General features: G+C 46.7%; 1 protein-coding gene across 1 annotated transcript; it reads right to left on the bottom strand.

Annotated features, from left to right (window-relative positions):
* Positions 1-46027: 46027 nt before the first annotated feature.
* Positions 46028-51726, bottom strand: SMUG1 (single-strand-selective monofunctional uracil-DNA glycosylase 1). The gene is made up of 3 exons (XM_006869935.1): positions 51683-51726; positions 47849-48150; positions 46028-46766 (listed from the first exon to the last, which is right to left on the bottom strand). Exons 2-3 carry the CDS (start codon positions 48137-48139, stop codon positions 46239-46241), a joined length of 819 nt encoding a protein of 272 aa, XP_006869997.1. The 5' UTR covers positions 48140-48150; positions 51683-51726; the 3' UTR covers positions 46028-46238.
* Between the last annotated feature and the right edge of the window lie 20363 nt (positions 51727-72089).

Raw genomic sequence — 72089 nt, 5'->3', positions numbered from 1 at the left:
TCCCTAGCCTTCCCTCCTCCCAGCGTCAGAGGAAGCTTGGATTGGGGCACCCATGCTCTGCCGACCTTGTGTTCCCAGGCTGCGGGAGGCAATGGGTCATCTGTTGGCTGTGAGCGTATTGGTATTGGGGGCAACATCTCTCTACTTCCTCCCCCATGTCCCATGTGAAGGACCCAACTGTTAGCCAACTGCAGAGTGGGTTGTCAATGCCGTACAGCAAAATTGGGAGCCAACTGTGGCTATGAAGCCAGCTGCCATGTGGATGACCTGGAGTCAGAGCACAGGGTAGTCACATATGACAATAAGTTGAAATATCACAGCCGCTTCCCCCCACCCCACCCCTTACCCCACTGGTGATCTATGGGCTGCGTGCTCTGTAAAAATTATTTATCAGTGCCTCAGAGTGTCCTGATTTAGTGCCGCTGCCTCTGGGGCTGAGGGGCCTGCCTGTCCGCCGGAGCCTAAGCGTTAAACGACGCTAAAAAGTTAAACGGCCAACGTTGGGGGCTCACTTGAGGAGGAAGCGCCATAAAGCTGTCGGAGCTGCTTAAATCAGGAGCCAGGATTCCCCGGGACATCTTCTTACCATATGCCACAAGCCAAACAGGCTCTCCTCACCCCTCTGCCGTTCACCCACATCCAGCAGTCTACACACAGCAGATGGCACATGGGCCTGTGCTAGGGATGGAGGGAAGACGAGGTCAAGGATGGCTTCCTTCCTGCAGGGCTTGCTCCCAGCATCACCAAGGACAAGGGCCAAAGGTGTGAGCGGTCATGTTGTCCGGCCCTCTATCTCTGAGCAGGGGCCTCTGCTCCCAGATCCAGTTTTTAAAGACTTCAGGGAAGGGCAATGTCGCAGCCTCTTCCAGTGTTCAGTGTGGGAAAGTTCTCTCCGGTGATTCACATCAGTCCATTTTTCTTTGGACCAAACCCACTCCTCCTTGCTCTGCCTTTCAGGGGGCAGCTGAAACTCTGTCTTCAGCTCAGGTTTGGAAAGGGTCATCTGCCTTGTGACCTCTGGGCTTCCTCCACCATCCTTTCCCCATTTAGACATGCCCTTGAGCACTGCTTTCTGAGGAACAGACCACCATCCTTTCCCCAGACACCCCTGGGTGCTGACACCACACTCATGCTTCGCTGACGATGTTTTGCTGCTGAACCCCAGTCCATGCTGCCACCACCCGGCCGCCAGCAAGAGGGAAGGTGGGTCTCCACAGGCTGTCTATCACACCTTCTTTCAGCAGCAATAAAACTTGCCTCTTAAAACCTCCGCTTGGGTCCCTAATATTTGCCTGGCCATATATCTCTGGTGATATATGGACAGAAATTGCTCGTAAACGGCTATAAAACCTCTTAGTCGAGCTGGGGAGGAGGCGCATGAGAGTGGGCACAGTCCAGACGGCAGGAGGATTGAAAGCGAAGCCACTCTACTGAGTACCCCTAATGCAATTCCAGATCTTACGATGGAGGCTGGGTGGGAGCCTTTGAAGGAAGGATGGAGGAAGGAGACCCAGAGGAAGATCTTCAAGCATCTCAGTGGTACCATGGAGCAGTCTCACCAGGCTGCTCCAGTGATTTGCTAACCCTGAGCTCCTCTGTCTCATGGTTTCCCATCACTGACATGAGGACAATGACATCTACCCAGAATTCCCACTAAGTTGTCATGAAGATCAAGTGAGGAAACGTGTATACAACTAGTCAGTGCCTTGTAAACAGAAGAGGTCCTATATATTGGGTGCTGCCCCCAGATGGGCATGCTATATTTTGAAGGCGTCTGAGTGTTCTACTTTGTCACATTCTGACAATAACCATGCCATGTATCTATTACTGTTACCATGTTACAGATGCCGAAGCTGAGGTTTAGAGGTTTGCCCAGGTAGCCAGTGACAGAAGCAGAACTCAAACCCAGGACTGATTTCAGAGCTGATGCCTTTTCCACACATCAGAACGAAATCCTGGAAACAGGAGGGATAAAGGGTAAGACATGAAGGAACTTCCAAACAAAGATTTGGACACACTGGGGTAAAGAGTTGGAGGAAACTGTGACCCTTCTCTCCCTGGCCCGTCCCATTCCCCAAAGCGCTGGGCCTGTGTTCCCTCCTGATACTTTTGTTTCAACCCTCTAGAAAGGTCCCCAGGCCCAAGAGTAAGGGGTTCCTTCAGCATATTCCCACTCACTATAATCGATTAGGACTCCTGGTGTGGCACTACAGGATAAGCACTGGACTACTAACGGCAAGGTTAGCAGTTCAAACCCACCAGTCACTCCTTGGAAGCCCTATACAGGGCTCACAATGAGTCTGAACTGATTCCATAGCACTTAACAACAACAACATAACCCATGAGGAGTCCTGGTACTGGATCAAGCGTTGGGCTGCTAACCTAAAAGGTCAGTGGTTTGAATACATGAATCATCTTGGGGAAAATTACGAGGTAATCTGCTTCTGAAAATATTTACAACTTGGAAACCCTAAAGGGCAGTTCTATCCTGTCAAGCTGGAATCACTTCAAAGGCAGTGGGTTTTAAATTTTGGATTTGGTTTTGGTTTTTATATCCCATCACCTGGAGAAGCAACTCCCAAAGTGGAACATGAAAACTCAGGACTTTGTGGGAGGTTAGAGCCCTCTGCCTTGGAGACAAAGGTTCTGGGTGGGCCAGGGGAGGAGCAAATATAGACCATAGCCAGAGTCACCATTGCAACCCCACCAAGGAACCCACACTCCTCACTGTCCCTTCTGGTTGCCCCACCACCTCTCTCCCCTTCATGTCTCCCCAGTCCTTGACCATCCCCTCAGGTTACTCCAACCTCTTTCTCTCCCCATGGCATCCCCCCAGCCTCTTCCCTATTTGGCCCCCATCTCCCCACAGTCCCTTGCTGCCAGTCCCGTCTAGTTGGCCCACACACTCTTTCTCCCACCGCACTCCCTCTCAGTCCCTGGCTGTCCCCTCTGGTAATTCCACCCTCTGTCCTCCATCGTGTCCCTCCAGTACCTCACTAGCCCTGCCCTCCACCATGACCCCTAGTTTTCTTCTTCCTACCTCCCCACGTCCCCTCAGCCCTGACTGTTCCTTATGGTTACCCATCTTTTACGTCCCCACAAATGCCCCCCAGTCCTGGATACCCATTCCTTCCATGACTCCCCAGTCCCTGCTCTCCCCCCAAGTGTCTTTCTAGCACCTTCTCGCCTACTCTCCAGGACCCTCAGCCCCAACTGTCCCCTTTCTTGTGACAAACTGAGACAAGCAGCAGGAAGACCATCCTTCTGCCCCACACCTCCCCTCCCCTGGTGGATCCCACCCCCAGCCCCACTTTAAGTTTCCAAATCAACCTTCCTCCAATAATAATGATAAAGCAGGAAGCCGGGCCGGAGGACAGTGCAGATTTTTCTTCTTGACACGGAGTTTCCGATTAAAGGCAAAGGGACATAAATCCTCTCATGTAATTGCTGAGCTCCAGCTCAGAGCCACTTGGAAGGGAGGTTCCCACCCCCTCTGCCCCTGCCACTGGGAACCCCCACTTCCATCCTGAGCTGGGGTTGGTCTCCAGAGGCTGGGGTTGGACTAGAAGGGGGATGGGAATATTTCAGGGACTGGCAGGGCTGTGGGATAAACTGGAGCAGGATTCCCTGCATTTCCTTCCCAGGGGCCTAAGTCCAGTTGGACCAATGCCCATAGTCCATCTCAAAGCCATTTTCCTGACCCCTGGCAGCACTTCAACCCCTCACCTTGAAAGTGTGCTTTGGCAAAGTGTCTTGGTTCTTTTGATTCTTGCAGGGATCTTGTAAGTTAGTTAACATATATCCAATAGGGGAGGATTCCTCTGATCTTGACTGCTCACATATCAGAAGGGACCAACAAGGTTGCAGTCTCTTAAAGCATGGGCCTAAGTAACCTCCTCCCAAGTGGTTTTCTCACCCATCCAAGAAGCATTTTATTTTAAATCACATATACTCCATTTTTTTAATCCCTTCTTTATGGATTAGAGAACGAAGACACCAGAAGTGGGCATGAATTGTCCAAGGTCAAGAGTTAAGGATACAGCCTCTTGACTCCACTTTCCTTACATCCAGAGATGCCAATCTCTTACAACCCTGCAAATTGTACTCTCCAAGAATACTTGCCTCCAGGCCAAAAGTTGCCCTTACCCATTGTGAGAGCTACACAGAACTTCCACCTAGGACCTCCTCTCTACAACTTGGCTTCTCTTTCTTTCCAAATTCTGCTGCCCACTTGCCTCCTCCATGAAGCCCTCCCTGGTTTGGAAGCTTTGGTTCCAATTCTTTTGTTTCTCCCTGCATTGAACAACCCCCTCCAGTTATTCCTAAATCACAGCCTGGCTGTGAATCTCTTCTCTCGATTAGACCAGGGAAATGGACCTTTATCTCCTGGTTCTAAATTGCCACCCTTCTGGTAGTATACAGGTTATGAGTTTGTCTGCTAACCCCAAGGTCAGCAGTTTAAAACTATGAGCCATTCCACAGGAGAAAGATGAGGCTTTCTTTCCCATAAATATTTCCAGCCTTGAACACCCTATATACAGGGTCACTATGAGTCAGAACCAACTTCACAGCACACAACCACCACCACCACCAAGCCTCCAGCTCGCTTGTCAACTTTACCACCACCTCCCACTCCTAACCCAAAACAGGTCTGCAGTGTGTGTGTGTGTGTGTGTGTGTGTGTGTGTGTGTGTGTAAAACCATGTAGCCATTCTTCTTCATCAGGGAAACTTTTCACAGAAGTCCCAGGGTCCCCACATCAGGTATTAACTTCTGGGTTTCCCTGGCCCGCTGGAGGCTTGTTTTCCTCCCAGATGTCTTCCCTCCAACTTCTCAGGTGTGTGGGAGGGGAATGTGTGGTGAGGGGCAGGGGGGAACCTCAGCTAAAGTCGAACAAATAAGAAGTCCCATATCCTCTTTCTGTTTACTCATCTCTGAGTAAAACTTAATCCAACAATTCTGACCGGGCCTCCCAAAGTCTAGCCTGTAGGTCTCCTACTTGAGCTCCCTGGACATTCTGATGAAGTAGCAAGCAGCTGGTCCCCTCTACCTGACCCTGCTGGAAGTCCACATGCTCCTCCCAACTCACACCCTGTGCACCACATCAAAGTGTACTGGAAGGGCCAGTAAGGTCAGGAGTCCTCAAGACAGATGTTTTGTGTGGATCCGAAAAGCAAGCACACCCTGGGGGAGCTAGAAGATCTGCCTGGAAGACGGAGGTGCCCCTGCACCACATTCTGCCTACTACCTGAGCCTGGTAGTTCTGGGTGTTACCATCGGGGTTGGGGGCATTATTGTAGCTTCTGTTTGCTGTTGTAGACTTTCAGGCATTACTATGGAGTTGCTCTGGAGATTATTATGTCGTTTTCTGGGTCTTATAGTAGGGTTACTCTAGAAGAACACGAACATGTGCTACTGCCTGGTCCCATAACAGGAGAAAGAGATAGGGTTGCAAAAGAAATTAGAGCATTTGGAAGGCGAAGGGAAAGACAAAGGTGGTCCAGGTTCCCAGAGGAGAAAGGTAATCTGAGGTTGCAGGAAAAGTGAGGCCCTGATTCACCCCATCTTGGTATTCAGGCCCCAAAATCCTGTCAACAATCTTATTTGTTGGAATTGAAGGGCAGGAAATAAAAACGGTACTTGCTCCCTTACAAGTGATTGCAGGCTAGATATTGTGCATGTTCCCAGCTTCCTAAAGGGAGGAAGGACTTGGCACAGAGGCCTAAGCTATAGGATGGTCTTCCCAGGGATCCCTGAAGGTCTTCCTGGTGTGTGTCTCCAGCAACAACCAAGCTCCGGGTTCCCACTTCTTTCATAGAGCCCTGCCCTGGGTGGTGTTGAGGCAGGGAAGACTCCAGAGGAAAAAGATATAGACTATTCTTCCCGGAGACCCCAATCTTATAGGGATGACAGACCTTCATCTTGGACCCAAGCAAATAAATGGAGAATTGTTCTTGCAGCTGAATTATGAAAGACTTCTGAGAGGGGGAGTATGGAGCAAGAATGGAGGAAAGGACCCGAGTCCCAAGCAGAAGCCAGACTGAGGTAGGTGACCCAGGATGAGAGACCTGGGATAGGAGCAGAAGAGTCCTTCACTCTTATATCCATTTTTTACTCCACTAACACTTGCTAGAGTACTATGTGTAAACCTGATATAGGGAATGCAGTGGGATCCAGAGAGGAATTAGAGAGGCAGGGACAGCAACTAGAAAGGTTTGCCCCAAACACCAGCATCTGCTTACAGGGCTCTCTGGGTTCATGCTTCTGTCTTCATGCTTGTCCATGCCAAACGAAATCCATTCTCCAAAATTCTAGTTTCCTCTTTCCCAGGATCTCATTTCCTGTCCCAGCCCTTGCCCCAGTCCCTGTCACTCAAATAAGCCATCTTCCTTCCTTCTGGGCAGACTTGGGAGCATCTTCTTCATCACAGCTACAGCAGGAAGGATGGGAGCTACACAGTCTGAGCACCTTCTCAGTGATAGACAGGGAATCACCCGAGAGGCCCAGGAAAAAAAGTGTGAGCTTTTGAGTTTAAGCCATCTTTGTATCTTGCTAGAAGAGACATCATTCATCTGCCCAGAGGTGGAGATGGGGCAGGGGGAGGGGAATGAAAAACACCCACAGCCCATTAACCTACTTTTGCAACTTCATTAAAATGGAGTCTCCGACATGTCACCATAAATTGTGTTCTGAGGAAGAAGTCAGAGCCCACATGGAGTTCTAGAAGCAAAGCTTTGATGAAGAGGCTGGAAGGACCAAGGTGGAAGGGACACTGTGTGGGGTGTTGGGAAGAAGGGTGTCACTGGGAGGCTGTGTAGGCTGGACAAGTCCAGTTGTCGGCTGCAGGCTCTCTTGGGTGGGCAGGCCACTGGGTCAGGGCCAGGGAGGAGATTTTATGTAATATTGCACCGTCTCTGCCCTGATAAAAATGTCTCATAGTTTCCAGGAGTCCTTCATAATAAACCTAATCACTTTTACTACCCTTTGTTGATGTTGGTTAATGTCATCGAGTTGGTTCTGACTTATAGCAACCCTGTCTAGAGTTTCCAAGGAGGTGCTGGTGGTTTTGAACCATTGACCTTGTGGTTAACAGTCCAGGGCTTATCCTATAATGCTACATCAGGACTCCAGAGGTCCCTATTCTTTCCTAGAGCTCCTTTCTCCAAGTGTGTTACACTAAGCATTACCCTTAGAGCCCCAGTGCAGCAGCCTTAGGGAGCTAGAGGTCAGCATTGCCTTGACTGGGGAAATGCAAGAATACGGGCCTAGGGGTCGGCAGGGTTGGGCTCCCTCTACCCAGCAAGGTGACTTTATTCTAGGCCTCACAGGAATAGTGATTGATTGAGTGCACATGTCCTGGGGAGGGACTGCCAGGGTTCAAGTTCTGCCTTCACCACTTATGGAACTCCACTGAGTTATTTAAGGTGGTGCAGTGGATTAAGCATTGGGCTGCTAAACAAGAGTCTGGCAGTTCAAATCTGCCAGCTGCTCTGTGGGAGAAAGATGAGGCAGTCTGCTTCTGTAAAGATTTAGAGTCTCAGGAACCCTAGGGAGCAGTTCTACACTGTCCTGTAAGGATTGCTACGAGTCGGAGTTGATGGCAATAGGTTTGGGGGTTTGGGTTGCCTTAGTTCCCTCATGGGAATAATATAATACCTTATAAGGTTGCTGAGTCTTAAATGGAATGATCCAAAGCAAGTGAATAAACCTAAGGGCCAGCACATCCTAGGAGGTCCGTAGACAATTAACTATTGTTGCCATTCTTATGGACTTTTATCTAGGGTTTCCAATTCTGAAAACGACCTGGAAGTTCCTAGACTCTGACCTTGTGGTTTTACAGATAAGGAAACTAAGGCCTAGAAAGAGAAATTGACTTAGGTCAGAATCTGAGTCCAGATTTTCTTCTACAGAATCCAAGGATTTTCCCCTCTAGGACTCAGTTTCTTCATTTGTGCAATGAAGAAATTAGAGTAAACCAATTTCTTCTTTCTTCTTTCTTCTACTTCTTTCTCTCCCCTTCCTCCTTCTTTTGCCTTATAACTTCTTTTTAAACAAACTTCACTCAGAACCCTAATATAAAGGTGGAGCTATTTTAAAGAAAATCACAGGTGAGATGCCTGGGCAGTGGCACTTCCTTTGTCATAGCAGAAGCCCAGCGTCCTGTTGGTGAAGCTCTGGGATTTTGCAAATTCCAAGTCGAGACCAGGCCCAGATGATCTTGTAGGCCTCCATACCTCTAGGAGGCTGTTCCCCAGAAGGAGCAAGAATCTCTGAAGTGGTATTAGGAGGGGAGGAGAGACCTTAAGAAAGATCTCCTGTGGTTACGGATTGTTTCAACACCCTCTGTACACAGAAAAGGAGTCTAGGAGGGAAGGATGCAGGAAAATGGGCCAGAGGGTGTCCGTGTACAGTCGGTCCTTCTGCCTGACATGCGTCCACCCTCTCCCCACTTCCCAGCTCTGAGCTGCCTGCCTACTCCCCTGCCATAGCTGCAACCCAAGAAAACATGGCCATAAAACAGACATTTGCTTTAATTTTCACTGGAAGGGACAATTTAGCACAGGCCATTTGCAAGCTGTTGGAGTTCTTTACCCAGTCTCTGTCATGTTTTCCCAAAATATTCCCCCTAAGCAGATTCCTGGGGTCAAAGTTCATAGATAACTACTTAGGGAGAAGAAGGATTGGAGGAAGCATGGGAGATTGTGGAGAATGGAGAATGTGTGTGCGTGTGTTTATATCTGAAATCAGGTCAAGGGTGACTGAGAAACTAAGAGCAACAGAAAGCCAGGCCTGGACGGCTGCTGGTCATGTTAGTGCTGCTACTTTACTCAAACTCCTTCCCTCTCTGGGCCTCCTGCAAGCAGAGGGCAGACCCAGTCATAAAAATAAAACACTGTGACTAGGACCCAGCCTCTAGGGTCCTCATGTGTTTATTCACAATGAACTGAGTAAGCGTATGTACAACCAAACCAATTTCAATGAATTCTGACTTTGGCATTTTCTGCTCTGGGATCTCTGTAACTCTAGCTTCCAGCAACTTCAGCCCCCAACAAACTGCTAGCCCTTCTCTGCCCTCAGTTTCCTCCTCTTGGGTCTCCCCTTGCTTTCTAGGGTCTTTCTTTTCTAGGAGAATGTGCTAGATTTTAGCTGATCTGTGGAATGGGAATGCCACCAATCTCACCTCCTTGTAAAGCTGGGCTTGGTTTCCACTAACTCCATTTGCCCACAGTTATCACCTCTTCTCTCCAGAGCCATGGACTGAAAGACATCTGTGGGAATAAGCCTTCCACACTGTAAACAGAGCAGCTAGCTGCTCTCGAGTCTGCATTCACTGAGGTCCTTGAGATCACAGAGTGGGTAGAGACTGGGAAACTGGGATTCTGTGGTCCAGGAACATTCTCCAATTCCCTTCCAACACGCTGCAAAGAAAGTGTCCTGTGACACTTTCTTGTGAAGGTTGCAGCACAGAGGTGTCCAGTATACTCTGGAGTCTTCATCCAGCCCTCTCCCAGGGGTGATGTGGGAATAGTGAGTGAGCCAGAGGGCAGAATGTAAGACAGGGGTCTCTCCTCATTGAAACCCCTCCTTCCTCATATTTCTGAGGAATTTTCCTGGTCTTTCTGAATAGTTCCAACCTCACTGTTCTCAAGAAAAGGTGATGAGACAAGGGGAACATTTCTCAAGCTGTAAGAAACCTCAGAGTTCAGGGTCAGATGTGGGGCAGGATATCCTGGAGGCAGAGAGATTGGAAATGTGGGAACTTGAGGTGGTGGGAAATCCTGTGATTCCCACAGAAATGCCACTTGCAAAAGAGACTCCACAAAAGGGGTTGACTCTTGGAGGTTCCTAGAGCCGTTCTGCAGTCTAGAACCTCCAAGCAAGCTGGGGATCAGAGACCCCATTTAGACCTGATGTCAAGTCACTGGAGAGGATCTGAGAGGAGAGGCGCATCTGCCCTGCATCGGACCCTGAACTCTGAGGTCTCTTCCAGCTTGAGAAATGTTCCCCTTGTCTCATCGCCTTTGGGTTGGTATGGGTTCTTCAAGGTGATAATCAAGGACAATAAAAACAGAGCAGAGCCCACAAGAGAAGAGAGGCGAGGAGAAGGGACATACAGCTCTCCAAATAACTGAGTCCCTATTGTGTGTTGTAAGCTGTGAGTTAAGCTTCAATATACTTAACTTCTCTAACACACAAAATAACCCTGTAACATTGTCCCCATTTTTCATACAAATAAACTGAGGGTCAAAGAGGCAAAGGAGCTAGTCTCAGATCATACAGATCTGACCAATCTACTTTCTCCCTGGGTCAGGAGTTCTTAGGACTCTTGAATGTAATTGTCATTGATCTAGTTGTCACCACCAGTGTCCTTATTTTCTGTTTTGGAAGGAGTTGCTTGTTTATCTATCTGTATTTGAGTGTCTGTCTTCATATTCACCGTCATAGAAACACAGACTTCTAGAGCAGCAGGTTCACCTTCTTCATGGTGCCATTGGGAAGCTGATGACCAGAGAGGGAGAACTGTTACCTGGATCACACAACCAGGAAGAGCCAGAGCAAGGACTCAATCCAATTAAGATGGGTGTTCTTCCTAGAACCAGGTTCTTGGCTATTTACACATACTGATGCTAGGCACCATATTGGTGGTGGTGGTGGTTGTGTGCCGTGGAGTTGGTTCTAACTCATAGCGATTCTGTATAGGGTTTCCGAGGAGCAGCTGGTGGGTTTGAACTGCAGACCTTGCAATTTGCAGTTCAGTGCTGATCCTACAGCAGCACTCCAGGAGTCCCCCGGGCTCCTTAGGCACCAAAAAAATAATGATGAATAAATACTAGCCCTGTCTTGAAAGGCGCAAAAGTGTGGAACCTGTAGAAAGACTTATCCTTTATAAGTCAAACACTACATGCTAAGGAAAAAGTTGCTGTAAGCTGGAGTAATCAAGAAAGGCTTCCTGGAGAAAGTGGGTCTGAACCAGTAGAGATGTGAGTAGGAACAGGGCATTTCTCCATGGTGATCCATGCAGGAGTACCAAAAAACAAACAAACAACAAAAAAAAAACCCCACTTCCATCAAGTCAATTCCAACTCCTAGTGACCTACAGGACAAAGTAGAACTGCCCCCTAGGGTTTCCAAGGCTATAAATCCTTATGGAAGCAGATTGCCTTTCAGTTCACAGCTACATGTTTTTAATCACTGTCCCACAAAGAGCAGGGAATGTAAATGCATATGACTCCACCGTCTTTAGGAAGCTTATAGGAAATGAGGCTGAGAAAGCAGATTAGAGCCAATTCAGAGACCTTGGACGCTAGGGTAGGGAGTCTGTGCTTCACCACACAGGCACTGGGAAGTTATGGAAGGAGAGTTTTTGTCTGGTGTAGGATGGGACCCATGTAAATAAAGGGGTTTATTAGGAGATTTACCCAGGAATCCTGGTGGGGCACTATAGGATAAAGCACTGTTGGTTGAACCACAAGGTTGGTAATTCAAATTCACCAGTCGCTCCTTGGGAACCTTATACAGGGCCACTATGAGTCAGAACCAACTAGATGGCACTTAACAACAACAGCCACCCAGGAAACAGCTCACAGAACATATTTCCTGGGAGAAAACTCAAGGCACCAAGCAAGCTGGTATGAGTATTTGTGTATTATCTCTGGGAGAAGTAGGGGGTAGTTGTATGTGGGGAGGTGTGCGTGCATGTTCATGTGCTTGAGCATATGGATCGTGCCAAAACCAGGAAAATCTGGTTTCACAAAATCTCCCTGATCTGCTTTGGGGGGCAGGGAAATGATGGATTACCATTGCCCCGCCCCACTCTTTTCTCCCTCCAGTAGCCACCCTGAATGGGCAAAAGAGTTGCCACCTCCTCCAGGCATTCTGCATATCCCACACCTTCAAAATACTCTCCTAGGAACACACACACATCTGGGAACAGAGTGAGTACCTTGCCACCACCTGACACCTCCCCAAATTTCATGTAATAGCAAGGGACAACCAGGGTGTTATAAAAGGACAAGGGCTAGGGGTCAGGTGCTGGGAGGTGGAGTCACTGCTATGGAAGACAGTCCAACCAATCTGGACCCATGTAAATTCAGCAGGGAAGGGACTACTGGGAGAAATGCTCTGAGACAGAGGTAGAGATTAGGAGGGGGAACCATTCAGAAAAGAGAACTCTGAGAGCATTAGGAACTCACTTGCCCCTTGGCTGCCTGCTCACTACCCTCCTCACCACAGGGAGAGCCACTTTACCTGAGGAGCTCTTTTCTTTTCTCTTCCTTTGGGATCTGGAGTATACAGAGGCTCAGGATACCCTCCCCTCTCCCCTCTCAGCTCAGAGACCTCAAGAGATGGGGGGCTGTGACTAATGAGTCCTGGTGGGGCTGTCGGTACTGTGACCTGCAGTATCAATTAATAGTGATTAGCAATTATGATAGTCACATCATCACAACCACTGTTGCCCAGGGAAAAGGAACTGGCAGCTAGAATGCCTAGTGCTACTCACATGGCTTCCCTTCTGGAAACCCATGGAGAATCCTAAAGTTACAGAGCCATAAGATTTCAGAGTCAGAATCAATCTTGAAGAGGTCCCAGTGCCTCCATAAGCATTTGTTTGCCCACTTCTAGCCTGGGGAGCTTATACCCCACCAGCAACTGCACGCCACTCTTGTTTACTTATTGAATACATGCCTTTAGCCCCTAAGACCTTGGTGCCCCTGTCAGGAAGTCTAGGGGAATTTCTACCATCTTTACAATCCTGAAATCTCCCCTATCCCTCCTCCAGCCAGCCCAGACATAAAGCCTGCCAACCTGAAATGTGACAGCCTACTCGAATGTCCAGTGCTGGGCAACCCAACTCCACCCTCCAAGAATTCAGTCTAAGTTCTAACCTCAAACCCCCTCACTCAAATTCCAACCTTCTTCTCAGCTGTTTGCCACAAGCCACTCACTCACTGGACAGGAAAAGGATTGCCTTCTAAGGAGCCTTCCAAATCTCTGTCCCCACATTTCTGTCTTGCTCAAGTATATCTCATCCCCAACTCCTAGGAAGCTCTGGATATTTAATCTGAATCTTGCCTTCAGTAGGAAAGACATGAAAAGGTCATTTATTCAAAATCCTAACTCAGTTTCCCAGGTCACTGATATTATGGCGGTGATGTGCTTTTGTTCCCTCTGTCAACCTTCCAGAATTGCTCCCACAACTCTACACTCCAGGCCAGTGTCCCCACTTTCTTTCACCACCCCAGAGCAGCCAGGCCTGTCTGTAGCTCAGGATGTCAGCCTCAGCCCCAGTGGATTGAGGGGAGATCCAGCATGCAGCCCAGCCCCCAGCTCTCTCTAGAAAAGTAGGTAATTAGGAACTGTGCCGTCCCTGTCCCCCAACAGGTACAGCTGAGCAGCTGCATCCATCATCGGGGCAGCTGCCAGCGATGGGGCGGGTCATGTGACTCTGCCGGACCAACAGGAGGGCAGAGGGAGGCCGAGGGGCACAGGATTGGCTGGTCTGCGGCTAGAGAGTCAGAGCTGCAGGGGATAACCTGAGAATGACCTTGTGGGGACTTTAGCCCCCCTGGCTCTACTCCTCCCTAGACAACCCCACCTGTCCCCACTTCTTTACCTCCAGCTATATAATTCACTCTAGTCGTGATATTTTCTCTTCCCCTTCAATGGCACCTGTCTAGGGTATAAAAGTTCCTCTTATTTTTCTAAGGAAAACTGTCTCTTATGTGTTCCTAATAGATCTGAGTAAGTGTGTATGGAGGTGGGAGGGGGCTAGTTTTCTGGCCTAATAGAGGCTGGTGACTTCATGAGAAACACACTGGTTCAAAGGAATGAAGGAAGAAAAAGAGGGAGGGAGGGGGCCTGTTTGGATGGAGGAAGTGTTGGTGCAGGTGCATTCTTCTCTAATTGCCTGCCTGGCTGCCAGGCTGTGAGTGTGAGGAAGCGGGAGCTGGCAGCCTGTGCACAGTGCAGCGCGACTGCGTGGGTGCAGCGGGAACGTGTCTTGCATACTTGTGCTGACCTAGGTGCGTGACCAAGGTGCTGTAGTGCCCTTGGGGCAGAAATGGGCATGCCGCACTTGTGCCTACCTTTCTGTATGTGTGCAGGCTCTTGTTCATGCAGGCACACATGTTGCTGGGCCTGCCACAGTATACCCACACCATAGGCTTTCACCTTGACTGTTTCCCACCCAGAAAGAAAAGGGTCACCTCCCTCCCAATTCACCTGTACCTCAGTCACTCTCTCAGCTGAGTGGGCAGGGACCAACACCTCCTCAGCCACAGGTCAGGGTGGCAGCTGGCAGTAGAGAATGAAGGGAAAAGAGGAGGGGTAGCTTCACCAACACCTGTGAAGGTTCTTCCTTATATATGCAAATGTCCTCATTAGAGATGCAGAACGCTTCCTGAGCTAATCACTGCTACAGTTTCTGTGTGGATGTGTGAGCAGAAGGAAGCTGTAGACTGGGACAGCAGGAGGAGGCAGGCCCCCACATCCTCTGGCTAGACAGTACCCAGTCAGTCCTGGGGCAGGGAGTGAGAAGCCTGTACCAGGGGCAAAGGCCTGTTGTGGACAGGCATGGTGGAGTTAACAGGCCACAGTGCTGGGTACTTGACTTTGCTGGGCAGATAGGCCTGAGCCGCCCTCCACCCCAACCCCAGTCAGGACTTGACAACAGAGTCCAATGGGAAGTACTGTAAGCCTGGTACACACAGCATAGAGACAGGATGAACAACCCACCACCACCTTTCCATCCACCGAGCTCAAAAACAAGGGTCCCTCTGGATCCTAGAGCAGATAGGCTGGACCCTACCCCATGGAATGCCAGGAATCTCCACACTCCCAATGGTCTAGCCAGACAACATATGCGAGAGAGAAGTACATGTAGCTTCCTCAGGTCTCATCTCTTCCTCTTGTCACCTTTTTTGTCAAACACTCAGAAAAACAATCTCATTGTAGTCTTCTTCATTCTGTCACCTCAATCAGAGCAAAAGAAACCTGACCAAGGACAGCCATTTCAAGACCAGCCATTTCCTGGGACTGTCTTGTGCTTTTCCAGTCTCACTGCCCCCCAAATGGCACCAGAGACAAACACATACAGTAACACATAGTCAGTTCAGACACATGGTCAGAAACATGCAAAAAATAACTTCCCTCAGCACTGGGCATGCACTGTCCCATTTATAATAACTTGCACCTAGACGTGCACCCACACTTAAACAGTCCCACCAGCCTCCGCTGTCCTTTTGCACACATGCCACCCCATTTTGGGGACATAGTCCACAGAGGCCTCCCCTGCCCTACCCCCCATCTCTCCTTTCTTCACATCTTCCTCCCCTCCCGCCCTCTTCCCTGGGCACCCGTTTGCCAGGGTTATTTATAGAAGCAAGCGATAAATTCAGTGTGTTTCTCGGCGCGCAAAGCTATAAATAATGGCACAGATCATTAAACCCCGAGAGCAGGCCCAGCCGCCCCACAAACAAGATGAAGTACAAACCAGCACGTGAGAGGGAGAGAGGGAGGTGCAAGGCAGAGTCCCAGACCAGGACCAGGAGGCCTCAGCTTATACCCCTTGTCCCAGTCCCAGTGAACTTGGGTCTCAAAGGGCCCTGTTGGGCACCAGGGCATGGAAGAGGGTAGATTTGAGGCCTGGGCTTTCAGACTGGTATATCTGGTACATGGAGCTCAGCCACACTCCACATTTTCACCCTTGTTCCAGCTCTGGTGCCCCACCTAATTTCCACACCCTCCTTCCCTCCCTCTTTCATTATTCTTCATCTCCCCATCCTCTGTGTCTCTCTACATCCCTCCCTGTTCTATCTGTTCTTATCTTTCCTTCTCCCAATTCTCTTTCTACCTCCTCTTTATCTCTCCATCCTCCCTCCTCTCTCCTTTACCTTCTGCCTTTCATTTTTCCCTCTCAGTGTTCATGTTCTCCCCAACCCTTCCTTCCTCCCACCCCGAATCCTCAGGCTCCTGGAGGGGCCCTGATGCCACTGTGGAGCCCTGGGAGGCAGAAAGTCCCCTGTCAGCAGAATGCTGGAGCTGGCTGCTGATTCAGTGTCTGTAATCTCCCAGGCGGAGGCGGCTGTGGCAGGGGGGCAGGGAGGGGGACAGGGAAGATGGATGAGGAGTATGGGAACTAAATGGCATGGACACCAGGGATAGTATGAGCACCCCAGTATGAGCACGGTTTAGGGGAACAGAACCAGAGCCCCAAGCTTCAGTCCAATCCACCACTGCGGACTAGTTAGTTAAGTGTGAGAAGTGTTTTTTGGGTATGCAGAGAAAGCACCATGGGGTAAAAACAGCAAGGCAAACAGAGAGGAGCAGAAGGGGACAGGCAGGGGCAGCAGGGAAAAGATATTGGAAATATCCAAGAAAGAGGAGCTGGTGGAAGCAGAAAAGCAAGGGGCATTGATAGACATGCCCACCCAATCCCACCTCATTTCCCAGTTCCCTGAGCAGTTTTCTGGACCATAGTATGGGAGATTTGGGGGTCCCAACCACGGCTAGCACAACCCTACCTCTCAATCCCATTTAGAAGTAGCTCTACCTTTTGGGAATCCTGGTGTGGCACTGTAGGTTAGCAGTGTGCTGCTAACCACAAGGTTGGCGATTCAAACCCACCAACCACACCTTGGAAACCCTATGCAGAATCGCTATGAGTCAGAACCAACTCAATGGCACTTCACAACAACTACCTCTTGGAATTCATCCACTTTGACTGCCCTATTTTCTGAAGATATCCCTCAGTCCCCACTCTGGGTCATCTGCATTCTAGGATCTTTCTTGATGAAAAGTTCTTACTACCTCTTGTTTCAGCTTGAGTTTCCCTCAGGAAACCAGAACCTAGGTCCAACAGGAGCCCCAGAAAACCAAGGAATTATTCAATTCTTTTGAGGCATAATCAAACCCAAGGAAGATGATCAGTTGTCTCCTTCTCCAGGGACATCAGGCAAATAGTCTTCAAATAGGGCCACAGGGATAAGACTTGACAACCCAAATCTGCTAGCGCTGAGTGTTTGGAGATGCTGGATGAGGTAGTTAAATACTCTGAAAGTTGCAGGAGAACTCATGGGTCTGAATAACATACAGCCTGGCCCTGTGGCCAAGGGTAAACAAGAGCACCTTGGGACCTCCCTACCTGCCCCTACCCTCCTCACCACATGGCCAAAGTTGCCATCTGTTCCTGCTCACTCCTCTGTTGATCGCTTTGATACAGAGCTCAGTTATTTGCCAAGGGATTTATAGTAGAAGCCAGGACGGCAGCTAAATCTTCAAGCCACAGAGGTAAATCAGCTGCCGCGATGGGCCGGAACGAGGGAGCTGTCGGGCTGGGAGGCTGCACAGCAGGGCTGGAGAGGAAAACACTTGTCCCTGCTCCCCGGGGGCAGCCACCAATAAATCCCTTCAGACACCGATTAGGGCTGGTGGTCTGGCCAGAGCTTGAGGGCTGTCTGTGCTGATAGAAGAGATTACACCACAGTATGCAGTGCCCACAGAAATGGGCTACCGCCCTGGGCTTGAGGATGGTCAACAAGAACTGATCAAAGCAACGGAGCTAGTAATGGGTGAGAGACCAAAACTTGTTTTCTTTGGTACTGGATGAGGCAGTGTTATGATTAGAGCAGGATGTCTAGAGCCAAGACACCTAAGTTCTCAAGTTCTGGTTCTGCCACTTACTAACTGTGTGACCATGAGCAAATTACTTAACTTGCCTATACCTCAGTTTCACCATCTGTAAAATGGGAATGAGAACAGTGGCTACCTCACAAACTTATTATAATGATATCACATGCATAAAGTGTTTATAAATCAGTACCTGGTACATAGAAAGTGTTCCATATATTGTTTGTAGTACAGTCACATAAGGAGCCATGATGATACTGTGGGTTAGACTTTGGGCTGCTAACAGAAAGGTTGTTAGTTCAAACCCACCATCTGTTCCATGGAAGAAAGATGAGGCTGTCTGTTCCTGTAAAGGTTCACAAATCTCTGAAGCCTTATACAAGGTTACTATGAGTCACATCGACTCAATGGCTGTGGGTTTGACTGTCACATAGAATATATTGTTGTGGTTAATTTTGATCTGGTCTTATGCATAGAAAAGAGAAGGAACTAAATAATCTTTGGAGGAACTTAGGGGTTCCCTAACTTCACTGGTAGAGAAAATGAGAACAGCTTCTCCCAAAGCCAGCATAGATTTTTGTGATGAAGAGCAGAGGCTCCTGAGACAGAACTGCATTTGTGTTCCAACATTTTATTAACTATGAGCCCTTCAGCAACTTGTTTAACTTCTCTAAGCCTTACCCTCCTGTATGAAAAATGGGGATAAATTTTACCTCACAGAGCTATTGAGAGTACATGCGCTAATACAATGCTTCATGGAAACTTGTCCATATTAAGTGCTTATTAAATTTTAGTCTTATTTTGACTATTATTTCCTCAAGGGAACCAAGGTTAATCAGTGAGCTCTGAATCTAGGCACTGAACCCTCTGAATGCACACAGCGCAGAGACAAAGGCGAGAGAAGAGAGGAGGGCAGGGTGTGGAGACTGGGGGTGCAAAGGCTGAGGGGATAATAAGGAGAAAGAGAGCCAGAAAACGTAAGGGGAGACTAGCAGCAGGCAGGTAGGTAAAAGATGGGGACACTTGGCATCAGAAAGGGAGAAAAGGGAAAGTGGTAAGGAAGAGAAATGGAGACAGAAAGGAATCCTTCCAGGAGAGGAATGGATGGCAGAGAAGGGGAAAACAATATGACAAAAAAAAATATTTTTTTTCCGTATTGTCAGAACAGCAGTCATGGGGATAGAAAGGAGAAAAGGGAGCTGCAGAGAGAATTGAGGGGCAAAGGAAATATGGGGAAGTGGCTTGGAGGGAAGAAAGGAGAAAAGAGACTGGTAGACAGCCGGCTGAGAGACAAAGGAAGAAGAGTCCTATCTGGGAAAACTGCAAGCCAGAGAGGAGTGGCTCGTTATGCAAACATGATTCCAGGCGCTGTTCCACTGCCCCCTCCCCAGCTTTCATTTTCAGCTTGGTTTCCCCAGCCTCCCTCCTGTGCCCTTCCTGGCAGCCTCTACCTTCTCCCGCCATGCCCCAGGGCATTTGTGGCAGCAGGAAGGGTGAGGGGCTTGGACTCAGCTCACCAAGGGGTGAGGTGAGAAAAAATGAAACAGTTTTTAAAGCAGAAGAGAGCCCAGGGGTCTAGAAGGCAGTTCCCCCTTCATCTACATAAAGATGGACAATGGCTGAGAAAACTACAAGAATGGAAGAAGAATAGCTAAAACATTAGCATTTTGCAGTTTACAAAGTGTTTTACAAGCCCCTTACAACCCTTTTGAAATCAGCAATATTATCCAAAATTTTTATCATCTTCATCAGTTATACAATGCTATCTGCTAAACACTTTGCGTCTATAATTCTCTTACTCTTGACAACAACCCTAAGAGCCATAATTATACCCATTTTACAGACAAGGCAAAAGTGAAAACATTAGGTGCTAAGGCCCCTCCTTCTTGCCTCTTCTCTGATCTCTCCTGTCTTGACCCTCATGGTGCAATGAATTACTTAATATGGTTCTTCTAGTCATAATTTTGTAACTTTCACCAAACCACTGGACGAGACCATGCAGATTGGGTGTATTTCCTCTTTTCCTGAAGGGTCTGGATAAGAGAAGGTGGGGGAAGATGCTGATAGGATTATATGATTCCATTGTGAGTGATTGTCAACATTAGAATTAATTGTGATGCAAAAACAAACGTGGTACTCTAACATAAAGATTGGTAAGTTTTGTTGTCCTATTAAGTATAAAACCAGCTATCTCAGAAGCAGGAGCAGTGTATCTCACTACCATCAAGAAAGAAGCGTCAGGAGTGGAGTGTGTCTATATTATCTAGTCAGGCTGCTAACATCAAGGTCAGCAGTTCGAAACTACCAGCTATTCCATGGAAGAAAGAGGCTTTCTGCTCCACTAAAGACTTACAGCCTCAGAAACCCTATACAAGGTCACTATGTGTTGGAACCGACTCCATGGCACACAACCACTATAACAGAATCACCACAAGTGCCTATCTTTACCAAACAAAAATAGATTTTGTCACAGTTTGGGAGGCTAGAAGCCCAAATTCAGAGTGTCAGCTCTAGTGGGAGGCTTTCTCAGGAAAGGTTCTTGTCGCCTTTCAGCATCTGTGGGCCCAGTATTCCTTGGAAATCTCCATGCATCTTGACATCAATCTTCTCCTGGATCTAGGAGCGTCACAGTAAAGGGACCCCAGGTCCAAAGAACATACTTCACTCCCACCTCTTCTTTTTTGATGGCAATAGGTCCCTCTCTCTCTGCCATACTCCTGGGGAAACTTCCTTTGTTTGACTGCTCATAGAAGATCTCATCATGGATGTGATTACATTATATTAGACCTTAGGGGGATTTGTTGTTGTTGTTGTGTGCCATGGAGTCGGTTCCGACTCATAGTGACCCTGTACCAGGTTTCCAAGGCTGTAAATCTTTACGGGAGCAGAAAGCCTCATCTTTCTCCCGTGGGACAGCTGGTAGTTTCAAACCACTGACCTTGTGGCCCGCAGCCCGATTCGTAACCACTACGCTGCCAGAGCTTAACTGCTAAACCATTGAGAATATTGGCCCAGTCAAGTTGAACATAAAACCTTAATTATCACAGTGTTCTTTACACAATGAGACCTCTGCACATAGAATTTCCTCAATCCAAGGACAGAAAGCTGACACCAGAAAAGAAGCAAAGGAATGGCAGCAACAGAACCAAGAACCAGAGAATGAGATAGTACTCACAAGGAAAGAGTTAAGTTATGTACCTTCAGGTAAGACACTTACTTATGGAGTGGATGCCTCCAGACAATTAAGGGAGCTAACCTTGCTGACCCATGGAGCTAGAGGTGAAAGTCTTCAGACTGAAGCTTATGGTGAATGGAGTGCCTTTTGGGCATTTATCAGCAGCCTTAAAAGAGTTTTGAAACATTGTGTGAGCAAGGCAAAGGCCAAGCCAAGGGGCCAAGGGCCAGAGAGAGGCCTGGCTGTGGCATAGCTGTGAGAAACATTGTCAATACCAACAAACACTCAAGAAATTCAATCTGTACTCATTTTAGCAAGAGTGAGGTTTTCTTTATTCAATTTTGCAAAATCGGGTGCCCAACCCAGTAGACACAAGCAGACAGGCTGCATGGCTGGCTTGCCAAGAGTTTTATTCCCCTGTCTTGAAAAATGCCCTCCTCCAATTCCCCTTTTACTAGGTACTATGGAGTTTTAGAATCTATCCTGAATGTCCCATTTTTCCCTGCCTCCAGAGTTCCACAATCTAGCCAGAATGGTGCCCATGGTCTTAATTATTCTTAAAGTTCCTAGTCCTAGAACAGATTTCTTTCCCCCTTCCTCCAATTCATCCTGCTTACATATCCCTGGGTGTGAATCAACAACCTATGTCTGGTCTAGCAATATCATGTGCCCTTTATTCCTGAAGATGGACCATCTTGAGAATTTCTCACATAGTGCAAAAGAGGCTGCCCTGATGGCAAAAAAAATGTGCCCTGAGCATTTCTGACCTTGAATTGTAACCTTTTAACTTTCCTAGTAAACCCCATGATTGTGACTATTGTCTGTGAGTTCTGTGTGGCCAAGGCAATGAATTTTCAAACCCAGCAGAGATGATTGGTGTCAGAATTGGTAAGGCCGATTGGAGGGTGGCGGCTGTCTGGCCTCAGCCTCACAGCAATCAGTCTTGGGTTGATGCTGATGTTGATTCTCTTTCTTCCTTAGAAACTCGAGAGGAACTCGAATACAATCGCTACGTTCTTTTTGCAACCCTCTTTCTATTCTCCCATCTTCTCTTGTCCTTTCTTCATTCCCCTTTTCTAATCATGCTGCATCACCAAACTTCATATTAGCTTTGGGCACTTCCCCTGGTGTTGTTGGATGAGATTGGCAGACCCTTCATTTGGGGGCCAGCTGGCTGGTAGCACCCAAAAATGAATCATACAGTAGCTGAAATGAAATATGGCCATGTTTTCAGAGCTGTTATTTCTTCCCTAAAAGATCTGAGATGACCCACAATATATAAATAAATATATATACAGAACCATTAAAACACCTAGAAAGAAAAAGAACATGTAAAGAAAAGGGGGTGAGAAAGCTGTTCCCAGAAAGAAAATCTATGAATGGATAGTTACTTTAGGTGAACCTAACATGTAATCCTCAGCTTTCTAACATTGAAAGTAGACAAAACCAGGTAGTAGCTAAAAAATCCCTTCCTCACCTATACCAGAAATGCACTCACTTGTTCATGGATGTGTACTGGGTATCTGTCTTGCATTAAAGAGATCAACACCAAGGATACAGATTTCTTTTCATTCTATATGTTTGAGGAAAATTTATCTGAGATGACCTGGACACATTTGCTACAGAAGAATTTTTGGAAGTCCTCTGGGCTGAAAGAGCCGTGAGGAACATAAAAGTCAGAGGCCAGGGGACCCAGGGAGGAGAAGGATCCCCACCAAGGTATCCCAGTGCCAGGCCTTCCCAGATCTGGGGAACTGAGGGTGAGGTGTGTCTGTAAGAGCCCTCAGACCCCGCTCTATGCTGCCAAGCCCTCTCAGCAATCCCTCCCACTTACAAATGTCCTAACTGGGACTAAGTCCTGACTCTAGTGAGTCTATCCACCTTCCATGTGGTACTGGGGAAGTCTGCTCCTGGCTTCTTCTGTTCATTAGCACATCAGCATGGGGATTATCAGGGAATAAAATTAATCAGATGAAAATAATATCCCACTCTCTCCCACCCACAGAAACAAAATCTGCCCTCACTGTTGGGACAACTTCAGGCTGCTGAAGGAATGAACATAGTAAAAGAAAGCCCTTGGGTACAGGACTGAGGACAGGGACTTACAGGGAGGAAAGAGATGAATCCCTCTCAAGGAAAACCTCAGAATTACAAGCTCCCTTCCACAAGCAGTCACAGCAAAAAAATGAGTTCACACCCATATATGCCTATGTATGAAATATATTCGTATTAAATTTTAAAAACTTAGTTCTTAAGAAGGCTGACAACTGGCCAGAAGACATTTAATCTGGAAGAGCCTTCAGGCATATGATATACCCAGGGGCACCCCTTCCCAAGTCTGACATTGGCCTTGAGGGAGGTTGGATGGTTGGGGAGGACTGTGGCCTAAAGCAAGTCCGTTTTCACCAGCATGTATCAGTTATGCTGTTTGCCTGATCATCCACCATGAAAAACTGACCTCCTAATTTTTCTCTCCTTTTCTCTTGCCTAGGAGGACTGGTGACACCTGGTTAAAGCTCTCAGCTGTTGATTGAAAACTCAGTGGTTTGAACTCATCGGCCCCTCTGAAAAAGATGTGGCAGTCTGCTCCATAAAGATCGCAGCACTAGAAACTCCATGGGGCAGTTCTACTGTTTCCTATAGGGTTGCCTTGATGACAATGGGTTGTGTTTAGTTTTCTCTGAAGCCTAGCTTGTTCTTAACAGGGGTTCGTGAGCAAAAGCCCATATAACTTCCTACAAAACAAAATTATTGTAGCTCTGCCACACAGAGGGACTCCTGGTGGCACCACAAGGTCAGCTGGGCACATCCACCAGCTGCTCCTTGGAAACCTTATATAGGGTTGCTATGAGTTGGGTACCGACTCCATAGCTCTTAACAACAACAACAAGCCACACAGAGAGAAAAAAACTAAAACAAAAAAAACCACCCTCAGTTCCTCCCCAAATTAGAGGCCACTCTCTTAATTCTAAAGCCTGACCAAGAAGTTTCACTGAGTGCAGACAGACTGACATGATGACCAAGAGAGATGGATAGCTCCCAAGTAGACCAGGTAACCAATAAATAGATGGCAATGCCTTCCCTAAGGTGCCTGGCTCCAGAATCCATTCTGCACAGTGAAATTCCAACCCTCTTCCAAAAGCACACATTTCCTCATGGAACAACCTTCCTGGTACCCTAATGCATGCAGAACAAACCAGAATTCACACTAACATATTGATCACTCAAATTGGCATTTTAAATGGACAGAGGTGATAGCTGTACAACATGAGAAGCAAAATCAATGTTATTGAACGGTATGCATATATACATACTTACCACAATGCACCAGACTGCAAAGTCAGTTTGAACTGCAAGGTTGGCAGTTCAAACTCACCAGCCACTCTTTGGAAGTCCTATACAGGGTTGCTATTGGTCAGAACTGACTCGACGGCACTTAACAAAAACAACACAATTTTAAAGTATTGCTTTAAATGTGATATCTAGTTTATTCTCAATATATCTGAATAAAATTATTTTAATGGTTAAAACAAAAACTGGCATTTTACAGGCTTCCTCAATGCAGACATATACTAACTTTATACAACCTTTCTTCTTCCATCACTCCTAAATACTGGTCCCCTTAGAACACAAGGAACATGTCCTCAACCATCCTGCCTCCAGTCCATCTTGCCTGGAATGACCTCAGTTACCAGAGCTTCTGTTTGCCCAGCAAATCTTGCACAATCCTCCTCCAAGACCAAGTTCAATCTCAACTTCTTTCACCCATGCAAATTGTCTCTCGGTCCACTATTTGGATCTCCTGGATCTTGTTCAGCTTTGTGCCTGTGCTGAGAGATAGCCTGCATATATTTGCAGAAATGAAGTAAGAACTCCAAATCTGTTCTCTGCCAAGCTCTCTTTTCTGTGATTCACAGGGTTCCCAGAAATAAGGAGTCCAAGCAGGGACAGGAAGGTGGCAAACATCTCCAAAACCCCACTTCCTCAAGGTAGGGATGGGGGGAGGCCTCTGGGGAAGAAGGCTGCTGTTGGAGATGCTGAAGTTGCTTCCAGACTTCCTGAGACCACTGTTATGTACTTGTGAGGGGTTATGAGAGCCTTCAAACAGCTGGCCTTAGGACCCCTTTCTTCTTTTGGATCTTCTCTCTAGCACTGTCTGTCACTCTCTTTCACTGTTTGTCACTCTCTTTTTCAATTTTGGGCTAGGGTTGCCTTCTGCCTGAGAGATGCCATCTCTTAGAGCTTTGTTACTCAAAACATGATCTCAGAACCAGCAGCAGTAGCATCTCTGCTAGAAATGTGTTAGAGATGCAAACTCTCGGGCCCCATGCCAGACATTCAATCCAATTCTCCAGTTAAAGAAAGCCAGATAGTTTGTATATATTGAAGTCTGAGAAGCACCAGTTTAAAGAATGAGAAAGGCCAAGCCAGGAGCCCAACAGGGAAGCTGAATGCCTAAGACATTCATTCATTTATTCACTCAATAAGCACCTACTTCTGTTGGATGTGGAGTCTGTTCTGACTCATAGCAACCCTATATAGGATTTCTGACGAGAAGTTAGTGGGTTTGAACCACTGACTTTGTGGTTAGCAGTCCAGTGTTTATCCTACAGCACCACACCAGGACTCCACAATACACACCTAATAAATGGTGTGGCACTGTAGGATAAGCACCGGACTGACTGCTAATTCTGTCAGCAGTTCAAACCCACCAGCTGGAAATCTATATAGGGCTGCTGTGTTGGAATGGACTTGATGGCATTTAACAATAACAGATTCAAAGCAAGGGGTCCTGGTGATGCAGTGGGTTAAGTGCTGTGCTGTTAACTGCAAGATCAGTGGTTCAAACCCACAAGTTGCTCTATGGAAGAAAGATGAGGCTGTCTACTCCCATAAAGATTTACAATCTCAGAAACCCTAGGGAGCAGTTCTACTCTGTCCTATTGGGTCACGATGTCAGAAATGATTTGATGGCAGTGGTGTGGGTGCAAAGCACTATGCTGGGTTTTGGGGACATAGTGATGAGTGATAACCAGATAGCCAGCAGAGAGAGGATGAGATCAATGTTCCCCAATGGGTTGTCTCAGTCCAGCTCCCCAGAGTGGCAGGGACACTTAGGTCAGGAATAAGGGTACATTTGAGTGTGGAATCTCAGTAACCTAAGGCTAGTGAGTGACCACACCCCCAAATCAAAAGACAGAGAATCAGTCATGAGGCAGAAGAAAAGGACCAATGAGAATGAGAGAGAATGCCAAACAGAAAGAAACAAAGACAGAAACGAGGAAAAGTGAGTCTAAAACTCCCAGAAATCTCCTTCAGCACTTCAGAGACATCCACTTTTAACTTCCTTATTGAATTCTCCCTCTAGAATATAGTACAGTGTCCCCCATCCCAATCCCTGTCTCCAATAGCAGGGGTCTTAAGTCCACCCTGTCTGAAAGTCCAGCCCCCTTCAGTGCCCACAACCAGGATCGGGAGGAAAGAAGATGGGCCACACCTGGGGAAAGGTGACTGGTAGTGTTGAGCAGGGGGGGGGGGGGGGGTTGGCAGGAAGATATGATGCATGCTAAGCATATAGTTTCTGCAGCTAGATCACCTGGATCCATTTAACTGCAAAAAAAATGCAAAGATGATCACTAGTTACTCACAAAGTCATCATCACCAGCCTTGCTCCAACTCATCTTCTGAGGAGAGTTGGGGGACACAGAAAAGTGGTCTAAACACTACCATATATGTGTACAAAATGTCATGGGAGGGTAGCAAACATCAATATGAACCTAACCTGGCCTGGCCTACAAGCCAAGAACCTCAAACACTAGACTTAAAGAATACTTAGGAGGCCATCACATGGATAAGACATTCCTACTAGAGATGGGGAGTCCTGGTGTTGCGCTGTGGGTTAATGTGCTGGACTGCAAAGTCGCTTGAACTGCAATGTCAGTGGTTTAAGCTCACCAGCTGCTCCTCAGAAACCCAATTCGGGGTCGATATGGGTCAGAACCAACTCAAAGGCACTTAACAACAACAACTAGAGATGGGGAGTCCTGGTGTTGCGCTGTGGGTTAATGTGCTGGACTGCAAAGTCGCTTGAACTGCAATGTCAGTGGTTTAAGCTCACCAGCTGCTCCTCAGAAACCCAATTCGGGGTCGATATGGGTCAGAACCAACTCAAAGGCACTTAACAACAACAACTAGAGATGGGGATAATAGTCAGCTAGAGGTGGAAGGTAGGGGGAATGGTTAGAAGTATACAGACTCAGGAAAGGGTGTTGGGGGATTCAGGTGAAAGTAAAAAAGAAAGAAAACAAGGAAGGAAAAAATAAGGCACAATGCTACCACCCCTCTAAGGAGCTAACCACTGCATCAAAAAATGGGATACAGACCCAAAACAGAATAAGGGTAGGTATAATTCAAACAAACAAGTTCAGAACCAAGAATACCAGGCTAGAGATGCAGTAGCTAAACAGTCAAATATAAAAAAATATCCAAAAAAGAGTTCCTCCTTGTTATGCATTATCCTAGGATGCTGTAATGAACAGGACAAAGTTCTTACCCTACTGGAGAGAGACAAATCATAACCAAGTAAACAAGTAAATTGTTAGCGTTATTTCTGTGGTTTTCTTTAGCTTATGAAGAAAATAAAGCATGGTAATGGGGTAGAAAAGGAATGGAGTGAAAGATTATTTAGAGAAGTTAACCTTTTAAGAGTAAGAGAAATTGGAGCTGAGCTGTGAATGATGAGAAAGAGCTGGTTATGTGCCCAAACAGAAAACCACAGCACAAAGGCTGCATTTCCTGAACACAGAAAAAACAATCCATCTGGAGCCTGGTGAGTGAGAAGATAAAAGGTTGGACCTCAGGTAGGACAGGTGAGCCTGAATCAAATCACCTGAGGCTTTGTGGGTCGTGGTGGGGTCTGGAGTTCCTTTAACTGTAATGAGAAACCATGCTGCCTGGGTCCGAATTCTGATTTACATACATGCTGGATGTGTACACTTTGACAAGTTATTTAATTGCCCTGTGCCTTAGTTTGCTCATTTTAAAAATAAAGCTAATGATGATACATATTCTCATAGAGTTCTTGATAGGAACGTTCCTAAAGTACTTAGGATAATGCCTAGTACATAATAAAAGCAACATAAATGGTTGCTATACCTGGTAGCGTAGTGGTTACGAGTCGGGCTGCCAACCTCAAGGTCAGCAGTTCGAAACTGCCATTGGTTCTGCGGGAGAAAAATGAGGCGTGCTGCTCCCATAAAGATTTATAGCCTCGGAAACCCTGTGCAGGGTCACTATGAATCAGAACTAACTCCATGGTACTTAACAACAACATAACTATTTAAAGCATTTTAAATTGAGGAATGGAGTCTTGGTGTGGTGCTGTGGATTAATTGGCTGGACTGCAAGGTGCACTTGAACCACAAAGTTGGCAGTTCAAGCTCACCAGCTGCTCTTCGGAAATCCTGTTTACAGGTTGCTCTGAGTCAGAGCCGACTTGATGGCATTTAACAACTACAACAACAAACTGGGAAGTACTCTATATGATTATTTAAAGATCACTTTAATTGCTGTGTGAAAAATGGCCTATAGGATCAAGCAGGATACCAGTTAAGGGATTGTTGTGGTCAGCAGCACCAGTGAGAGAAGACAATGACTTGACTAAGATCCCACAAGAGGATATTTTGAGATGTGGTCAGATTTGGGATATTATTTTGATAATGCGATCAACTGAATTTACATATGGATTGAGTATGAGAGATGAAAGAAAACAGGAAAAATGATGACTCTTAGGCTTGGGGTCTGAACAATGGGTTGTTGTTGTTAAGTGCTGTCTAGTCAATTCTGACCCATAGCGACCTTGTATAGGGTTTCCAAGGAATGGCTGGTAAGCTTGAACTGCCTACCTTGTGGTTTACGGTGACCTTGTAGTCTAGCATATTAACCCGCAGTGCCACAACAGAAGACCACTGGGTGGATTAGAGTAATCCAAAGTGATCTAGGGGATAAGCGGCATCTGGAAGGGCCAGAGCAAGGTTTGGAGGGAGTGAAAACGAAAAGCATAGAGCAGAAAAGAGGAAAGTCTGTTGGGAAATCATAAGGAATAAGAGTGATGAGATGAAAGAAGGATGAAAAAATCTTTCAGGGGTCCTAGGTTCAAGTTTCTTGAGGCAAGAATTGTATCTTCTGTTTGTTTGGGGTACCTTAGAGCCCCCCATTGCTATTCTGTATATAGTGGGTGCAACCAGGTTCTCAGTGATTATTTGTTGTTTGTTGAAGAGTGATCCAAAAGGCAATATGAGATGGTATAAAGAACTCTGGCCACCTACTGGCTGAAGGACATTGAGCAAGTCACTTTCTTTCCTACCCTCAGTATCCCATAATGTAATAAAGGCAGACCAAGATTTTTAAGATTCCTGATTTTCGTTCTGACTCTAAAATCAGAATGCTGAGCATTCTCAAGGACCTAACCTACCCCATTAGGTCCTTGAAAAGAAACTACAAAAGTATGGTATTGTTTGGTGTTTGAAGGAGAATGAAGTAGAGGGTCAATGAGTGGACTAAGACCATCTAGGTATGGGCCAATGAGGGCCTAGCCTTCCAAGGTGGCTGGAATAAGGAAGAATGAACAAGGCAAGAGACCCTTTTCCCATATCTTCAAACTCTCCTTCCTGTGATATTTCAGCCATTCTTTTGTAATTCAACAATTTCTAGATGTTAAAATACTTAGACTCAATCATTGGACTCTTTTTCTTTTCTATCTTTATTCATTCCTTAGAGCATTTCACTTAGTTTCACTGATGACTCCCAAATTTATATCTCCAGCCTGGATCATACCATCTGACTTCAGATTCTTATATCAAGAGGCCCTGGTAGTGTAGTAGATTATGAGCTGGGCTGCAAACTACAACATCAGTAGTTTGACTCTACCAGTTACTTTGCAGGTGAAAGATGAGGCTTTCTGCTTCTGTAAAGATTTATAGCCTCGGATTATTTAAATAATAATAAAAAAAGACCAAGCTTACTGGTCAGAAAGAGACTAAAGGAACCTGAGACAATGGCTTTTGACCACCTTTATGGTCTGGAAAAGATCTCACTCTCAAGACCCAATTTTCAGCCAAGCAGTAGATAGGTATGGGGGCAGGGAAGGATAACAACACTAGTAAGGTATGCTCACCATGGAATGGTCAACCATTCAAGATCAAAAGGACAGAACTGAGAAGGGATGGGAAGGTAAGTGAAATGAAAATAGGAACCATAGGGAGGAAGTGGGATAATTGTTGTTGCATGGAGGAGATTGCAATCTTTGAAAGGAAACAAAGTGTATGATCTTTTTATTGTAAAACTGAAAACCTTCATTCAATTCACCATAAAAAATTTAAGGCTATATATTGCTGTTGTTGTTAAGTTGGTTCTGATTCATAGCAACCCTGTATAGGGTTTCCCAGGAACATTTGGTGATTTTGAAACGTCGACCTTGTGCTTCAAACCAACCTTGAGGTCCAGTGCTTTTATCCCATAGTGCCACACCAGGACTATATATGTGTACATGTGTGGTTGTTGTTAAATGCTTTTGAGTCAGTTCTGACCCATAGTGACCCTGAATAGGATCTCCAAGGAGCAGCTGGTGAGCTTGAACTGCCAACCTTGCAGGTTAAACTGACTTTGCAGTCCAACTCATTAACTCACAGCCACACCAGGACTCTCTCTCCCCATATATATACACACACACATACATAGATATACATACACATATACACACATGCACACACGAGGATGAGTCAAAAATTATCTGCACTCCAATTATATTAAAACACCCATCCATATCCATGGCTGATGACAACATTGAGCATGCACATGAAATAATTCTGTTGAATAGCTGAGTGACAGTGGATTATGTCAAATCATCTGCAAGTCAGCCATGGCTCTGCCTTTGAAATAATCCACTACAGACTTGAGTTTTGAAAAGTTTGTGCAAGATGGGTACTGAAACAACTTATGGGAAGAGCATAAACAGGAGCATTTGGACATCTGCAAACAAAATTTGGGCCGATACCAGAAGGAAGATAAAAGTTCCTTTTTAAAAAATTGTTACTGGTGACGAGACATGGATTCATCACTACGAGCCTGAGAGTAAACGGCAGCGTATGGAATAGAAATATCCTCAATGGCCAACCAAGAAAAAGTTCAAAAGTCAACCATCAGCTGGAAAATTGATGCTTACAATTTTCTGGGATTCCCAAGGGCCAGTATTGGAACACTATCATGAAAAAGTTCAACCATCAACAGTGCTCTTCACAGTGAGATGCTCACTAAAGAGCTGAAACCTAAAGTTTGGATTAAAAGCAGAAGACTGCTATCTAAGAACATTGTGATCTTGCCTGACAATGCACATCCTCACACCTCTGCCCACGCTGTTGACACTATAAAAACTTCATTTTGAGTTATTAAAGCATCCTCCCTATAGTCCTGATCTTGCTCCATCAGACTTCTACCTGTTTGGTCCCCTGAAAGCAGCCCTTCGAAGACCAAGATTCACCTCTGATGAAGAAATGTAGACAGTGGTGCATTTGTGGTTTGCAGTTTAGCCTAAAACATTTTTTAATAAGGGAATATGAAAGCTTGTTGACAGATGGACAAAGTGTATTGAAAAGCAAGGAGACTATGCTGAAAACTGATGTCTTTGTCTTTTCTAAAAGTTAAAGTAAATTCTACAGCCACAGTGCAGATAATTTTCACTTATCCTCACATATGTGTGTGTGTGTGTGTGTGTGTGTTTACAGCCTCAGAAACCCTATCCAGAGTCACTATGAGTCAGAACTGACTTGGTGGCACACAACCACCGCATCACCAGGATACCACTACTTTGATGTTTAACAGGCATCTCAAACCTAATGTGCCCAAACATCTCAAAGCTAATGCGTCCAAAACTGATACCAAGTTCTCTGCCAGTATTCCCACATGAGCTAATGACAATGCCATTGTTCTTGTCACACTGGGCTCATCTCTGACTCCTCTATTTTTCTCATATCTTATATCTGACCATCAGCAAATCCTTTGATTCCTGCAAAGTACACCCAGAATTTGAACACTTCTCACTACCATCACTACTACCTCCTTGTTTCAGGACTCCATCTTTTACCTGGTACTGAGCTAAGCTCCTAATTGGTCTCCCTGCTTCTGCCCTTGTTTTCTTCAGTCTAAGAATTTTCTGTAATACAAGGCAAATCGTGTGATTCTCCTACTCAAAACCCTCTAGTGACTTTCCATCTTACTTGGAGTAAAAGCTAAAGGATTTATTGAGACTTATTAGTCACATGATCTGTTTCCTCATTACATCTCTGATCTCATGACATATTCTCTCCCTTTCTTCTCTCTGCTCCCACTGTATCAGCCTCATTGCTGTTCCTGTAACATACCAAACATCTTCACATCAGGGCCTTTGCCCTTGCTGCTCACTTTGCTAGGAATGTTCTTCCCCCAGAAATCTGCAATGGGCATGTAGCATCTGGAAAATAGCAGATTCCATATGTTGGGGGCCCAAGAAGGGATGAGAAAGGGGGTTAACAGGAAGAAGAGAAAATAGATTTAGATCCTCTGCAAGAAACAAAATGGCTCATCTTGCTTTCTCTTGTCTTCAATAGGTACCTGGCTTCATGAGCTCTGGGAGTCTCCTTATGGAGGGCCAGCCCCACCTAGGTTCTTCAGGATGCAGCCCACTCTCTACCTTACTCTCAGAAGAGCCTCAAGCCCTGATGGATGACATCTCTCTAGGACCTCCTGTAAGAAGATACCTCACTCCCCTGATGTTGAATTAGCTAAGCCCCAGAGCCAATCCCTTCTACTAGCTCACTCCAGTACTGCCTGACACATTAGAAGCATCATTCCTCAGGATTCCCCCAGCTCTGCTCCTAAAGGGTATAGGAAAGAATGGGTCTTCCTATAATAATTCACTTTCATACTTATTTCCACCATCTTGCTGCTGGGCCTGAACCCATTCAATAAGTTCACTCTTGTCCCTCTTGTCCTTCGGTGCTGCTCCCAATCACCAAGCCTCCCCTAATAACAAACCTCTGTGAACTTCCTCTAGAGAGGGAGGGAGGCTGAGGACAGGGGACAAGGTATGCTGAGGACACAACAGCTTCCAGGGACTGGCCTGACTCCTGGGGGATTGGCAAGTAGAACTGAGGGGAAGCACTGAGAGTGGGAAAATGCAGGAGGCCAGAGAAACCAGGAAACAAGAGCTAAAAGGAACAACCTGCGATGAGTCTGAGACACAAAGATGGCATCAGCCAGAAAAAGGGGGTCAGAGGCAGAGGCAGAAACCGGAGCCAAATGAAAGCAGAAGTAAGACACAGAAGAGGCAGACATCCAGACACAGACGAACAGAGAGGAGGCCAGAGATAGACCAAAAGAGACAGGCAGGCAGGCAGAGAGTCAGCCAGAAAGGAAGGGAAGGAGAGAGACCAGCCCAGACAAAGAGATGGAGAGGCAGACAGAGATAGAGACGCAGAGGGAGAGGGAGAGACACGCACGCAGACAGACCAGAAGGCGGCAAAGAAGGCGAGGGAGAAAAAAGTGGTAAGGCGGGGAGTGGCGGGAAGCGGCCGAGAGCGGGGCGGGCGCAGCGGAGCGGGCGCGGCGCCGGGAGCGGGCTCGTAAAAGCCGCGCCGAGCGGGGAAATTGCCGCCAGAATCGCTGAGCTCCACAAAATGCAGCCCGCGCGGCCCGCCGCCGCGCCCGCTCCAATCTCCAGCCTCATCGCCGCGCGAGCTGGTTATGCATTTAAATGTTATTTAATTGGATTGCGGAGGAGCTGGGGGCCAGAGTGGGCACCCCCGCCCCCGCCCCCACACGCTCCGCACGCCCAGGCTGCTCGCCTCCTCCGCAAATCTGTTTTCCAAGTCACAGATTGCAGGGCGCCCCTTCCCAATATGCTCCCCCTCCTACTCCGACGGCTCTCCTTGGTGTCTGGCCTCCTTCTGCCCTCCCTCCCAAATGGAGCCAGAGGACAAGCAAAAAGACACGGCAAAACCCCTGAAGACGAACGAATATGCAGAGGATATACAAAAATTCTATAAGCACACAAAAACACAATAGCAGCAAAAAAGGATCCGGCACTAAACTACACAAGTGCCCATCTGGAAGATGCTTTAAATGTAGACATGGAAGATGCTTTAAATGTAGATGTAAAAAAATGATCCCCATGGATCACAAGAGTACACAAATAAATGCATATACCAGTCCAGAGGGGTGGTACATTGGATTACAATGTGACAGGACCACACAGGGTAACAAAATGATGCCAACTTGGTGACCTCACAGGAAGGCACATAGACCTTTCTCCAAGGTAGGTAATGAGCAGAACACACATTCACTCTCACATTCAGAGCAAACTCATCACCCCAGTGTGTGTGGCTTCCCAAAGAGTGTGACTTTCCAAGGTTGGAAGATAAACTCTTCCCTCAAAGATTACTTGTTCTTGCTCTTTTTCTTCTTCTTCCTCTCTTCCCTTCTGCTTCCTGCCTTCTCTCTCCCGCAGAGGTTACCTTCCTCACCCTGAGTAAAAGTCTCTAGTTGGGCGGTTTGGTGTGAAGTGTGGTTGATGAGAGGCGCCGGGTTGTTTTTTCCCTTTCATTGGTGTCAGAAGCAGAATGGTTGAGACCCCCGATTTAACATTGGAAGGCCCAGGACCCCAATTTTCCCGGCGCCCTAACCTGCTCATTTCAACATGCCCTCCCAGCGCCCCACGATCATCTTCCCTGATGCCTTCTCAGCATCCATCACCAGCAGAAATTAATTCTTCAGCCCTCTGGCTCGGGTTAGCCACATACCCAAATTTCCCAGCAAGCTGCTACCCAGTTGTTGTTACAAGCTGAAGACCTAAGACTGCGGGACCAACCTCAGTCCAGCTGCTGACCTGGTTCCATCGCTTCTTGGTATCCCATTGAAGAGCCCAATGGCTACAGACAACACTGCCAACAACGACAAAGCCATTGCTGACCGTGGTCCAAGACCAAAGACCAAAGACAGCCTTGTTGCCCCAATGCCAGCAGGAAGTAGCTACAGAAAAATGACCTTCGTCCCTTCTCCCATGGGCATGGATAATAGAGACTGACCATTCATTTTTCTTATTTAACCAAAGAGGGGGAAATGTTACAATGTTACAATACCTTGCGGTTCTTCCCTCTCCCCTCCCTCCAACTCCATTTTGTCTGTTTCCCACCCCCCCCCCAAAGCTACAAGGCGAATAGTTTAAAGGACAACATGGCTTTTGATAGGCCAGAGCTAAATCACCCCAGCAATAAACACTCCCTTCCTGTTGAACCTATATAAGTCCCCTCATTTTCCGTTGACTCCCTCTTCTTCTTCTTCCTCTCTTCCCTTCTGCCTCTTGCCTTCTCTCTCTGGCAAAGGTTACCTTCCTCACCCTGAATAAAAGTCTCTAGATGGGGAAAAAAAAAAAAAAGATTACTTGTTCTTCTCCCACACAACAGCAAAAAAGGATCTTCAGATGAGGTCCTAAAAAAAAGTTCCTAAAAAAAATGAACAAAAGAAGAAACAAACAAACTTGGCCAAAATCACCACAGGTAGGCTTGAGAGAATCCCTGAAGGGTGTAAATGGTTAATGCACTTGTTTGCTAAATAAAAGGTTGGTGGTTGTAATCCACTCAGAGGTGCTTTCGAAGAAAGGTCTGGTGATCTACTTCTAAAAAAGCAGTCACTGAAAATCCCATGGAGCACAGTTCTGCTCTGACATGCGTGGGGTCACTGTAAGTTGGGACCAACCCAAAGACAATTGGAAATGGTTTGAGAGTAGATACCAGAAAGGTCTTACTAAAAAGAGAAATACCAAAAGGCGAATCTGGGCATTTGTGTGAGGCTGGGCTTCTACCCTATTGACTGCAATGGGAAACCCAGCTTTGCAGTCTGGACAAGAAGTTGGCACCGTAAAAGTAATGGTAGGACAGGATGACCTGCAAAGACATGTCCTCCATACACCCTGAACTAGCAGACAAGCTGCTTCAATTAATGAAAATGGCAGTGGCAAGCAGCTTGGCACAGGCCACCTTTGAGTGCTGCTCTGGGCTCTCGGCCACCAATCTGGAAGCCCGGCCTAGATACTGATGTCAGACTGAAGATCCTTGAGTGGCAAGTGAGGGCAGAAGAATAGGCAAGAAGATGTGTAGGAAAATTCTATTGTTTTTGTTTCGTTTGTTCTGTTCTGTTTTTGAGAAAGTGAGAGCCAACACAAGGAAGGAGAGAAAAGGGGAATGTTTCTTAAAATACATTATAATTCAGCCTTGACTGGTAAGCCTGGACTTGAGCCAGATTGGTATTAAGGCCTCTAGAGAAGAAAGCAATTCAGCTTCCCCCAAAGCAATTTATTTCTGCATCATCTGATGGTCATAGATGGTAAATTTATCCATGTATCTAACCTCAGTGTTCATGCTCCAGTTAAAGTTATTTCCTTCTTTAAGACATTATGAAAAAACAGCAAACAGCTGACCTACATCCTTCTAGACAAAAATCCTTAAAGAATCAAAACTCACTCAGTCTGGATTAGGCCACAGTCTGTATTCTCTTCTCTTCCAACCACTAGTCTTCTCTGCCCCAGTTAAACCCTGGCTAGGTTTCCAAAGTCTTCTTTGATCTAACACCAAGACACTCCCTGACAATAACTGCTGTAGCTTTCCAGCCCAGAAATTAACAGAACAAGAGATAAAAGAGGGAGTCCCAGAACACCCTACTTCCCATTTCCCATAGAGTCATACCCAACCCTCGGGTCCCTTCTCATTCCTTACTTCCTGGTGTCCAGCACCCCTTCCCTCATCCTGATTCTTTATCCCCTTGCAGTTGGAGCTGAGAAATTGTTGGAAATGTCTCACAAAGTGACCCCCTTTAAAAAAAAATCAACTTTGTGGTAGTGGTAAAATATAGCAAGTGCTAAGAAATCTCCAGCCACCACCAACTCTCACAGGCACACATACCATCTAGCCACACTCGGAGTGCTAATCGCTTTCTCCTTCAGTGTGTCCAGAGCTCTGTTTATAACTTGTTCACGACATGTTTTCAGTCTGATTTATAATATAATTATATGCCTGTATCTCTGTACTAGACAGTGAACAACATGAGGGTAAAGAATCACCTAATTCACTTCTGTCACTCCTTATAGTGCCTAGCATGGGAAATGGTGCACACAGCAGTAACAATAAATGCTTGCTGAATTGAGAAAGTAAGAGACCACAAAATGGTAAAACTCAAGATCCAGTCTTCCTTGAAGCCATTCTGCTTCAGTGAGGAAACAAACAAAAAGAGATAAGGAATCTCTTACCATCCCAACTCATCTCACCTCTTAGAGTCTTGCCACCCAAACACAGTTTAGCAAGTTGAATGTATCGTGTATGTGTGTATGTTGGAAGGATGGGACAGTAAAGTGCCATTATTTCTCTGAACTGTTATTGGACAAAAGCAACAAACTCTTGGCACTGTCTCAGTTTTCTAGGTGGTATTGCAGCATAAGCACTACAGGAGAAAGTTGAGACTTTCTATTCCCATAAAGATTTACAGCCTTGACATAGTCTAAATGGGTAAAAGAGGGGAAATAATGTTAAGATGCTTGACTATCTTGTGGATATTTGTTTCCCTTGCCTACTATTGTAAAATAGACATTTGAATGGGATATCAGGAAACATGATTAACAGAAAGTTGGTAAGCCCGTCTTCAGCCTATAACTGAATTGGAATACCTTAAAGGGGTTCTAGAACTTGCCCAGAAAAATAGGCTTACTATGGAGCCTTTGTAGTATATAGGATCTTAGGTGGAATCCTGAACCCCATCCAGAACCTTCTGAGGTGGGACATTCCCACTTGAAAGGACAAGCAGACCAGCCTGGAACAACTAGAGGGATAGGAGATACTTCTTGAAAGAAAGACCAACATGAAAAATCAAAAAATTTTAAATGACAGTCTGTATAGGTGGAATCCTGAACAGCATTCAGAATCTTCAGAGGTGGAAAATTTCCTATTGAAAGGACGGGCAGATCAGCCTGGAGTGGCTAGAAGAACAGATGATACCTCTTGAAAGAAAGACCGACAGAAAAAATACAAAACAATATAGGCAGACCAACTGATTACTACAAGAACAAGCAAGTTGCTCGCCCAGGAGACATCAAGGCAAGTGGTCGGGTCCCCTTAGAGTAAACCCCCTTCCAAGACAAAGATTCAATGGGAATACACACTCTGATTGGTGACCATGTTCGTTACTGATAAGGGAAAGTGAGGGAAAAACAGCAATGAAGCTGCGAGCTAAGCCCTACAACATTCAATAGACTTCTGTGAACCCGGGTGAAGACCTGGTTGACCAGCAGTGTGGCAAGATCTGGGGACTCTTGGGCCCAGAGTCAGTGACATAGCCACAGATGACTAGAGTGGACAGTGAAGTGTCCAGCTGATAAGAAGAGAGGGCATATGAACAAGAACGCCCACACTTGCAGATAATACCCACTTGACCTGGCTTCCATGACTGTATGATCAGAGCTCAACCAGAAGAAAGAAGAGGGAAAAAAAGTATTCTGATACAATTTGATGAACTTGACCTACACCTATGGAAGCAGTAGCTCAAAAGGAGGAACAAATCCTTACAGCAAGAATCATTCCCACCCCCTCCACACACAGAGTAGACAGGGATAGGCAAGTTGGACATTGGATACCCAAAATGGGGGGAGGGCAACAAAGGCAAGAAGTGACTGGCTTACAAGCTTTCAAGAGGGAACCTAGATCCAGAGGGCCTGGAGGAAGGCAGAATCTCCACTGAGTGGTATCCAATCTGTCTAGGCAGGGCTGATGAAATGAAATGCAGACAGGTCTCTTGTGATACAATAGTAAATAATTGTTATCAGGACTGACTGTGAGGGTTGGAAATGTAAAGATAGATGTTTTATAGCAAGGAGGGGAGTAATTAACTTTCCAGTCTAGGAGCGGAGGTCCCTAGGACCATCAACGGAGAAGAGCAGGAGAGCGGGACCCTACCCAGAGAAGCAGTGATGCCTGAGATGGAGGCAGAGACGATAACGTGGAGTGATGGAGCAGCTGAGGACTTTAGCTCCAGAGAGGGATCTAAAGTGTGCTGGAGACCTTGGGGGTAGGGGGGGCAGGCTTGCAAGGTATACCCTTTGATTGGTTGATGATGCATGGAGGGGATTGTAACCATGGCAATGAGACGATATACGATAGAATAAATGTAAAACTAATGTTCTCCCATGTAAACTATCACATAATTCACAATAAAACATTTAAGAAAAAAAAAAAAAAAAGCTAAAATGAATAGAGAGAAATACTGTTAACTGATGGCACATGGAGGGGATTATAATCATTGTAATGAAACTATGTGTATGATTTGTTGAATGTGAAAGTGATGATCTGCCCTGTTAACTTTCACTCAACACACAATAAAGAAAAGAAAAATAAAGCAGAGTCATCTGATACGATTTGATGAACTTGACCTACACCTATGGATGCAGTAGCTCAAAAGAGGGAACAAATCTTTACAGCAAGGATCAGTCCCACCCCCTCCATACACAGAGTAGACAGGGATGGGCAACTTGGACATTGGCTACCCAAAATTGAGGGGCTACAAAGACAAGAAGTGAAGTGACTGGCTTACAAGCTTTCAAGAGGGAACCTAGATCCAGAGGACGTGGAGGAAGGTAGAGAATCTCCACTGAGTAGTATCCAAGCTGTCTAGGTGGGACTGATGAAAGGAAATGTGGATAGGTCTCTTGTGATACAATAGTGAATAATTGTTATCAGAACTGATTGTGAGGATTGGAAATGTAAAGGTAGACATTTTGTAGCAAGGAGGGGAGTGATTAACTTCGCAGTCTAGGAGCGGAGGTCCCTGGGACCATCAAGGGAGAAGAACAGAGTATAGGACCCTACCCAGAGAAGCAGTGATGCCTGAGATGAAGGCAGAGACGATGACGTAGAGAGATGGAGCAGTTGGGGACTTTAGACATAGAGAGGGAGAGGGACTGTGTGCTGATGACCGGGGGCAGGCTTGTAGGGTATACCCTTTGGTTGGTTGATGATGCATGGAGGGGATTGTAACCATGACCATGAAACGACACACGATAGGATAAATGTAAAACTAATGTTCTCCCATGTAAACTATCACATTATTCACAATAAAACATTTAAAAAAAAAACACAGTCTGATTGGCACCAGGACTGAAACTCAAAGAGAACACATGAGCACGCATGTAAACTTGATGGTGACCATGTTGGTCTGCTGGTGAGTGGAAGGCGGGAAAGGCAGCAATGAAGAAATGGGCTGTTTGACCACGTTCCATACACTCCCATAGACCTGGAGATGAGAGGGAAAAGAGGAAGGGCTGGTAGGTCCTAAGTGTGGTGAGACCTGAGGACTCCTGAGCCCATGAATAAGGACATAACCACGGAGGGCTAGGGCTGAGAGCAAAGCATCCAGCTAATATGAAGTGAGGGGAGATGTACAAGGATGCCTAAACTTGTAGATAATACCCATTCAACCTAGCTTTGATGGCTTGATGATCAGAACTTGACTAGAGGAAGATAATTTTTTGTTGTTGTTAAAGGAAACAAGTGCAAATTGTTACAATTTGAGGAACTTGTTGGTGTTGTTTTTAGGTGCCATCGAGTTGGTACCAACACAGCGAACTTATGCACAGCAGAACATAACACTGCCCAATCCTGGGCCAACCTCACTACTGTTGCCACGCTTGAGTCCATTGATGCTGCCACTTGGCCAATCCATCTCACCAGGGGTCTTCCTCTTTTTCTCTCACCCTCCACCTTACCAAACATGATATCCTTCCCCAGTGACTGGTCCTTCCTGACAATATGTCCAAAGTATGAGAGACAAAGTTTGGCCATCTTGGCCTCCAAGGAGCACTCTGGCTGCACTTCTTCCAAAACAGATCTTTTGGTTCTTTGGGCAGCCCATGGCACTTTCAATATTCTCCTCCAACACCACAACTCAAAAGCATCAATTCTTCTATGGTCTTCCTTATTCACAGTCCAGCTTTTGCATGCATTTGAGGTTATTGAAAATACCATGGCTTGGGTCAGGCGCACCTTAGTCCTCAAGCTGACAACTTTGCTCTTCAACACTTTAAAAAGGTCTTGTGCAGCAGATTTGCCTAATGCAATCCGTTGTTTGATTTCTTGACTGCTGTTTCTGTGAGTGTTGATAGCAGATCCAAGAAGAATGAAGTCCTTGACAACTTCAATCTTTTCTCCATTGATAAGAATGTTGTTTATTGGTCCAGTGGTGAGCATTTTTGTTTTCTTTACATTGAGATGTAATCCATACAGGGTTGGTAGGGACAGGAAACTTAGACATTGGTAAAATGAGGGGACTATAAAGACACAAAGTGACTGAATTACAAGTTTTCAAGAGAGAATTCAGTTTCAGAGTATGCAGGGGATGGTAGAATCCCTACTGAATAGTTCTTATCTTCTCTAGACAGGTCTGGTGAAAAGATATTGGGAACAAAATTCTTATGATTCAGTAGCAATTTTTATCATGACTAATTGCGACCGTTATAACAGTAAAGGTAGAAGTAATGTAACAAAAAGGGGGTAGTAGTTAATTTTACAGTCCAGCAACAGAGGACCCTAGGATCATCAAGGGAGAAGAGCACATGCAGAATATAGGACCCTATCCAGAGAAGCAGTGACACCAGAGATGGAGGCAGAGATGAGGATATGGAGAAATAGAGCAGCTGAGGACTCTAGACTCATGGAAACAGAAAGGTTGTGTGCTTGCAGCCAGGAGGCAGTTTTGCAGAATGGGCCCTTTGGTTGTTTAAATTATTATATATTCCTGAGTGTTTTTGTATACATCCAAAAAAAAAAAAAAACCCAGAGGGAATAGAAGCACATACTGTTGGATGAGAATGCATGGAGGAGATTGTAATCACTGCAATGAAATGATGAGTGTTAAAACCGATGTTCTACCATGTAAAATATCACTATAAAAAGTGGTGGTTTTTTTTTAAAAAAAAGAAAGATTTACAGCCTTGAAAACCTTAGATAGGTTCACTATGAGTCAGAATTGACATAATGGTGGTAGGCTTGGGTATTTGGGGGGGTGGGTTTATAATAAAATGCCACAAATAAATGGCTTTAAAGAACAGAAATGTATTCCCTCACAGTTATGGAGGCTGGAAGGTCCTTCTTTGTCTTTTAGCTTGTAGTTGTTGTTAAGTGCCATCATAGTTACCAGCAATCCTGGGCCTTTCTGGGTTAGTAGATGCATCTGCCTCCACCATCTCAAGGCATCTGTCTGTCTCCTCTATGTGTCTATGTCTCTTTACTACTCAGAAGGAATTAGGTTTAGAACTCACTCAACTCTGGAATTACCCCATTAGCATAAAAAAAAGGCAGACTTTATTTACAAACAGGACCGCATTCACAGACAGGCATTAGGGTTTCAATACATATTGAGGGGGAGAAAGAGACATAATTCAATTCATAACAAGCACCATTGAGTATATCTTCAGAACTAGAAGATTCATACATTGCTTACACATTCATACTAAACACCTACTTTGTGCCAGGCATAGGTTACATACTGGGGGAAAGAAGCAAAAAGAGACTCTCTCCTTGCCTTCAAAGACACAGGGTAATCCTCTCTTAACATACCTGTATGTTGTTATTGTCGTTAAGTGCTGTTGAGTCGGTTCCAACTCATAGTAATCCTGCATAGGGTTTCTGAGGAGCAGCTGATGGGTTTGAACTGCCAACCTTGCAGTTAGCAGTCCAATGCTTATTCTACAGTGCCACGCTAGGACTCCTGACTACATATTGGTAGCAAAAAGAGATCCTGTTAATACCCAGATCAAACTTCAGACCTCCTAAATCTGAATCTGCTGGAGTGCAGCTGGGACACTTAAATCTTTTTTAATCCCCACAGGTTAATTCTGATTTATAGACAGGACTGTAAACCACTGATCTCTAGATCAACACTGTCCAGAATCATTTTCTCCCATGATGGAAATGTACCATATCCACATTCTCCAGTCAGTGGCCACTAGTCACATGTGGCTGCTGAGTATTTGAAATATGGCTAGTGACTGGGGAATTGAATTATTTTACTTCATTTTAAGTTTAAACAGTTACACATGGCTAGAAGCTACCATATTGGACTACAGGATTTTAGATGATCCCAAATCATTTCAATTTGGCTTTAGACTATTTCTGACAATACCAATACTGTTTTGCAGTAGCTGAAGTCTCCATTCCCTTTGGCTTGAGAGAAATTCGGAGCTTCCTTTCCCTAAGGATACTCTTCTCTGCACTAAAGCTGCTCTGGGATGAGTTGAGGGAGTATGTATTATAAGATCCAGTCCTATCAGCTTGTTAACCTGCCTCCACCCGTCTCCTAAGAAAAAGGCATTACCTAGCACCCCACTTTGTTCAAGGTTGACATTGGTGGAGCACAGAAAACAGTGACATGTGTTTTGTTGTCCTTGGGAAAAGGTAAGCCCAAGACCCTTAATCACATCTCCCAAACAAAAGTAACCACGGAACTGAGGACCAAAAACCCCAATAGAAGCAGACTCAACTGGGTAGTGTCTGCAATGCCCAGGCCCTAACGTCATTATCCTGACTACTCAAGTGCCTCTATTCACTGCCCAACCCTATCTCCTGTTAGCTCATCATTCTCACCCAACTCTAGACTTTTGCCCAGTTCTAGCTGTCCCCTGGGACTTTATTACCATTTCTGCCCCTACTGTACCTACACTGCCTCCTATATGCCCAATTTATACCCATCTGTGTGTTCCTATTGTTGGGGATTACATACATGTGCTGTGTCTCACTTGCCCCACTGGACTATTCTAGTATTCAAGACTTTTTACATGCTGGTGCAACTTACCTTTCCAGCTTTCTCTCCCAACTGGACCAACATTAATCTCTTTGTCATCCCTTGAACATAATGATGCTCTTCTCTAAGCTCACCAATATTTTCCCAGTCCCTAAGGCCATCTGAAATGGCATCTCCTGCAGATATCATTCCCTGATCACCTCAGCTGGGTAGATGAGGAGACAATGCATTCTCTTTATGCAGTGACTCCACAGCACTTACTCCAGTGCTAGGTAAATGGGGATTACTTGCTTTTGGCATAACACAGAGAAACTGAACACAGAAAAAGGAGTCTAAGTATGTGTGTTGGGTGGGGGGTATATGCTGGGGATACTGTTATTTAAAGTTTTATTTTGAAACTTGGGGATAATTGTCCCAGGAGCTAGTCAGATCATGTGTTTTTGCAGCACAATGAATTACTTCATATGGTTCATCTACCCATTGTTTTTGTTAACTCCCAACAACCAACTTTCTTTTTCTTGGACCTCAGTAAGAGAAAGTACGGTAAGATACTGACAGGGTTACTTGATTTGGTTGTGGTTAACAGAGCTCACTGTGATTGCAAAAACTTGAAATTCTAATGTGGCTATAAAACGAATCGTCTCAGCAGCAGTGGGGAAAATCTCACTACCATCAGAGTCACAAGTGGAATGAATCCTTTGGACCCCTAGATCCCTGAGCATTGAACCTCCTCAACCCAGAGTCCGAAAGCTGTGACACCAAAGGAGTGGCAGAGGAGCAGCCGCAGAACCAAGAGCCAGAGCACCAGACAGAGTGATGGGCTTCTCAGCTCACGGTGCAAGTAGAGCTGAGTGACTTTGAGTAGGGGGCTTACTTGCAGAGTGGGGTGTCTTCAGGCATTAATTAGAGCAGTTAGGTTTGCTGACCCACAGAGTTAAGAGCCGAATGTCTTCAGACTGAGGCTTATAGGGGAATGGTGTACCCTGTGGGCATTCATCAGCAGCTCGGAAAGTGGGTTTGCAGCTGCCAGAGCAGGGAAGAGGCCAGACCAAGGCACTAAGGTCCAAAGAAGTTTGCCTATAGGCGTGGCAGACAAGAGGCTGTTCTGACTGGAAGAACTGTGCCCTGAACATTTCTGACCCTGAACTGTAACCTATTAACTTCCTAGTAAATCCCACAACTGAGTATAGTGTCTGAGTTCTGTGTGACCATAGCAATGCGTCACTGAACCCAGCTAAGTAGAGATGGCTTTGGGAGGGATGGTTGGGGCCATTAAGTTTTTCATTAGGGTGGTCTCCAAACCTGCTCTACATCCAACTTGATTCTTTTTTTTTTTTTTAATTCTTACCAAAGGGGCACCCCATTCAACCATTCTGCGTACATGAGAACTTGGAGATATCAGAACCTACCACCTGTTCCCCAGTGTCCCATGTTTCAGAAAAACTATTGAACAAACCTCTAACAGAGATCCTAGAGCTTTGGTAAGATGATTAATGGTCTGCTTACTGCCCCTCTCCCCACACACAAGGGAATTGTTTGAAAACAGTGAGAGGTGGAGAGAAAAATCTAAACCATCTACCCTAGACACGCAGGAGGAAAAAGAAGTAACAAGACAAAAAAAGATTTAGGGGCTTTTAATGCTTAGACTGAAAATTCATAGACTGGATTTTTTGTGAAGTCTTTAGTCCAGCTCTGGCAGGGAAAGAATCAGCCCCTCACCCAAGTCACAGGCAGAGGCCCAGAGTCTTCCCAGCAAGGTCTTCAGGAGAAAGGGGCTTCTTTGTAGTGCAGAGCAATGTCTTCCCACCCAAAGGCAAGGAAGGAAGGAAAGGATGTCATGAGCACCCACGTGCCAGGTATGATGCAGGACACTGCCATGTTATCTCAGTGAATCCACACACCAATACCATGGAGTAGGGACCTCCATTTTTACAGATGAGGATCCTGAGGCTCAGAGAGGTTAATCAACTTGTCTAATGTGACACAGTGCACAAGTCTCAGAGCTGGGATGAAAATCCAGGCTTTCTGACTCAAATCCAGTGCCTTTTCCACTTTGCAATACAGATTTCTCCCTCTGATTCAGCCTGTCTCCACAAGAAATGCACTCTTAACATCCATGTCTCAGGCTTTGTCCTGGTCCCAGTCAGGAAAGGGGTCAGCTGAAGGCAGCTGTTTGCTGAGGATGAGTGAGGATCCTAGCAGGATCTTTTCTCTAAACAGCAACTATGACCTTAGGAGCTGAGTAGAAGCTTCCAAAGAAACAGTGAGGTAGAGCAGTTTGCAGGCAGCAAAGCCCAATTTCTGCTGATAGACTGTGAAGTTAGGTATTGCATGACAAAAGAAACCAGATCAAAGGACGGTGAAGACTGCAAGAATCAGAGAGGGAGCAGGAGTAGTGTGAAAACTGCAAAGGGAGGTTGGAAGACAGTTCAATAGATCAATAAACAGGTTTCCCAGCAACCAGGAAGGCCAGGAAGACCTTGGTGCTCCAGGCCAGGTGGGCAGTCACGTGCTTGCTGAGAATGATGTGGGGGCCTTGAGTGTGTCCTATGCCCAGGCCTCAGGGCACTTATTCCATCAACAGCGGCAAGAGCCCCAACTCATTCAGCCTTTCCTTGGCCACTGTCTCCCAGCCCTTGTTGGCCTGTGGGCTACGGGGTGAAGGGTGCAGAAGCCCCTCCACTTGGACCTCTGGCATCAAGCCTGCCAGAGCCCGTCTCGCCCGATGCTCCGCCAGCCGCCCCACTCCCACAACCAGCCGCACCCGCAGCAGCTGCACCTGCCGGCAGAGGGACGCCTCACAGATCCCGAGGAGCTGTTCTCGCTGCTTGGCAGGTAGCTCAGCAGGGGTGAGGTTGCGTCCACTGGGAGCCAGGAAGAGCAGGGGACACAAGTTGTGGACAAAGCAATGACGGAAGAAGACCTGAGGCTGTCCACAGAGGTTCCGGAAAAAGCCCCAGAATCGGGCACCGCTCACTTCTGACTGTGGGCACTCCAGTCCCAATACAGGTCGTTTAGGGTGCTCTTGGGGAGGAGGCAGCACAGGCCCCCCGATGCCCAACCAGTCCCGAACCACACTCACCTCCCCAAATGGGACCTGTGGGGAAAGAGAGAAATAAGAGGGTTTCCAAGTGCAGATCTGACACCTGGACTCTGAACCAACTGATCCCTTTCCACCTTGAGGTTCCAGCCTGGATGCTTTCCCCCAAATCCCCACCCAAAGGCCAGAGACGAGAATTCTTGGGTCTTTGTTTTGATTCTGTCCACCTATTTTTCATTATGGGTTGTGGTCCAGATTCTATTTATTTGCCTCTACCTCTAGTGTGGTGCTATACGATAAGCACTGGATTGCCAGTTCGCCCTCAGAACCACCTCAACAGCACTTAACACCACCATCTCTACTAACCACTGGGACCAAATGTAAAGAGTACATTGGGATATCTGGCCCTACACAGGCTGTGATGGACAACACTAGGGATGGACAGACAGCCCAAGACAGAAAGGCAGCCAGGGTCAAAGGAGGCACAAGGATAAGGCTGACCACTGCTCTCTGGGTGCCCTGCCAGCCCCAAGCCTCAGGCTGTCATTTCCATCGATCATCATTGATCATCTTTCATCACCCAGTTGGGGTCAATAAAAACGATTGAGCCTCCTGCCCTGAAGGTTCCTCCCCTCCCTCCCACGTGCCAAGAACCCCTACTGAGGGGCAGTCACTCCTCATGGTCTGAAATGAAAGCAGGCAAGCCTGGGGCCCAGTTCTGTGCTGAGGTTCTCCTCAGCTACAAGACCCACCGTGCCTGAAGGGCCGGCATCTCTTCCACAGCCACCCCCTGCCAACCAGTCTCTCAAGGACCCAGCCGTGACCCCAGCAGCATTCTAGGAGGAGGGGACATCTGGCAAGGTAAAGTGGGGCTGGGGCTGGCGGAAGGAAGGGCTCTCAGAGGCAATTAGCCGGCAGCTCACAGGGGAAATGGAACCACCATTAATGTGTTTGGTTAACTACCGGCCAAGAGAGTATCTGAGACCACAGGAGCCAATGTGTGTTTTGAGAGGGGATGGGGGGAAGAGAGCCCACACTTGTCCACAGTCATGCATACACTTCTCCACAGCACACCCAACCCAACATTCCCACCTTTGGAGCCTCCTACTCCACCCACCAGGGGAAACCAAACCCTTTACCCCAGTCTGGGCCATGCCAAAGGGGCCTGGGTTCATGCCCAGGAAGAGCACTTCCTTTGGGCCCTGGCAGTAGCGAGTCACGTAGCTTCGATGTGGCTCCCATGCATAGTCCACAGGATTGTAGATGATGCCCACAGGCTCTGAGAACTGCAGTTGGTTCAGCTCAGTATTGAGTCGAAGCTCCTCCTTTAGGAAGCCCTCAGCCAGGCTATGAGAGCCCAGCTGGGGCTCCATCAGGGCACCTGCAGGCTCACTGAGGGGCCCCAACGGGCAAGCCTGGGGCAGGGCCATACCACTGTCACCTGAAAAAGAGATGAACAGAGGCCCCCATTATCCCTTAGCCCCGGAGTAGGAGAGACCTACACTGGCCCTACCATCATTTCTCTGGGCTCAGAGGGGGACCCTGAGAAACCATGGCAAAGCCATCCCTCAGCCTACAGACAGAACTGAGCTCACCTCACTTCTTCCCCTCCCCACTTTCCAGTATCTAGGACTTTGAACAGGTTCATTCTGGTTCAACCCACCCGGCTTAAAGAACTTTCCTTTCCACCCCAAAGATACTGAATCAGAATGGACATTTAACAAGATTCCCCATGATTTTACATAAGAATCACCTGGGGAATCTTGTTAAACTATAGACTAATACAGGTAGGGTGGAACAGCAACTTCTCTAACCCTAACCGAAATGAAGCCCTACTTTTAACCACTAACACCATCTTGCCTTAGTTGGTCAAATCTACCACACTGTCAATTCCATAATCCATGCTCTTCCTAATCCCAGCCTAGTTTCTTTCCCATATTCAATACTCATCATGGTGAGCAGGAAGATTACAGGAGCCAGAATACTCTTACAAGCTGGACTATGGCCAGGGCACTTCACCTGTCTGAGCCCCAAGTTTCCTCACCCAAATACTAACAATAATAGCCACCTCATAATGGTGACATAAAACAGATGAACAGTGTTGTATGTACCTGGGGCCAGGGGGGCAGTATACGTGAGCCCATTTTGTAAACTACAAAATCTAATCCCTACAATCTTCCTTCTCACTCCCACACAAACACTGCTTCAGCCTAGACTATTCCACTCACACTTTTTTCCCCCAACTTCTAAAACTTTGCATATGCTGTTTTCTACAAACCCAGCCAAATACACTTCTCAAATTCAGTTAACCAGGAACATGAGTCCCCTACCTCACCACATATCACCATCAAATCCATCCTTCAAAATGCAGCTCAAATCACTGCTTTGGTGAAGCCTTCCCTCCTCAAACAGGGTAGTGTTTGTCATAGCTTACCAGACACCCCACACCTATTCCAGGTGTGGGGCCTGGAATTTGTATTTTTAACATGAAGACTGAGAACCATGTGGCACCATGGTTAGTGGCACCCCAGAATCCACACCTGAGCACTCCTTTCTTCAATTTCACTCAGTACCTCCGTGGGAGTTCTGGTGTGGTACTGTTGGATAAGCACTGAATTGACAACCCACCAGCTGCTCCTTGGAAACCCTATACAAGGTCTCTATGAGTCTGAACCGACTTGATGGCACTAACAACAACCTCCAAGGTCCTAGCTCTTATTTTATACTCAACAAACACCTGCTCTGCTCTCTCCATTCCTTCATTTACAGTCCTATTCAAACTACCTTCTACCAAGTCCTGATACATTCCTCTCCATTTCTACTGAGTCAACTCAAGACTCGGTTATCCATTTTGCATTCTGCTTGCTGCTCATAGACTTAGCCTTAGCCTCTGGATATGCTTCCATTGGATCTGGGCCTCCATTTTGGCAAGGACTGTGGTGTCTCCCACCCTACCAAACCCTTCCCCAGACCAGAGGGATCTCTTCTTCCAGATCCATCTTACACAGTTGCCAACCTTAGCCTAGGGGATGTGGGAAAAAAAAGAAAGTGGGACCAAACTTAGGATCTCCTTCCCAGCCTGATCCTAGAGGAATTCTTGAACTGATCTATCTAGGTAGCCACTGAGAGCCATCTGGGCTCACACAAAAACTGAGAAGGAGTCTGTAAAGAATTCATAACATCAAGTGACCTCACTTTGCATCACATCAAGCAATACCAACACTAGTGGGTTGGTTGCATCAGCTATGGGATCTCCCTCACATGTTAAAATTAGGCCTACCGCCTTGGCTTGAGAGAGAGAGAGACCTATGCTGGAGACAGCAAGGCTGGGGACACATAAAAGTGGACAGAGCCTTATTTTCAGTGTACAGTTTCAAGACGATATGATAGCATGAGCCACAGGCTGAAAATCAATTGACTTTAATTCTAGTCCTGATTTCATCTCTAACTAGTAGGCTATCTCAAGCAAGTATGTCACTTAACTCACCCTATCTACTACCAGCTGTTTATTCATTTATTTTTGTCAGTATTTGAGTCTCTTACATGCCAGACTGTGGCAAGCTCTTGGCGGAGAAGTCATAATGAATAAAATGTAGACCAGCCCTTCAGTAAGCTCACAAACCAAGAGAGGACAAATAACTGTAATATAGTATGATTTGAGCTTTAATGTCCAGAACAAACCACTATTGGAGCCCAAAGAGAGAACTTGGAAAGTATATCAAAGTCACCAAGAATCAGAGACTTAACAAAGGAGGAACTTAATAAGCTACAGTGTATTTATTACATGATGTATAAAAGATGGGAGGGTGACATGAGTCCATCTACTTTCTGCAAAAAGCTCTCACCACTCAGAGAGCAGAACAGAGCCTGAATAGCTGAAAATACAAGTACTAAAGTCTTTTTTTTTTTTTTCTGCCCCTACAGTCCTAAATCGGAAACCCTAAGCAGGGTCGCTATGAGTCTGAACTGACTCCACAGCACTTACCAACAACAGTCCTAAAAGAGGACTGAGGGGAGATCAGATGGAACAATTGCAAAAATGACTGAAGTTGGTTGAAGACCTTTTCTTGAAACATACATGTTAGGGAGACTGAGCATAGTCTTGAAGGCAGGGCAAAGGCCAAATGACCACTTCTGTGCCAAGTGTACAGATCCATACAAAGAGCATGCAGGTCTCTGAATGCAGGAGAGTCAAAGTGATGGGGGTGGAAGATGCTTTAAAAATCAAAGCATAAACTCCGGTGTAGATACAGCGAAAAGTTTCGATACCTAAAGTTATTTGACACCAAATCCAGTAAGAGAAGGAATAGAAGGCACTCTAGCCGCTCCCATGCTCTGGGGACGCTCCAGGGATACTCAGGGAACCAGCAAATCTTTAGATTACTATGGTGATGTAGGATCAGCACTGGACTACTAACCGTAAGGTGAGCGGTTAAACCCACTAGCCCCTCTTTGGAAAGGCTACGCAGGGTCGCTATGACTGGAACCGATTCGATGGCACTTAACAACATATTAATAATGACATAATTTTGTTGTTAGGTGCCGTCGAGTCGGCTCCGACCCACAGCGACCCTGTATAGGGTTTCCGAGGAACGGCTGGTGAGCTTGAACAGCCGACCCTGAAGTTCAAACTGACTTTGCAGTCCAGCGCATTAACCCGCCGCGCCACAATAGAGGACGCAAAAACAACGACAACAACAACATTTCGTTCCCCCTGGGAGAAAGAAGACCGCTGAAGTACCACCCGAAACCTCCGCGTACGCCGGCGGGCTCCGCCCGACGGAAAAGTCTGGCCCTGGCAGACCTCGCAGAGGGCTCCGTAAGCTCCGCTCTCCTTGAGCGGGAGCGAGCCCCAGTCGAATCGAGGGGCCATGAAACACGGACTTATAGTCTCCTCTCAACTTTGCCCAAACAGTCCTGCGAGCCCCCATTCGGAATCCAACACCCCAGCTTCCCAGCCTCTACTTCCTCACCTGGTCGGACTCTTCATACGGCTTCCGGTTCCTTTCCCCACTCCACCCCACCCCATCCTCAGGCACGGCCGACTGTGGGAATCGTAGTCCACATTGTTTAGGGAAGGAGATTGGCGTAGCGCGGTCACTTCCGGAGGAAATATTCAAATCCCCGGAAGGTGCGCTAAATTAGTACTAAGTAATGCTGGGAGATGTAGTTTATTTTCTACTTCAGCGCTGAATCAAGAAATGTTGGCAGGATGAGAGGTCAGACTCTCTGAAAACCTCAGGCATCCTGGATTCTAACGTCAGAGAACATTATTCTTCAGAAAGTTCATTCACACTTTTCCCAAAGGGTTTCCGAATTAGGAATCTTCAATCATCACCACGGTGGTTGTTGTTGTTGTTAAGTGTCGTCAAGTAGGTTCCAATTCATAGCGACCATGTATAGGGTTTTCAAGTAGTAGTTGGTGGGTTTGAACAGTTGACCTTATGGTTCGCAGTTCAGTGTTGATCCTACAGTGCCACATTTGAGAGGTATTAATAATGGAGCCCATAACAACAACAGCAATAGAGCCCTGGTAGCTTAAATGAATTACCTATAGGGCTATTAACTGCAGGGTTGATGGTTTGAATCCACCAGCCACTCCTTGGGAGAAAGATGAGGCTTTCTGCTCCTATAGAGGTCCACAGACTCAGAAACCCAATACAGAGTCTCTATGAGTCAGAACCAACTCACCAGCACACAACAACAAAAGACCACTTCTAGCCCAATGACTACCCAGGTACAAGAGACTTCACCACTGCAGCCCTACAGGGACCAATACTGTATATAGGATACCCATGGGGGCATGTCTCACATCTCCTGATGACTCTTCAGTAAAAACTTTTAAAATTTTCCAGTCCTTCATTATTGTGTAAGTCCTATCTCCATGGCTTTACCATTCGACTTCTCTTTCTCCTATGCCTTACTCTCTGATTGGTCCTATAAGCTCCCATTTTTCCAAATCCTTCCCATTGAATACTCTGTCTAGAAAGTCTTTTTGGAACTCTATGACCTATTGTAACTCTATGGTGGCACCTCGCCATATTTCCCCCACCTTTCCATCCATATTTGTCTGAAACTGTCTCATTAGTTCTGCCCTTTCCTATATCAGCATCTACATTTGTATCCTGACTGTAAGACTTTCATTAGATTCAAAATCCCCTAAAGTCAGTTGTCTTCTAGATTCTTCATACCCTGCCCCCTACACATACACCTCAGTGCAGACAAGATTTTTATGATCACAAGTACAAAATCTCTCTGAACTTGGTATGAAGGTAACCTATTAACTCCAGAAAGGGGAAAAGGTGATATAGCAAGAAGGCTATACAATCCCCTAGTCTCTTGGTGGTGGTGTGCCATGGAGTCAGTTCTGACTCAATTCCAACTCACAGCAACCCTGCATAGGGTTTCTGAGGCTGTAAATCTTTACAGAAGCAGTCTAGGAGTGGAGGTCCCTGGGACCATCAAGGGAGAAGAGTGGAGTGCAGGACACTACCCAGAGAAGCAGTGATGCCAAAGATGGAGGCAGAGACGATGACATGACGTGGAGAGATGGAGCAGCTGGGGACTTTAGACCCAGAGGGGAGAGGGGCTTTGTGCTGACAACTGGGAGACAAGCTTGCAGAGTATACCCTTTGGTTGGTTGATGATGCGTGGAGGGGATTGTAACCATAGCAATGAAACGATATATGATAGGATGAATGTGAAACTAAAGTTCTCCTATGTAAGCTATCACATAATTCACAATAAAACATTTTAAAAAATCTTTACAGAAGCAGAAGCCTCATCTTTTTCCGGTGGAACAGCTGATAGTTTCAAACTGCTGACCTTGAGGTTATCAACCTGACTCATAACCACTATGCTACTAGAGCCCCTAGTCCCTTGCCAACAGACAGAAATGTAATAGGTACCTCAGGAGCTTTAGGGAGCTTGGAGCAGTGACAACAGGGTGAGAAGCCACCCCTCCCCCACTGGACAAACTCTGGAAACGGAATTAATCACCGATCACACAAAGTCCATTATTTCCTGAACTTTAACTTGAACCAGATTCTCTCACTCTTTGTGTCCTTGTCTCCCTCTCCATGTATGTAAGTGTATCTCTTGTACAGTAGTTTCTTTCGGTATCTGTAGTTCTCACTTTTCTCTCTAATGACTGAAATCAAGTATCTTAAGTGCTATGAGTTGGAATCAACTGGATGGCACCTAACAAAAACAGCAAGCTTCTGGGAGCAATGAGTTTATGTTAATGGGAGAGGAAAGACTCAGGTAAAGAGGATGAGAATGTTTGGACAACTGAAAGAATGTCATCAGTATCACTGAATTATACATTTAGAAATGTGGAATTGATCCATGTTCTGCTCTATATATTCTCAACAATAGAAATAAATAAAAATTTAAGAGTATCCTAAGCTCCCTAGAACTTCTGAAACCCATCTCTGGTTCCTCCTATTTCTGTGTATCTGTGCATTTGTGTGTCTACACAAAATGGGGAGTAGGGAGAGGAAACAACACTATGGTGTCATTTTATTGCTTAAGAATTCTAGGACACCCATCATCCTTTGGACAACCCTGCCTGCCTACCCTGCACCTCTGTCACTTCCAGTTTATCACCTTGGTGGTCCCTTCACATTCCAAGTTGAACTTTGGCAAAAAAATTCAGACAGGACATTAATGAGTGGCAGGTGAGCAGAGATCGCTCAGCATTCCAGTCCCATTTCAACTTCCTGGAAGAACTGAGTAACTGTTTCTGTCCCACAGACCAAAGGAGAAACTGAGGCTTGGGCAGTCTACCATGATCCCTTAGTGACCCCAGAAAGACAGAGGGACCTTCTCTGCCTCTCACACCTCAGGGTAAATGAGAGTGTGGAGCTTTCCTGAGATAAGTGCAGGGACTGAGAAACAGAAGCTGGCCAGGAAACTCTAAGGAGCTAGATCCTGAGAGATGGAACATGGGGTAGGATCTCACCCAACTTGCCTTATCCCTTTTTAATCTCCTGGTCCTTGGAAGATTTCCAAGTGGTTAGTTGACTGATTTATAGACAGGGCCTGTGAGGATAGGGACAGAAGAGATCCAGACTGTGGCTTGGATGAGAGCATAGTTGGGTCACCTAGGCTGGGGCCAGTCAGGCCTGGGACAGGCTCTCAGCCACCCATCATCTTGCTCCTAGGGCTGAGCCCAGGCGAGAAGGGGTTAACCTGCTCCTCAGGTTTTCTTTTGGTTTCCTCTTTGGGCTGCCAGAGCTGTGTTGGGCCATGAGCGCCATCTATCGGCCTCTAGAGATCCTAGCTCTGACTCTTGGCACACTTCAAGCTAGGTTGATCAGCCTTCCCCAGTCTCCAGGCACCCAGAGAAGGGAAGGGGAGTTGTCTAGCTGCAGATAACAGAAATTAGGGATTGGGGAAGTTTAGGAGCAGGTTTCCTCTGCCTCAGGTTCCAGGTGTCACCCCGTAAATTCCCATGACCTATGGCCTAGGAAACTTCAAAGGGCTGTGGTGCCGCCAACTCCCCAGTTCTATAACACTCGGCAGTAGTTCTCCTTCAATCAGTCAAACGTTTAAAAAAACCTTGGGGTTGTCAAGCATAAGAGAGGAGAGGAGACATAGCAGAGACTTCAGGATCTGGGTTCTGAAATCAGACTGCCTGGATTCTAATCCCAGCTCTGCCTCTTACTAGTATTTGACCTTGGACAAGTTAACTTCTCTGTGCCTCAGTGAGTCCAGTTGTAAAATAGGATAATCATTGTAACCTGTGTCTTCTTTTGTGATCATTAAATGATTTAATACGTAAGATGCTTAGTACAGTCCCTAGCACAGAGGTTGTGCTCCATAAGTTGTTGTTGTTGCAACCATGTACAGATGTTGAGTCTCAGAGTCCAAGAGCCAGGCCATAAACATGCAAGCACAGAGGGACAAGACTGGGCAACTCATTCCTAAAGATTTCTACAAAATATAGACAGTGACCTATAGGGGCTAGGTAGAATAGGGGGACTAGAAGCTCAAGATCCCATGAAAAGTAGTTTTCTGGGTCTCCGAAATCTGCAGGAGATGAAATGAGCCTGAAAAAAGTAGGTTTGAAGTAAAGATGCAGGAGGAAAAGGCATGATGAAGGCACATTGACAGACCCTAGAAAGGGCCTGGTTTTAAGGGAAAAGGAGAGAGTCCTTGTTGTGTTAGGTAGCAAGGACAATTGCACCCCAAAGACATGCTGTCTGAGTCACAGGCAGGATGTTTGTTTGGACTCCCAGGTTTCCAGAAATATACTCCATATACTTATCGTGTACAGTTCCTGCTAAGAATTTGAGATATACTGAATCAGAATCTGCTATGTGGTATAACAGCATCTCCAGATAATTGTTATGTGTACTTAAGAATGAGAACCTAGAGAGTTGGGTCCCCTAGGCTGGGGTCAAGTCAAACTGACTCTCTGCCATCTATCCCCTAGCCCATTTTGTTTTCCTTTGGTTTTCTTGGGCTGCCAGAGCTGTGTTGGGCCCATGATCTAGAAGGATTACCTGGGGGATCTATAAGAATAGCTAAGAATCACCTGGGGACCCTGTTAAAATACAGGTTTTGATTCAGTATATGAGTATCTGGGATGGAAATGACCATTCTGTTGACCCAGAATGAACCAGGTTGGAAGCCCTGTTGTGGAGACCTAATTTTCAATGTCTTTCTCCCACAATGGAGGCAGGTATCTGTAGATCCCATCGCCAACTCTTTTCTACAACTAGAGAACCAGAGGAGTTAGGCTGAGAATTTACCCATTTATTTCTTACCAGGCTTAGCTATCTTCCTGTTTCTGTGTCTTCTGGTTCTCTGCCTCCATCTAGCTTCCTAGGAAATGGGTACATAGGATTCTTCTTCAAGGATTGAGGGTAGGAGGGGAATGAAATCTTCTCAGTGAAGAAAAAAGTACAGAGTCCTGGCTCAATATCACCACCTCCACCCCCTACCAGCCCCAAAGCAGTACAGCCTAACTCTATGAATTGACAGCCATTTAACTGAAGATCCCAATGCTCCCAGCTCAGATGGCCTCTCTTTCTTTGGGGTCTGGACACTTGGGTCCCCAGGAAAGGAGCAGGGACAAGCTGATTTGCATGGCTTACTTGGGAAGCAATTATTGAAGGAGCTGTCAGCTCAGCGCAGCTCTCTCTTCACTAATCGGATTTCGTCAGAGCCTTAGGCTGTGGGGGGAGGCGATGTGGGGGGAGTAATTTGGCTTGATGCAGTGGTGGGAAATGCCGGGGCCAGGAGGCTGGGCAATCTGTCTGAGTGGTGTTCGAGTTGTCCAGAGCAATTATCCTGAGGGGACCACACAAACATCAGACAGACAGACAGTCAAGGGGACTGGTCTGATTCCCAAGTCCTGCAGCAGGAAGGATGGAAGTTAGACTTTCAACAGAGTGGGAGGAGTATCTCCCACAAGTTGGACCAAATTAAGGAAGAGGAGGCAAGATGAGATTGAGAGAGGGCTCAAACAGCCAAGTGAGAAAGGGAGCCAAGAATCCTGCTTCCAGCCTACCCAACACCCACACTCTCCTTTCTCTCCCAGGGAACCAGCAAAAGCAGGGACTTGAACCAAGAGCATAGTCCTCCCAGCCTTGCTACTTCCCCTTCAGTACTGTCAGCCCACATTTTTCCTACCTTGGTCTCTGGAGCTGTTACTTGCCTTCCTTTGCCCCTGCAGCCCTCTTGAACCTGTCTCCTTCCTACCCACCACACTGTCCCACCTCCCAAGGTTGACAATAAACCATGGACCTTTCTTCCTGCCTTTGTCCTCCTCCATTCCACCCCTTTCAGAACAGTGGCAAGGATGTTAATAGTAATTGCTATCCTTGATGGGTGGCTAGGGAGTGTGAGGGGGAGGGTGAAGCAGTGGTATTTCAATGGGGGCATTCTCACCTTCCTTGCAGAAGACCTGAGTTTGATTCCCACTTCCTATGCAGCCACCTCCTGTCTATCGCAGAGTCTTCTGAAGACTTGTCTGTAAAGGTTTGTGTGTTTGCTAAACAGGTTTCAGCAAAGCTTCCAGACAAAAATGGACCAGAAGGTAGGCAACTTAGACATTGGCTACACAAAATGGGAGGTGGGGGTTACAAAGGCAAGAAGTGACTGGCTTACAAGCTTTCAAGAGGGAGCCTAGATGGGGGGTGGGGGAGGTAGAATCTCCACTGAGTGGTATCCAGCTGATGAAAGGAGATAAAGGAGATGGAGATAAGACTCTTGTGGTACAATAGTAAATTGCTACCAGGACTGACTGTGAGGGTTGGAAATGTAAAGGTAGACGGTTTGAAGTAAAAGGAGGGAAGTGGTTGACTTTGCAGTCCAAGAGTGGAGGTCCCTGAGATTATCAAGGGAGAAGAGATATCAAGAGAGAAGAGAGGAGTGCGGGACCCTACCCAGAGAAGCAGTTATGCTGGAGATGGAGGCAGAGATGATGATGTGGAGAGATGGAGCAGCTGGGGACACTAGACCCAGGGAGGGAGAGGAGCTGTGTGCTGGGGAGGGGGGCAGGCTTGCTGGGTGTGCTCTTTGGTTGTTTGATGATGCATGGAAGGGATTGTAATCTTATAGGATAGGGTGAATGTAAAGCTAATGTTCTCCCATGTAAACTATCACATAATTCACAATAAAAACTTAAAAAAAACAACAACACAAAACAACAACAACAAAAATGAACCGGGAAGAAAAGCCTGGTGATCTTCAGAGAAGCAGTCAGTGAAAACCCTAGGAAGATGTTCACACTGAAAGAGACATTCTTTGGTAGTTGTGGGGGTTGGGGGATGGAGGAGAAGAAAGGGTCACTGGCTGGAGGGTAGCCATGTGTTAACTTAGGTGAAGTGGAATTTTTTTTTTTTTTTTAACACTATGGCTCACAACAGTCTGATTCACAAACCATGGAGATGGTAGTATATGATCAGGGCTGGGTGGCATTTTGTTCTATTGTTCATGACTCAGGGGCCTACTCAATGACAGCTAACAACAAAAACCACCTTTACTGAGTGCTCCTTCTATATCAAACACAACCCTGGTGGTGGTGGTTATGTGCTGTGGAGTGGATTCCAACTCATAGCGACCCTGCATAGCGCTTCCGAGGCTGTAAATCTTTACAGGAGCAGAAAGCCTCATCTTTCTCTTGCAGAACTCTGGTAGTTTCAAACTGCTGACCTTGAGGTTAGCAGCCCGACTCATTACATGACCAGAGCGCCTTAAAACACCACCTTAGGTACTTTATATAGATTATCTCATTTAATCCTCACAGTAACACTCTGAGGGACATGCTAATACGATCTCCTTTTTACAGAAGAGGACACAGCTGTGGTCTGAACTTCCTAAAGGCAGGAACTATGTCTGATCTTTGCATCTTTAGCTACTAGGAAAGGCCTGGCCCCTGGTTGATGTACAGTAAATTCAGAAATGAATGATTTGCCCTGCTCTCACTAGCCTCCAAGTAATATCCACATTCCCTGGTTGGCCTTCCAGCTCTCTCATTTCCTCACACACACACACACACACACACACACACACACATTTACCATTTCAGTTTGACTTCCCTCACACTATGTTCCAACCCATTGGAAAGCTTAACGTCTTCATCCTCTCTTGCCTTGGCATAATGACCCATGGAGACCCCTTTGCTTGGAACATTCTTCCCACTTCATCTTAGCCACTGAATACATTCTACCTATTCCCCAAGACTCAAGCCAAATGCCACCTTCTCTTGGAAACAGTCCCTGGACCTTCCTTTTCTTGTGCCTCCCTGGTGACTCTTGGATCAACTGGTTAGTGCTTCCCCTATTGCTAAAATACTTTATGGCACCTGCTACATCATGTGTTCTGAGAAGCTAATGCTCAATCTTCTCTCTCCTAAGCATGGGTCCTCCGCGTTGTACAATAAATACCTGTTGAAAACACGAATCTCTGTTTTCTATTTTTATTTCTTTTATTCAGAGATGATAAGTTGAAAGGCATCCTGAATTTTCAAGCAGGAAACTTGGAATTGGGGTCTGGCATTTACTAGCTGTGTGACCTTAGGCAACACATTGCCTCTCTGAATCTCAGACAGATCATTTATTTCTTCACCTGAAAGAAAAGGATGACGATGTCTACCTCACATATTCTTGTCTTACCTGCTCAGGGTTTGTCTCCCAAACTGACAGGGTCTGTTTCTCTCCATCTTTCTGCCTCACTGTTGAGCATCTACCTCTCTGATCCCCAATCAACTCAGTTACAGGGCCCAGTTCTCTCAGTCCTCCTGATGTTCCCATTCCCAGGGATGACTTCATCCTTTCTCAGGGAGCACAGAAGATCAGTCTCACCTTGGCACCCACACGCCTTTAACAAGTGAGACCTTGCATTCTCCCTCAGAAAATATTAATAAGGAAGAAATAAGGCACTGGGCAGGGAACTGGATGCAAATTGGCCCCAATTCTCAGTCCTAGCAAGAGAAAGCCTGAGCTGTGGACCTAGAGCAATCCAGTGCTCGTTTGCATGTCATTTGCATTATATTTACATGTGATCAATTTCATGTTCAAATGCACAATCCCTCCTCCCCAGTTTTTCCCCCAGGGTACCTTCAGTCGCTGCCCCCATCATTCCCCTAGCTTCTTCCCCTCATCCCCTAACCCCAGCCACAACCTTCATCTTTCTCCTTCTTCCTGCCAGGATCTCCAGCCCCCACTCCCTCCTCTACCCGCTACCGGCAAGGACCGACTTGCCCAGCACCCAAAGTAGCTTCCTGGGGTCTTACCCCTTAGTTCAGGAGGGGCATCCCTGTCTGCCCCCTCCCGCCCAGAGCTGGGCAAGCGCAGCAGACAGCAAGCGCGCCTCTCAGCAAATCCCAGCCCCATTCAGCCTGGTGATTAATGGCGCTGCCCTCCCCATGAACCTGCCTTTAATACTGAGGAAGTTATGAAACCGCTATACATCAGCAGCTCCGGCCCCACTGCCCCCGCCCGCTGCGTCCTCCTCTCCTCCACCCCCTACCCTCAGCTCCCTCTTCAAAATCTCATTTGGGCTCTTGCCGCCTGGGTCCACCCCTCCTCAGGCCTTTGGGGAGGGGTCTGTATGCCCCTACTGCCCGCCCCAAGAGAACCCACATCTCATTTTCCTTTTCTCTCTTCCCTCTGCTCTACCACCCCACCACCACCACCACCACCACCACCACCACGGCTGCATCTCCGGACCCATTTAGAATTGCTGACATTTTATCTGCATTACATACATCACTCCGTCCCCAACAGCCATCCCTCATGGATTGGGGGGGGGGAGGGGAGCAGGGCGGGGGCAGGGTGGTCCTGAGCTTGGAAAGATGATGGGGAAACAGGGTGGAGGTGGGGAGATGGATAGCACTTCCTCCTCACCCATTTCCCCTTGGGACCCTCTCCCTAGCCATCTAGGCAGGTGGGAACCTCCAGCAAGTGATGTAAAGGCTGGTACCCTAGCCTCTGCATGCAAGCCCCTGCTACCTCATAACATTGTTGTTGTTAATTGCAATCAAGTCGGTTCTGACCCATAGCGACCCTGTAGAGGGTTTTGGAGGAGCAGCAGGTGAGCTTGAACCACAGAACTTGCTTTGCAGACTGGTGCATTAGCCCACAGCACCACACAAGGACTCCACCTGACAACATTAAAAGACCCTTTTTCAAGACTGCAGACTCTGAGGAAGGTCACCATGTTACCCATCGCCCTGCCATAGGGCTCTTCCACAGGAGATTGCTTAACCCAGTTTAGCTGACATGCTCTAGTATTTCCCAGGCCTTATTTTTGGAAAGTCCCTCTGGATACCTAACCGCTGTGCCTCGTGCTGCAGCCATTATTTTCTTCTTTCTTTCTTCTTAAAAGGTTGAAGGAAAGTCATTGCCTCTCAAATGCATTAAATCTTTTGTTCCAATGTGTTAGAAATCATATCATATAAACATGATAGAAGGCAGAGAGGTAAGTCCACCTCAGAAAGGAAAAGACTGAGACTCAAAGTCAGGAAGAGGAAAGGCAAGAACCTTCCCAAGACCAGAAGGCAAGAACTCTGAGACCCAGGATCCCAGAGGGCAGTTTTCCCTCCCTGGAGAGACAAACAACACAGAGGGCAGTGATAGACTGAGCGGTCTGGACCAACAGACAGTCAGCAGAGGGAGAAAGAAGGCTATCTGGGAGGAGGACAGGCAAACAAAGACAAACAAACAAAGAGCTAGACAGACAAAGGGACCATCAGCCAGGGACAGGCTGACAAGCGAGAGGATGCCGACAGAGGCAGCAGTAGGCATGAGCCAGGCAGGACACATGAGACGAGCTCTCGTGGTCTCTCCGTCTGTCTCTGTCAGTCAGGGTCTCTACTGGAATGTGTATCTCGGGGGGTCTCTGGGGCTTTTTTCTCACAGGGTCTGCTTCTATTCATCTTCCTGGGAATCTCTGTTTTCCTTGGGCCTCTCTATACCCTGTCTGTTCAGTCTCCCCTTAATCTTGGCCATCTTGACTGGTCCCTCACTTTCCTGCTCAGCTTGGAAAAGCTCCCGGGAGAACCAGGACAACCCTCCAGGGATGGACAGGAGGGGCCAGGGATCCAGCCCAAAAGCCCCTAAGAAGGGAAAGAGCAGGATCAGCCTTTGTACCCACCTTTGGCCAGGCTGAGGCAGGAGGCTCTTGGGCAGGGAAGGTAAAGCGAACAGGACTCTGCCCCCTGTGGCTCAACCCCAGACCAAACAGATAGAAGGCAGCAGGAGCCAGGAGGAGTGACTGATTTACTTGTTGTTTGTATTTGATTTGCACATTCCTAATTCTCAGCCATCTAGACCTCCTGTCCCTGAATTCCAGGCTCTCCCCAGCTGAGTGTGGACCCCAGAAGCTGGGGAGGATGAGGGAAGGTGCCCTTGAGTCTTTCTCACACACCTGGAGTCCTGCCCTGCTGGCCCAGGATCCGCCTCTCCTACCTTGGTGCCAGTCTCTTAACCCTGAACTCCACCCAAATACACACTCCTCCACATATGACTTTTCCTATCCTGCCTTTGACTTTTGTCTACATGGTCCCTCAAGCCTTCCTATCCCTATTTAGCTCAATTTTGTCCCTGTAGAGTCGGTTCTGACTCATAGAGACCCTGTATAGGGTTTCCGAGGAGCAGCTGGTGGGTTTGAACCACTGACCTAGCAGAAAGCAGTCCAGCGCTGATCCTCCATCTTAGCCATCCTTTGAGACCAGTCACCATGTCGTACTCTTCCATTAAGTTTTCCTTGGTCACACAAATCCAGAATGATCATAAAACTGCTGCTCTCAATGCTGGAAGACACCGTAAGAAAACTGTCCTGCCTGCCTGTTTTTAAGTTAATAATACATTGTTGTTGTTGTTACCTGCTGTCAAGTTGGTCCAGAACTCATAGTGGAAAGTAGGATTGCTCCAAAGGGCTTTTTATTTGTTTGCTTTTTAACTTTTTATTGTGAATTGGCTGAAGGTTTACAAAGTAGATCAGTTTTCCAATCAACAATTCATATATATTTTGTTTCATCTCATTGATTACAATCCCCACAATGTAACATTATGTATCCCATTTCCTCTCTGTGTTTCCTGTTTCCATTTCTCCTACTTGTGTAACCCTTCTGAATTTTGTCCTTGGGTAAATGCTACCCCTTTAATCTCAAATGGTTGATTATTTTAAGGTGTATGGAGGGTTTCCTTGGCTGCACTCTTTACAGAAGCAGTTTGCCAGGCCTTTCTTCTGCCGAGCCTCCGGGTAGGTTCAAACTGCCAATCTTTAGGTTAGCAGCCGATCAAAATCTGTTTGATTTATTCAGGCTCCTAAATAATGCATTATTATCCCATTTACAGATGAGACAATGGAAGCCCAGGATTTGTTAAGTAAGTTTCCCAGGGCAGCATAACAAACCCATAGGGAGGAAATGAGAGCAACCTTCTCAATGCCCACACATTTTACCCTGTTCTACAGAGCTCTGGTAGCATAGTGGTTATGAGTCAGGCTGCTAACCTGAAGGTTAGAAGTTCAAAACTACCAGCTGTTCCACAGGAGAAAGTTGAGGCTTTCTGCTTCCATAAAGATTTACAGCCTCGGAAACTCTATACAGGGTCGCTATGAGTCAGAACAGACTTCATGGCACATAACTACCCCCCCCACCACAGAGCTGTTAGCAGTTCCCTGAATTCTCCTTGCTGTTTCTTAGCAACATATCTTTGTTCATTGTGGTTCCTCTGCCAGAGGTGCCTTTTTCTCCTCCCCCTGTGAACCTGGCAAACTCCAGCACATCCCTCAAAACCCAGCTCAACTATCACTTCCTCTGTGAAGCCTTTCCTGGTGCTCCTCTGCACTCCCCAGCATTGTATTTAAGCCTCCAAGACAGCACTTGTCACAGTGCTGCCAACAACTCAGCCTCCCTCCCTAACCACCAGTCCTTCAGGAACATGGACCACCACATCCTGTTTAGCTCCTTCCCAGAGCACACACAGACACAGGTACAGCATCATTGAATTGAACTAGATTTCATTCTCTGCCTTCCCCATCCCAGGCTCACAGGACAGGAGCATCAACCTAATGGGGAGGTCAGGAAGAACAGCCAAGAAATTGGGGCAAAAACACAAGAGAGTTCTCATGAGATGATCCAGGGGTACAGAATGTATTTTTTGTTTTGTAAACAATCCCTTTTGCCTAATTTATTTCTTAGTGTATGAATAAATGGAGAGAAGACGTTGAAGAAACAGACGAAGTAGAGAGGAGAAGAGAAAGAAGGAGAAAAAGAGAGACAAGAAAGAACATAGAAGGAAACAGGATTAGAGACTGAAGGGAGAAACCGCAGCCAAGGGCAAGGAGGGAGAGGAGTATCAAAAGGAAGGAGGGAGACCAAACTCTTGACCTTCAAGCATGTCCAGATTAAGCACTATCAACCTCCTTACCTAGATCTTGGCCTAAGGAGCTCTGGTAGCATATAGTAGTTACTGAAAGGGGTTGCTAACCTCAAGGTCAGCAGTTTGAAATTACTAGTTGTTCCGTGGGAAAAAGATGAGGTGTTCTGCTCCCATAAAGATTTACAGCCTCGGAAACCCTGTACAGGGTCGCTATGACCGACTCCATGGCACATAACCACCACCAAGAGATCTTAGCCTGGGCCATGGTCGGGCCCCTGCCCTTATTTTTCTGTCTGAGAAATAGACACATTTGCCCTTCTCCAGGAGTAAGGGAAGCTGTCTGGAGGATGATGTAAGGACCTACTGTGTACCCTGAGGCCCTTTCACACAGACACGCACAGCAACCTTGAGAGGAAGGAGTCATTATTCCCAATCTACAGAGAGAGGGACTGAGGCAGAGTGTGGGTTTGACTCCACATTCCATGGCCCACACTGAAGACAATTAAAAAGGAGGCAGAGGACACTGGGCAAGTTGAGGAACAGAGGATAGAAGGGGATCAGTCATCTCCACACCCCAGGTAGTAGTGTGAAGTTGGAAGCTGTGGTGTCATCTCCCACTTCAGAAAGGAATTCCCTGCATCTACTCAGTCTTTAAGGAGCTTTGGTAGGGTAGTGGTTATGAGTTGGGCTGCAATTCAAAACTACCGGCAGTCCAGCGTGGAAAGTAGAGACTTTCTGCTCCTGTAAAGACTTACAGCCTTGGAAACGCTATGCAGGGTTGCTATGAGTTGAAACTGACTCCAGGGCATATAACCACCACCTACACCACGACTCAGTCTTTGCCTAATAAGTTGCTAATGCTTAATCCAAGAATCTGAAAACCTAACCAGGATTCTGAAAACACTTAATGAGATGCAGGAAATGGCTCAGATCACCAAATGTTTCAGATGTTTCCCTATCAACCCCTTTGAAAGACATCACATAGACTTCTTAGATCTCTTCCCCATCCCCAAAGCACAAGAGTCTAGCAATGTAAATGGTTTCCCGAAGCTCAGAGGTTGTACACTGGCAAATAGCCATAAGCAGCCCCCTAACCCCACTGGGAAGTATAAATGGGGGCTGTGGATCACAGAGGACTCTCCCCAGTCCTATAGGACTAGAGTTTCACCTCAGGTAAACAGGCAACTTCCCTTTTCACAGCCTTCCTTAGATACCCAAATCCAGTGGCTCATGCCCATCTGTATCAGTAAGTCCCTCCTGATGTCTGGCTTACATCTCTCTTACTGCTGCCAATACAGTCCTCAGCAGTGACTGGAGAACAAGATTCTGAGCTCTAATGGTGAGAGGAATAGGAAGAGAGCAAATACTTCCCTTCAAGCCTGGTCGTTGTTATTAAGTGCCATCAAGCCCATTCCCATTCATAGCAACCCTGTATAGGGTTTCTAAGGAATGACTGGTGGTTTGAACTGCCGATTGTGCAGTTAGCAGTCTAGTTCTTACCCTACATAGCCACACCAAAACTCCTCAAATCTGGTTGTTGTTGTTAAGTGCCATCAAGTCGATTCCGACCCATAGCAACCCTGTATAGGGTTTCCAGGGAGCAGCTGGTGAGTTTGAACCACTGACCTTGCAGTTGAAAGGACTTTGCAGTCTGACGCATTAAGCCCACAGCGCCACACCAGGACTCCAACCTGGTAGTAATGCAAAAAAACAAAGTGACTTGCTCGATTCCGTCTCTTTCCCCTAATAGTAGTAGAAATTGAGTGTAGACAGCTGGAAGGACTTATTGACTGAAAGAAATAGGATTATGGGAAGCAAAGACTGTGCTCTCCTACGGTGTTCTGCCAGACTGGCAGAGACCCTCAGTGGCAGCTGCAGGAGGATGGCCCGCACTGCCAGAAGGGCCTCTTGTGCTGAGGTTGCTGGGAATCCTTGCAGCTCTAGAGGAAAGAAGAAAAACCTGATCCCGGAGCCTCCTTGTGGTCACAATGAGCCATGACAGGTAGCTCTGCTCTGAGCCCCAGAGGTCAGGAAGTGTAGCAACCAGACAGCTCCCAGCGCCTTATCAGTGAAGAGAGGCCCAGTAGGCAATTCTGAGGGTGCCTGGTCAGGAGGCAGCAGAGCCCGAAGAGAACTGGAAGGGAAGATGGTATAACCCAGTTCAACCCTTAAGCTACCATTCTCCGGGTACAAGTTTGGACACACTCCCCAGACCACATACCACCACAGCTCCTGCTAGGACTGTTTCCTCATCTATAAAAAGGGATCCAGAATTCCCCTGGCCCACCAATACCTAATAGGAGTGTGGTAAGAACCAAATGAGAAAGTAGTGTTCTATATGTGAACAACTTCAAATCGGTTTTTAATTCCTTTTCAAATATTTAGGGAGAGAAAGTGGGTCAGGAACTGTCCCATGGGGGAGGCAAGGAAGGAATTCTAGATTTGGAATGGAGGGTGCAGCAGGGACTAACTAATAAATAGGTTCTGTCCTTCCCTAAACTCCCCACTCAAGTTCTGAGAGAAAAGGCAGGGGGCCTAAGGGCCCTTAAAAGGAAGAGCAAAAGGTTCCCCCAATATAGAAGAGAAGGAACTAGGATGAGAAAGAGGGTTATAAGCCTACATAATAGAGACAGACCAATCTTTCCCCTGGATCCACACCCTCTTTTCAGATTGCTTTCTTTGACTTTTTGGAAGTTCTCCCAGACATCTAACCGCAATCCTTCCTGCTGAGATCAGAGAGGATTTCTCCCTGGGGATTCCTCTGGCTTTTTGCCACTGTTATAAACCAAACAAACAATTCTGAAATCCTAAAGAGGAAGGAGGGACAAAGATTTGTGATGGACAGATAAAGGAGAAGGAGAGGGAGGGAGGCAAGGAGGAATCAGATAAGACAGGTGACAGAAAGGTGATGTTTATCATCCTCTGCTCAGTATCCAAGGGGCTGGAACCAGAAGATGAACTCCCCTTGGAGGAGAGACTTAGGGAAGATAACAGGGAGGACCCCCCCAAAAAAAAAGGATCGATGAGGACTTTCTCTGGGGACCTATTTCCTAGGATGGGGGTGATAGCACCTCGCTGGGGTCTAAATGAATATAGAGCAGTGCCTAGCACAGTAGAAAGTCAAACACAGTGGCTTCCTCCAAACCACAAACTGGTGAATGAGTCAGAGCAAGAGGGACCCTGAAAATTCTCTAGTCTTCAGGAGGGGCTCTAATATGTTCCCAGCCCCTAGTATGGTCCCTAGTTTTTCCTAGTGTTTAAAAGGGGCTTTAGAAGGTCAGCAGTGTTCCAGTTCCACTACCCATTACCCAGAACCCATCAGAACCATGACAGAGCTCTAGGGTACGTCTTCACCCTAGAGCTCTAAACTCAGATTCTCCAGGGCTGGGCCCACGCATCGGAATTTTAGCCAGTTCCCAGGTGATTCTAACTCAGCCCCTGCTGACATACATAGCCTCACAGTGCCATTTTGTAGGGATGGAAAATGAAGTTCAGAGGAGTGTGACCATCTGTCCCAGGTCACCACCTGCAGACTGGACTCCACATGTGCAGGTAGGGAGGACTCCTAACCTCTCCTCCAGAGTTCTTCAGGGGACTCCAGGAAAGGTCTTCCTGGCTTTGCCCTGGGTCCTGGTAAGGCAAGGGCCTCCTTGCCGTTGTCTGACAATCTGCAGACCACTTCTCTTTTAGTCATCAAACGAGGATCCATTCCAGCATATGACACATAGGAAGTGTGTGTAGGTATGTGTAAATGAATGACTCCATCAGTGATCCCTCCCAGCCTCCACACAGGGAGTTGGAGCTCCCCTCCATAGAATTCCTGGATGAAGGCAAGGAAGAGAACTGTTTGCTCCAGTTCCCTCTAGTTCACGTTGGGACCCAGGATACCTTGGCTCGGACCCAGCTCAGAGATGTGACTGACTTAAGGAGTGAGTTGCTGGTTTATTCACCTTCCAGGTAAACATGTAAGGTCCCAGACCCCTCAGGAGATCAGGCAGTGTATATAGCATAGGAAGACCAAGGGATATGAATGTCCCACTCCATCCCCATCCAAAGCTCAGGGCGAGAGATCAACACGAAGGTGAGGTCCTAGGGTCCCCTCATCCAGTTTGGTTCATGGAGGAGGTGCAGCTTGGATGGGAAGAAATACACCTTCCTGCTCCAGGTCTTCCCAGAAAGGCAGGGGGTGCTGTTGGCTTCAGGGGGTGCTGGCAGAAGACCAGAGGGCACCGATCATGAGATGCTATCAGGTTGAGTTGGTTGATGCAAATCAGTCAATGAGCATTCAAAGTCACACCTGTAACTCTGAGTCCTGGCAAGTTGGGGACAGGTGGACTGGGAGGCATTACAGACCTTGGTGATCAGCATATGATCCATGCACCAGGAACATCACCACCACCTAAAGGAGCTTATAGAACTGCAGTATCTCAGCATTCCCCTCCCCAAATCTAATCAAGCAGAATCTGCAGCTCTAGAGGTGATGAAAAGTCAAATTTGAGCACTAAAACTGAATAATTAAGTGCACGAGCTTTACATGAAGCTGCAAAGAGCTCAGACGGAGGCCTGGTCCACCTGTGTACTAACTGGTACTTCCATTTGCTCATCTGTAAAGTAGGCAAAATCTGTTTCACGGGGTTGTTGGTGAGTATTCGAGCCAACATTGAATAAGATGTTTGAGACAGTGCTTGGCAAATTAGCAGTAAGAGGTGGTTTGGAGACTCTGGTTGTCACCATTGTCTGGGAAATATTATGCCTAGTGCTTAGTACTTAGTTGGGATAGCCTGGTTACTACTGGCTGTGTGATCTCGGGCAAGGCTTTTGACCTTTCTAGGCCTCCATTTCCTCAAGTGTAGAATGAGGTCAGAGTACATCTCTTGTAAGGTTGTTGAAGGATTAAGTAGTTAAATGATCCATGTGGCAATAACCACTTACAAATGTTGTCTACAATAATAGTCATAATACTAGTTCTTACTATTATTATTGGAGTCCTGGTGTGGCACTGTAGGATAGAGCACTGAACTATAAGGTCAGTTTGAACCAAAAGGTCAGAAGTTCAAACCCACCAGTCCAGTCGTGCCTCAAAAACCCTGTACGGGGTCACAGTGAGTCAGAACCGATTCAAAGGCACTTAACAACAAAGACAGCTATTATTATTGTTATTGTTATAAAAGCCTTCATCTCCAGATACCCAGATTCTAGGGAAAGAGAGAAAGTACCTTCATTCATTCACATGATGAATTAGGCCATGAGGAAGACACCAGGGCAGACACAGGGGAGCCAGAGAAATGGAGGCAGACAAGACCACTTCCAGGAGGGAGGCAGCTTCAGCCTTCGGGGTAGCAGTCACTTGTTCTGAAGACCAAGTTTCTGAATGGGACAGTATTCATCCCCACATCATGCTGATGCACAAACACTAGAAAAAGCAATGGGGTAGATTCTAAAAGCTCAGTGGCAAACTCACTGTGCAAGCCTAAGAAAGCAGCTTGCCCTCTTCTGGGCCTCAACCTCCTCACCTGAAGATTGGACCATTAGGCAATCACTGAGCTCATTTTGGCTGTGGCATGCTGATTTGGTGGTTCTAGTACATTCCAAGATACCCACCTACCCCTGTACTGTGAGTAACCACAAGACAGGCCACCCCCCGTCCACCCCACACATAAACACAGAGAAAAATGAAGGGGTACACAAAACAGGCACCCTGGAATCAGCTTTGCCACAGACATCCAACCATTGTGATCTCCTCATTGCGCTCCTTGCCTTCTTCCTTCACAGGACCAGGTGAGCCTGGGCACACCTTGTCCTGCTCACCACAGTCTAAGCATCTGCTGCCCCCTGCTGGCTAGACAAGGGATGCCTCCTGACTCACCTTGTGGGCCTGACTTGTGCAAGGTGATACCGTGCACCTTGTCCTCAGAGTCACCTCATGCACCTGCTTCCCCTCCAGGATCAGGGTGGGGGTTGTAAGAAGGAATGAAGAGAAGAAAGTTCATTAGTCGACCAGATCCCTCTGCAGGGAAGAGAAACTGGTAATTAACAGACACTCTGATACATACTATGTTAACAATTGTTGTTGTTGTTGTTAGGTCCCATCAAGTCAGTTCCAATGCATTGCATCCCTGTATAGGATTTGCAAGGAGTGGCTGATGGGTTTGAACCACCGACCTTGCAGTTCAAACTGACCTTTCGGCTCAGCGCATTATCTTATTATGAATGAGGCATTTTTCTAAGTGCTTTAAAACTATCTCATTAGCTCTCTGAGATTGGTACTACCAATTATTTCCCGCTTTACAGATGAAAAGAGCAAGGCAGGAAAGTTTCCAGGTTACCTTCATAGAGGCATTTATCTAGACCACTGGGCTATACTGCCCCACAGAGAGGAAGGGGCAGAGACAGAGACACCACAGTGTGCAACATGGGAGAAGTCTCTAGAAGCGAGGAGGGAGGTGAGGAAGAGTAGTGGGAGGAGGAGGGAAAAGGAGAGCAGCAGGATGGCCAGGAGAGGGAGGGGAGGGAAGCAGGCTCCCCTTTGACCCCTGGGCCCCAAAGATGCTATCAGGCCAGACCCAGCCGGAAAATCCTTCCTGGATCCCTCCACATTCCAGCCTCTGCTAGGCTGGTTTTACAGCCTCGCAGTGCGGCCCGGACACTGTTTATGACAGCCCCATTCTCCGGCCCTTGTCTCCAGGCCCCAAAGGCATCTGGCCAAGCTGAGGGACGAAAGGCTTGTGGGGGCAGGGGTCCACTGCCCAGTTCCCAGCCCCTCCTTTGAACCCTGCTGAGCGCCGGAAGGAGGGGGCTGGGTGGGCGCCACCAGGGCCCCTTCCAGGCTCCTTACTATGGGTCTGGGAGGGAGGGAGGAGGACCCCCAGCACAGGCCACCTAGAAAGGAGCAGACAAGGAATCACAACTCTTGCTCATTCCTTGTTATGTGACCTTGGGCACATGATTTCACTTTCCTCAGCCTCACTTTTTCCTTCTGTGAAATGAAAATAATAGTACCTCATGGTTGTTTTGAGGATCGGGACCTATTTACACAGAGACAGAGTGCAATTTCTCTTCATTTTCCTTTCCTCTTGGTGTTCATCTGCCTCATTTCTTCCGTCTGAACTCTGGAAGTCAGGAGGGGGAGGATGACATTGGTGCTGCCCTTGCAGAGGGACCCAGGTAGACTCAGTTTGTTCCTGATCTCTAAGTGCAGCTGTGAGGGTGGGGTCCAAAACCTTCCCAAGCCTTCCTAGCAGGAGAGAATCCAGATGAAGCCAGACCTCAGAGCCATAACCTACTCCACCACTGCCCCCCTCTTCATAATTGCTATTCATAGTGCACAGCTGGGTGATTAATGACCTGATTAATAATTACTCAGGCTAATAAAATAATTAATTAATTTGGCAAGCCATTATTTATCTGTTCATCCTCAGCCTGGAACTCTGCAACTAGGAATTTGGGGATCTCCCCTGCAGGCTCTTTCAGAAACCATGATCATTAGCATGGAGAGGGGAGGGGGGCAACGGGGTGGGGGGGGAGGGGGGAATGGCAG

Source organism: Chrysochloris asiatica, unplaced genomic scaffold (genome assembly GCF_000296735.1).
Source record: "Chrysochloris asiatica unplaced genomic scaffold, ChrAsi1.0 scaffold00138, whole genome shotgun sequence".
Taxonomy (NCBI): domain Eukaryota; kingdom Metazoa; phylum Chordata; class Mammalia; order Afrosoricida; family Chrysochloridae; genus Chrysochloris; species Chrysochloris asiatica.
The sequence above is the reverse complement of the archived record's forward strand: the minus strand, read 5'-3'. Positions and strand labels throughout refer to the sequence as shown.

What these genes read in the sequence shown, in the direction of transcription:
- SMUG1 (XM_006869935.1), bottom strand. Translation starts at nt 48,139, where the DNA reads ATGGCCCTGCCCCAGGCTTGCCCGTTGGGGCCCCTCAGTGAGCCTGCA. An exon ending in TTGGCATGGCCCAGACTGGG is followed by an intron (nt 46,767 to 47,848) that starts GTAAAGGGTTTG and finishes CTTTCCCCACAG; the next exon opens with GTCCCATTTGGGGAGGTGAG.